Genomic DNA, 61371 nt, shown 5'->3' on the forward strand with positions numbered 1-61371 from the left:
GGCTCGGCGTCTCCTCCCCTCCCCCGCCGCGGAGGGAGAGGGACGTGCCCGGAATACGCTGCTCTGCCTGGGTGTCTCCGTGCCCTGAGGTGAAAGGGGGAGGCCCCCGGCTATGAGGGACACAAAAAGGGTCGTGGAGAGCTGGAGGGGCTGGGGGGGGGGGGGGAAGTTGTGTCGGGGCGAAGCTGTGATGGGAGGTGGGGGGAGAGGGCTCGGACGGAGTCAGGCTGGGGAAAGGGTTTAGGGGAGTATGACTGATGGTTCGGGACGACCGAGGGTTGATTTAAATACTCATCCCAGATGATGAGCTGAATCGACGTGGCGTTGTTAGGAGACGTGTTAAAAGGGGAGGGAGCGGAGGTGGTAGTAGAATATGGTTCCCTGGTTTCTTAGTCCCCCAAAGATGGAGATGAGCTTAAAATATAAAAAGGGGTAAACGTACTGGGAAACGCTGCAGGCCTGTCGAGACGAATAAGCGAAATACTTACGGTTTGGTAAAAGCACGGAGTCTTCGTGGAGGTGCTGTGGGGTCTGTCGGAAGGATGCTGGTTTCCCAGGACTGCGTTAGCTGGTCTTTGGCTTTAACTAGGTATTGTGAAGCAAATGAAGGACTCGGTGCTGAGCGGTAAGGTCATCGCCTCTAAGAACTGTTGAACTGGAATGATGATGCTCATAGGAATCAATGGAAACCTTTGTTTGAAGTCTTGTGTTTTGTATACAGTAGTCTACTACATTAATAGCAACAGCCGTGGAAGGGAGCTGGGAGAAAGCTCTTTACTGCAAAATGCTTATTTAAACATCTCTCATGTTAAGTGTATCAACGTTTTTTTCATCTATAGAGGATGCTTATGCAAAGTAAACTTTATGCTGAGATCATGCTGTGCTTTCACACACTGAGTACTGTGTGTTCTTTGCAATATTTGTTTTGCAGGCTTTCTATCCATGGTCTTCTTGTGCATGTCCTCCTTCTCCACTCTTCTATCTTCTCTCTACTTAAGTCTAGGAAGCAGAAGGACAAAGTGTTGATTCCTATTTTACATGTGAAGGTTTCTTTCTATCCTGGTGAAGTACTTTAAAGCTGACAACATCAACCTTAAATTTTAAAATAGCTGTAAAGAGCACTCTAGCACTTCACACAGCCAGAACAACATGAAGGCATTTAAAGTTAACAAGATGGTTTTTAGACTGCATTTTTGATGTATTCCAGTTGTTATCACAACTTTGCCTGTAACATTCCTGAAAAATTACTGGCAGTGAGGATCAGTGAGTTTTTGTTTTGCTGCTTAGGACTTCAAATGAATTGTCAAGGTGCCAGCCATTTAAAAGGTAGAGAGTATTTTGGACTAAATCTTTTATTTCCACAAGCATTCTTTTTCCCTGAAAAATCTTAACAAAAACATACATAAGAGAATGGAATGTTGTTTGTAAAGTTGGGAAGCTAAATAGTAAGAGGATGAGACACCCTTGCACTGCAACTCTTAATTTTGTAGCAAAGGTGATGTTTATTGATTCTTCCCAGCACCCATTTGACTTCTGGGGTTGTTCCTGTAATCTTTAATAGCATTTTTCATTGTTTAAAAAACCTGCCAGAACAGTGTCTGCTCAAGTCTTTTGAATGTATCCTCTTAAATGTTCTTAACTGTGAGTCATACATCAAAACATTTCAGCAGTGGAGGTGAAGAAGCAGCAGGGAGAAACGAACACTAAGGCTGAAGTCTGCTGAAGTCAGTTGATACCAAATCCTGTTTTGTTCATTAGGAGCTAGGTGCCTACAAGTTTCTGTGGGACTGAGCCTCTATGTGGTTTTATTTCTGGTTTATTCAAACACTGTGTGAAGGTAAGGTGTATAACTTTTAAGTTCTTAATTTTTTTTTTTCACTCACGTAGTAGCTCGGATGCTTCTTTGGGAGCTCTGTATACTGGTGATTTTCCCTGATGTGAGTAAAATAGAAAACATGGTAAGCTTGTTTTTATATCCTTCCTGTTTTTTCCTTCTAGCTTCCTCATGCCAACATCACTAGATAATCGTTGTGTAATAGCTCCACATTTACATTATGTTCCACAGAGTGCCTTTCAAGTGCAAGGGTGCCTAAAACTGCCAAGGGAAATCCCTTTTCCATAGCTAAATTGTGGTTGCTGCCAGAGTGGAAATGCTTCAGCTAGTCTTCAGCAGTTCAGCTCAGAGGAGGTAAATAGACTTTTCTTCATCTGAATCTAGGGAAGCTATTTAAGTGTACAAAATAATGCCTCAATATTCTCCCCACTCCAGTCCCTACTCCCTTCTCAAGGACAAGAAGGTTGCCATCTATTCTTTCTCCAAAGTGCTGTGGAATCTTTTATTTTTAAAAAGCCTCCTGATAGAGAATTATGCCAGTCTCGTGTGAGAGCATGTAACATGAAAGGTGACAATTTGAAAAAGAATGAATGTGAACATTGTTATCATAGTTCTCCACTGAAACACTAACAAACAAGTGATGACAGGAAGCTAGATAATTCATCCATATCTTTGGAAGTGTGAATAATTATTAAACTCAACTAACCTAAACTAACTGCATGGAGGAATAATCACTTGTGGAGATATATAGCCTGGGGTGTTCATTTGCAACAGTTCAGGGGTAGCTGGGCTGCAACTGCTTTAAAAAACAGCTGATTGAATGTAGAGCTGTGGAAGCATAGGTTGGTTGAGCATCTCCTTAGAGCTGTTGTTTGGCTTCTTTCATTGGCAGCTGTGGCAGGGGAATGCCTGGTAGCAGATCTAATAAGGTATTAATTTCCCATGGAAATACCAGGTTTACCTGAGAGCTACAGAGGCAAGCAGATAGAACAGGATCATGTGAAGCGTATGTTGTTTGTCATGAGTCTGTGGAATCGCAGAATAGCTGAGGTTAGAAGGGACTGCTGGAGACAGTCTAATCCAGGAACCTCCCCTCAAAACAGGGTCAACTAGAGCAGGTTGCTCAGGGCCACATCCAGACTGTTCTTCATTATCTCCAAGATGGAGACTCCAGCCTCTCTAGGGAAAACTGTTACGGTGTTTGACTGCTGTTATGGTATTAAAAAACCTTTTGTATGGAAGTTTCTGCATTTCAGTTTGTGCCAATTGCCCTTTTACTGGGCACTGCTGAGTGTAATCTGGCTCCATCTTCTTCAGTCCCTCATCAGGCATTTATACACATTGATAAGGCTTCCTCGGAGCCTTTTCTTCTCAAGGTTATTAAACAATCCCAGCTCTCTTGGCCTCTCTTCATAGGTCAGATTTTCCACTCTGTTAGTGATCCTTGTGGCCTTCTGCTTTGCTCACTCCATTGTGTCCATGTTTGTCATGTACCAGAGGCCCAGAACTGGACCCAGCATGGATGGTTTGAACTCATGCTGAATAGAGGTGAAGGATCACCTTCCTGCTTTTTTTCTGTGATGTTCAGTGGTAGGACACGGAGCAGCGGGTGCAAGCTGGAAAATAAAAGGTTCCGCAGGAACATAAAGAAGAACTTCTTCACTGCGAGGGTGACAGAGCACTAGAACAGGCTGCCCAGAAGGGTTGTGGAGTCATCTTCTCTGGAGATAATTAAAAGCCACCTGGACATGTTCCTATGTGACCTGCTCTAGGTGGTCCTGCTCTGGCAGGGGGTTGGGCCAGATGATCTTTCAAGGTCCCTTCCAACCCTTAACAGCCCAGGGTACTGTTGGACTTCTTTGCTACAGGGGCACATAGCTGTCTCTTGGGCAGCTTGTACACCAGGATTCCTGGCTTTCCAAGCTATTGGTCTCCGGCATGTACTACTGGTGCATGTGGTTGTTCCTTCCCAAGGGCAGGACTTGGCATTTCTCTTTGAATTTCATGAGGTTCTTGTTTGCCCGTTTCTTCAGCCTGTTGAGGTCCCTATGAATGGCATCGCAACCACCTGGCATATTAACAACTCCTCCCAGTTTTCTGTCATCTGCAAACTTTGGAGGTGCACTTTGACCTGTCATCTAGGTCACTAATGAAGATGTCAAACAGTTCCAGTCAACTTATTTTCCCCCTGAAGCAGAAAAGGTGCAAGGTTAGGTGGTTTATAGGGTCCCTTCCAACCAAAGCTTTTCTATGATTCATTTTTTGCATAACTGTCTGCACTACTTTAACCCTGTTAAACAGCTTCACTGTGAACTGTTGGTTTTCAACTATAGCTTTATACTTTGCGTCACAGAATACTTTTGTCAGAACTTTGGAAATAGAGCAACACAAATTGTTCAGTGAAAGTGGAAAGGGCAAAAGTAGCACAACTTCTAATATTTAGTGAACCATCAGTCCATCAGTGTACAAAACAAAACATATCTGGCACTTCTAGTTATCTGGTTTGTAAGGTGCTTTTCAAGTAGAAGGTTGACACAATAAGCTCGACATGGATCCTAATAACAGTCATCTCTGTGCTAAGCATGAGCACTTGTATCCCATGGTAAATGGAGCTTGGGGCTGGGTGCTGTGACTCAGTGTGCAGTGGCTGAGCTGTCCCTGCTGCTGAGCACCCCTGTGGGGCGGGGGAATGCACTTCCCGTTTCGACACATCCTGCTGCCTTCAGCAAGGGTGGCACATCTGGGTACCACTGCTGCTCCGCTGCGCTGGGCACTGCGTGCTGCTCTGTGCTCTGAGAGAAAGCTGATACTGTGGGGCTTCACAAGTCTGATGCCAGAAAGCAGCTAAAGTATAAGTTGGCCCTTGCGAAGGAATTTGTCTCCTTTCCACTCCTGCCCACTCTCAATAAAACACATTTTGAAGTGATTAATGAAGTAAGAAAACACAGGAAAAGGCAATAAGTAAGAGTTGTGGCCATGGGTTAGAAATGTTGTTGGATTATCAGTACTCCACTGTGCCTGTAGGAAAATACTTAAAAATACTCGGAAGCATTTTATGTAAGACCTGTTAGTATCTTCAGAGTGAATACTTCTCTGATGTTGCAATTCAAAGTTGCAGCATACTTGGTTTGTAGTGTTTTCACAGGACAGTGCCCTGTGACCTCGTGAGTTTGGGGTGTGTATGTTTTCTTGTATAGAAATAATGTTTGTATGGTAGCTGGTATGATTGGATCTTTAAATGTTGACATAAAGCAAAATATCTGAAATCTTTGACTCTTTGCATAACGAATGTTTTTGAAGAGCTGGGAAACTGGAGTGAAGAAGAGATTTGAACATTAGTTAGATATTGTAATGGTAGGAAAATGTTTCACAGCTTATTGTAATAGAAGTGGAGCTCTTAATGGATCTTATGGACTACCAAGTTTCAGTTTTTCTGATCTCTCTAAACATCTTCCCATGGTCATTAAACTGAGTAGTTCCTCTATTAATCAGCACAGTAGTGCACCATTTGAGGCCACAGATTTAGGAAGTACAGGTTTGGCAGATGGGTATTTTCTGCAAGGGCATACTGGCAAAATCCATCAGGCATTGTAAACTTAAGAAACTGCTTTTGTTGTATACTTGGCCTGCCATGGCTTCCAGCCTTGAGATAAAACTATATAGGAAGTATCTGCTAACCCAGAATGTGAAATACACTATGGTGATTACTTATGGCATGTTATTGCTTATTTAAATAAAGCAAGTCTTTGTTAAGATGTCTTTGTTTTGATAGTAATTTAACTGCCTTACAACCTACTTCGGATTCACCTCAGATTTTTTGAGTCCTCTGTGGATTACCTTGTATTGTAAACTAGTGAGAACTAAGATAAAACAGGTCATCTATTAAGCAGAACTTCTGTCATCCATATATACTGATACAGGTCTGTTGAATCAATAATCCTTAATTATTTGTTGTAAGAGAAATGCAGTTGCTTCAGCTGGAATAGATCATTTTGGGAGCAAATGTGACTGGAAGTGAGGATCTCTGGTGTAAAGGCTCCAGACGGTATCACGGTGTCTGGACTGTGCAAACACAGGAAGATGATGACCTCTTTGGTTTAAAGAGGTGATACTGTGGTTATAATGAACAAATATTTGTAGAAGGAAGGATGAAAACAAATGAAAGGACTTGCTAGGGACATAAACCTGCTGTGTGACTTAGCTTAGCAACTCAACTGCTTCTCTGGACTGGGTGGAATGCTTAGATTTTGTTAGTACACAACTATTTCTGCTAAAAGGAGCAAAGCCAAGAAGTGTCTTATGAGGCGAGTCCAAGATGGCAGCTATCAGCAAGTGCACTGAAAATGATGGGTCTCTGATGTCACTGGTGTGGCTCTAGAGAGGACTTTAACATGGCTGCCAATTTGCTTACATAAGAATGCAAGACAGTTATATATAACTGTAAAATGGCTTTGTAAAATGCTTAGTTTTGTGGTTGGAAGCCTTGTTCAGAAGGTTGTAATGTATTCAGGAATAAGTTACTAGCAGTTTGTGTGAAAGGATAATATTTTGAAGGATTTTAATTGCTCCTGTTGAGTAAGTACATGTGTAGCAGATGGATAGTCCCAAGAATTTTTGCTGCTAATTCTCTGCTGTATTGAAGTAGCAGATTTGAAAATTATAATGATATTTTCTTTCTAGACACAGCTGCTCTAGAATACACAGTACTGCCTTCCTGAGTAGTAAAACTGACAGGTTTTTAATGAAGGAAAGCTCATAGGCTTTACACTTGAAAAACATTGAAACTGAAAGAGCTATTTTTTTATATCCAAATGATCTGCAACTGCGTTTAGGCTGAGGAAACTATTTTGTCTGTTTTGATCTGTATCTCTACAAGAGTTTATTTTAATGCTCGTACCTAATTAAACCTAAATCTAGCCAGTATTCTAAGCCTATCCTTCCTGAAGTACACTACTTCTCCTTGCTTCTAACTTTCTTTGCCTTTTCTGATTTTTCTCTAAAGGAAAAACTATTTTAAGGGATTGATAAGAACTACACATCAGAAGAATTCACTCTGTGAATAAGTGGTGGTATAGCTTATGTTTTGGGCGAGATCAGTAACAATTAATGCTGACTCAGTTGTGAGATAATCCAAGAGTTACAGAGGATGAAATCAAAACTCAGAAAATTCTGTATAAAAATACAGAATTTCAGTAACTCTGCATGGAAATGCTTCTTTTTTTACTGGTTTGAGGGGAAATTTGCAGTAGTTGATTGTACCCTACCTCATTTTTCAGAAGGTGTCATGTATACTAGATGTACTCTTCTGTGTTTTTGTTGAAGATGAGCATGGTGATCTAATTTAGTCTTAAGGGAACAGCTTAATACTCAGAAGTATTTCTTACTGGGTTTACCTTTTCTCATGATACTGTTCAATCAAACTATCTGGGAGGTGCTTAATTTTTCTCCCATATTCCCATACTTCCTTCTTCCTTTGTGTGAAGATGAACTAAGTTTTGCTTCTGTGTTTTCTGGAAGGCTGTTTCATCACTGCACTTAGTGCTTTCTTTTCCCTACCTATCTGTGGCTAGGCTTAATTTAATGTAAAGCCACAATATATGGCTTTTGAAAAAGCACATACCTCAAAGTCTTCAACTGAATTATCTTGGAGACCTGTAGACTCATGCAAATCTCTGATGCTTTTCAGGTGTTATAATGTAATATGGTTGAGGAGAGGAGGCACATCATTTTTCTGACCCTTGTAAGGAGAGCATAGTTCTGTAATGGTTCCCCCCACCTAATCTGGTAGGACTCTTTTGTTTTATTTTTCTTGAAACTTTTTCTTCCCACTAGTTATCTGACTTCATGTACCTGAAAAGATATTTTTTTTTTAAAATCCATCTTGAATACTCTCCTGCCCACAATTCAATTAATTTGAAAAAATACACAATGCAGGTATTTGTGGTATTTAAAATATCCATACCCTGTGGCAAGGAATTGCTTTCAGGTCGGAGACTATAACGTTAAAGAAAGATAATTCACACAGATGTCATTAAAGTCAGGATACAGGATATAAAGTTAAAACTCCCCTGCATATGAGTTGGTACTGCTGTCAAGTTAGATATGAGCTTTTTCTCCCGAATACAGGAGGAAACCAGATGTCCTTCTACAGAATTGAAAACCTGTGTAAAAGGTGTAAAACCTGTGTAAAATTGGTTTTGTTGTGAAAATGAGTTTTTAGAAAATAACAGGAATTTTCAAAGGTTTAACAAGAGGCTGGGAAACAATGGTTTTACTTTCCCCACCAAATAATTCTTCCTTTAGTGATGACTTTTTGAAGTATCACTCTTACTGTATCATTTCCAACAACCAAGTGGTACCTATACAAGCTAATGTTTACTTTCTGTTTCTTTTGGCTACACCTGAACTAGTTTCCTATGGGCAGTCACTGTGGGGTAGAAACTTTTTGATCATGTTGAGCTCTGAAAGAGATTGTTAGGATTCTGGTTTCTACTTCTGTTTGGAATTCTATAGGTTTGAATCTACATAAGTGGAGAAGGAATCTAGCCTGTATTTGTTTTTTTCTCCTCTCCCAACCAAGGGTTATTGATGCAGAAATACTACCTTGACTAATTTAATGTGGAATAATGTACATGAGTTAATATGAATTGAAAAGGAATTGTATGTCATGAAAAGATACCAATTCTATGTTAAAAAAATGGTGATGGATTTAGTTGATTATTCCTATTACTGAATGCTTTTTTGAGATCACTTGTGAGGAACTCCTGAAAGAAGCGTAAGTCCTTATGCAGATAGGTAACTGGGCAAGGTAAGAAGCAAACATCAAGATCTGGTAGACAACTGCTGTAGTGGAAGAAGGCTGGCATTAGGGTTCTCCTGGCATCTCTGCCAGTACTGCTGATATTCAGCTGTTTGAACAGCCTGGAAGACAATGAGTGCTGAGATGATCCAGTTTCCTTGATGATACTAAGAAAATTGAGGTATTACAGGTACAACCCAAGTGTGAAGTAGACTGAACAGGTATTAAAATACCTGAAGTTCATAAAGAATGGTTTAGAAAGAGCCTCTTCAATCTCAAGAGACGAGAGACAGAGAGAGTGAATGTTTTTTGCTGCCAGAACAAGAACAAAAGGGTTTCAAATTAGTTGACAAGTCAAAACCAAGGCATGTTTCCACACAATGTGTGAGGCTGTGAAATGTCTCACCACAAGATGTTGCAATGTTAGAACTCTACAGGTCAGCAGCAACCAGTGGAGCTCATGTATGAGACATTCCGTGGCATTTCTACTATAAAATTCCCACCTGGAGCCCAAAGACATTATTTGGTACTAGTAACTTTGTGCCTTTTTTCAAGTGCCACCCCTTTATGGATGTGTTGTCAGAGAAAGGACAGTGATAGAGGAGGGACTTTTGGTTTTACCTGGTACAGGCATTCATATCTTCGTGTGGAGTTGAATCTGGTGTCTGAATTAGCAATGGGTATCTGATCCAGTCTCTCTCTAGATGAATTCATAAAACTAAGGTAGGAAAGGACCTCTGCAGACAGCGTATTTTAGCCTTCTGCTAGAATCTGGGCTAACCTCAAAGCTAATTTGAGTTGCTCAGGGTCCTGTCTAGTTGTAAAAGTTTCCAAGGTCAGATATCCCACCACCTTTCTGGGCTGCTGTTCCAGTGCTTACCAACTCACTTGGTTAAAATGTGTGGGGTTTTTTTTTCTGATGTCCAATTGAATTTTTTTCTACTAGTTGTCAGCTCTGCCCCCTTCCTTTTTTTTTCTGTAACTCGGAGAAAAGTCTGGCTAGCTCTTATCTATGGCTTTCACCTTTTGGCAGCAGAAAACTTCTATTGGCTTATGCTGCTCCCAACTCCCTGTAGCCTTCTCTTCTACACGTGAAACAAGCCTGCCCCTCTCAGCTTCTGCTTGGATTTTGTTTCCTCCAACCACTGTGGAGGCAGCCTTCTGGACTCTTTCTGGCTTGTCAATGTCTTTTCTTTGGCACAGGAAGAAGCTACCTGAAAACCAGACTCAGTATTCCAGTTGTGTTCATGAGTGCTGGGCATAAGGAACAGTCGCTCCTCTCAACCCACAGCCTTTAATCTTGCTAATGCAGCCTGGTATGTGGTTAACTGTCCTTGCCACAAGTCTGTGGCTGATTCACGTCCAACCTGCTGTCCATCAGAACCCCTACATCTTTTTCTGCAGAAGTGGTCCAAGCCAGTTATTCTACAGCCTGTACTCATGGGTGGAGTGCTTTTGTGCCAGGTGCAATGCTCTGGTTTTTGCCCTGATTGCATATCATGAAGTTCCTGGTGGTGTTCTCCAGCTTAGAATTTCTTCTGAATGGCAACTCTGCCACCCAGCATTATTGAGCACTCCCCCAATTTGTTGTCCTCTGAGCTTTGTGCTCTCTTCCGTAGTACAGGTGGTTGAAGAAGACATGTATGTTGTAGCTGCTCACATTCCTTGGGAGTGAAGCAGTACAAGTCATTGGGGCCCCATGTAGCTTTTGAGCCACTGACTATTCTTCTTTGAGCCCAGCTGTCCAGTCAGTCCCTAACTGAAGTAGTCCAGCCATTCAGTCCATGTCTCCTGAGTTTAGCTACAAGGGTACTGTGGGAGACAAGGTCCAAAGGCTCACTAAAGTTACCATGAAAGACTGCCAGCATGCTCCTGTCATTCAGAGGTAGCCATTTCACCACTGAAAGCAAACTGTTTTCAAGCTTGATTTTCTTATGGCCAGTCTAGGCTGGCTGTTCCCAGTCACCTTGATGAGCTTGGAAATGGCTTCCTTCTAATTTTTGTTTTCCCATCGCTTTCTCAAGAACTGAATGAGGCAGACCAGCCTGTAGTTTCCATCATCTTCCAGGTTATCTCTTTGGAAGAGAGGCAAGAAACTTGCCCTTTTCAGTCTTTGAGGAGTTTTCTTGTTCATTTCAGAGATGATAGCTTTACAGTATCATTGATGAGCTCCCTCCTTTCTGGTCCCATGCACCTGAATGCCTTTAGACTTGTAGTGCAAACAGCATCTCTCTCCCCAGACACAGTTGCTCATACACAGTCAGGGAGGCATAGGAGAAGAACTTGCCAGTGAAGACCAAGGCAGCATTTAGAACTGAGACTTTCTGTTGTCGTTTGTTGCTAGGTCACAAACTCAATTTTGTAGATGCTTTTCTTCATCTTCTTTATGCTGCTTGTCTGTCTACAAAGCCCTTCTAATTACAATTGATTATTAGTTTAAAGGTAGTTGAATAAAGTGCATACATATGGTGGTAACAAGGGATGGATTTCTAGCTGTGACTTGGAGTGCTTCTCCTCTGCAAAGAACATCTTGCCACAATTCATATTTTATCTTGTACTTTCTCCCAAGCAGAGAGCCCTCCAACAGTGGATGTCTGCACTGTTTGCAAACCCAAGGTGCTCAGGGAGTGAGTGACTGTTACGGAAGCTGCAAGTGTTTGAGGCAGCCAAAACTTCGCCACATTCTCAGGATGCCATTGAGTGGCTTAGTGGAATTCAGGGTTCTCAAACCAGCATAAAGTAGTCCAGTCTGGTTGTCTGACTTGCACCAGCATAAAAACCATTGAGGCAGCAGAGCTTTTTAAGCTTTGATCACTGTAATTAATGAACTTCTATGAGGGGAAAATGATTTACCTTCTGCTCTTATGGCATGTTTTTTTAAAGCCAGCTTTCCCAGCCTGTGGAGAAAAGCATGGGCTGAGGTGAGAGTACTTACCAGCAGTCTGTTCCTTTATATTCAGTTTATGGATGGAGTACTGAGTGCATGTAGATACACTTAGAAAACCTTAAGAAAAGAAAAATCAAGCATCTCATAAAATGCTGATAACAAATGTAAAAAAAAAAATAGATAAGCGTTGCAGGTTGCTCTATAGGGGATTAACTGGTTTGGTTTTATTTCTTTAAGTGTTGGTTTTTTTATAGACTAAATGCTTGGGAAGTCTATCCAGTTTGCTAACCAAACTGTATCCATCAGGATACAATATATGCAAGCACTTAATACTTGCTGGTTATTTCTAGTGCTAATATGTATTCAGAAAAATCAAGAAAATGCTGTCACTTAGTAAATGAATGCCTTATTGAAAAATTTATTTTGATCCAAATAAGCTTAAATATAATGAATTTTATATTATTATTATTTCAAGTTAAATTTGGTGTGGCTTATTAAAAAATATTACTTCCAGTTGCACAATTGAAACAGTTTGTCGCTTCATGATTCCAGAACTAGACAGTTCTTGGTACCTTATTTGCATTAATGAGCTGCAAGGGGACTCTTTAGGCTGAAGGCCATAGTTAACATCAGGTTTACTGTGGTGAGTTCTGAAGTGTAAGCTTAAAAACTGCCTCTGACAGTCTTAGCTCTACTGTTTTCTGTTCTCTACACTCAGCTGAACAACCAAGTTGAAGGTATTGTTCTCATGGCAGTCATCCCACCTCTTCCACAACTTTAAGCTTTTAGACCCAAAAGATCCTCTCCTAATTCTTGTTGCCACAGCTGGAAGTTGTTGGAGCATGTTCTGGGACAACACACTAGAGTTTTCTGGCTTTCTAAAAACTAGAGTGAAGTAACTCCGTGTCATGATTTACGGTCAGGGCTGCCCCTAGACCTCTAACAGATGCTCTCTGTTAACCCCTCCCTCCAGACCTTGGTCTGCATACCAATCTTTGACAGTAACTCTAAATAAGGAGCATTATCACTGCTTTAAGCACACACTGTCTGCAAAAATATGCTGTGAACTTTAGGAAGTGCAGTTAATTAGAAGAGCTTTAGATGAAAAGTAAAGTCACTGAACAGAATTAGTTGTGTTCTGCCCCAAACCAGGACACTCCTCAAATGAAAAAAATACTTCATCAGGCTGTTTAGTTGTCTCTGCCCTGTTAGCTCTTAGCACCTGGAAGCAGTCACACCACTCTTAGAGAAGTGCCCAATCCAGATTTTCCTTCACATCACAGTAGCAAAATTTTCATCTTGGAAAAACTTGTGGTACTGTAATTTTACCCCTTTGTAGGCTGTTCCAACTTAAACCTGATGAAAAGGAATTTGACTTTGGTTTCACCTGGTTTAGTGCATGCTTAAGTTGAATAATGTCTGCAGCTGTGGAAGTTGATGAACAAAAGAAGCAGAATCTTAGTGACATGGTATTTAACTGTGTTGCCCACTAATATTTTGCATCTCTCCTTTGTATCCTCTTGTGTGCTCATGATATCAGCCAACTGAGGTGTTTTTTCAGGCTCTAGTGAGTAGGACAAGCTGGTATTGTGCTATTACAGAACACAGTCTGGTTGGTTCTTGCTGCTTTATTTTGAATTTTGTCTGTGTTTAGTAGCTTGTTAGCCTTTTTTCCTTAAGGTAATGCTTCCCTGGGCTGGGTTCTGCACATCACTCTTGTCCTTAAGCAAAAACTGTAATCCAGGCTTGTTCGTGGAGCCAGAATGGTGCTTGCAGTGGAATTTGAAAGTCTTTAATAGGCTTGTGTCAGCTAATGATATTTGAATTTTGCAGCTGTCTCTTGGTCAAAGTTTGATAGTCATTGTTTTATAACTATGGTACCTGAAAATCTAAACATCTATTTCGTTGCCTGTTGGAGAAAAAACAACTTATTGGTACAGTGCTTGTAACATTTGAAGAGTTCTGTGGTAAAGCAAACCAGTGCTAGGAAACCTGGTCTCTTTTGGAGCACAGGAACTGTATGAGTAGAAGAAGAACCAAGGGCTCAAGATGCAGAGTCTAGATAAGATGCTTTCCAAGTCAGGAATGTAGTAGCAGTTCCAACTTGCAAATGCTGGGGTTCATAGAACTGAGTCTTGTAAAGGAAGTGTAAAAGCTGTGTTTGGGTACTCCTTACAAACATTCTCTAAAACCTCCTGGCTCTAAATTAACAAAAAGTGCCTATGCAAATTATGTTAAACTTGTAAAGGGTATTTAGTGTCAGTTTTTGTTGTGCAAATAATTTTATTGCAACTTTAAAGTCATTTCCCTTCTTATGGCACACTAAAATTATGTTTAGCAATATATTTTTATTTACTTCCACAGTATACAGTAAAACAGCTCTGTTCCCAACCTTTTCCACACAGGATATTCAGAACTTTTTTGGGGTAGGGAAAAAAAAGATAAAACAAGATTAGAAAAGCTACTTCACCTAGACATATTGTAAATGATATATGATGCCAGCTGAAATTGAAAGTCCAATTGTTCTAAATGTCATATGAACACGGGCTGTGCCAGGAATTTGCACACCAAAGAGACAGAGCATGGGAAACGGAAACTGTTATTGCTCTTGTGTGCAGATAAGAAACTAGGGGAAAGGGAGATTAATGCTAGAAATGATTTTTTTTTTTTTTAAAACTGACAAGATGTGTCCAGTTCAACTGACTGGTCAAAATTTAACCAAAACGCTTTTTTTGTAGTCCAACAGATAAGTTAATAGTAGCTTCTCAAAGTCTTGATTGGTGTAGCTTTTCAGTGTGGTTTGGAAAGCTGATGAACAAAGTACTTGCAGAAATTAAATCCAAGGAATTTTTTGAAGAAAACATTTTTCAATGAATAGTAAGAAAAAAAGAAGGGAGAGGGGAAAAGGGGAAAAGTTGTCTCAATACTGTCTGGAATCAAGTCCTGGCGTTGAAAACAAGCTTCCATGTTCAAAAGTATGAGCTGTTAAAATAACGGCCCACCAAAACACCCTTTCTCTCTATGGGCCTTCAAAACATTTTAATTTTTTTGTGGTAACAGGGAAAGAAGTAAAGTTGGAATAAAAAGACTGTTATATAGACAAGTAGGTGTTGAAGCTTCTTAATTATGTTTTACATGGTTCAGGTTTTGGGAGTGGTGGTGCTGGGGCTTTAGGGGAGGATGTATAAGGAAAATAATTGTTTTGGCTTGATACTTCCTGTGGTAAGGGCTTGTTCTGTCATTTGTTTAGATCTTAGTTTGAGATGCCAAAAAACCTTACATAGATAATTTCAGTCTTTCTGAGAGGAAGAGGAGCCCTTTCATATCTCACCAGGAGTATCCTTGTAGAAGTCTTATACTACAAATAAGAACCTATTGTAGGCCATACAAAGTCTTGGAAGGCAAGTACTTGGCTCATCTCCATTGTTCTGAAGCTAAACTGTTTCTCACTCTGTAGCTGTGAATTGCAGTGGTTATGTAGTAAACTCTTCTCTAATAGAGCCCAAAAGGAGAGTGGACCCTGGGGGATACTTTCTTGCATGCAGATGATTAGTAGGAAGAAAATGGGAACAGTCTTGGTAGAATTGATGAGAAGTGATGTACTTACAAGGTTTGTAATCAAACATACATGCTACATATCAAATAGAACACTGATTTGTGTTTCCTGTTTTACCTTCAATATGCCTAATCTGATTGCTAGCTAAATTATGCCTTTGATTAATGGAAAAGTCAAGACTTTCATAACTACCTGAAAGTAAATACCTCAGACTTTTTCAAGATAAGATACAAATTAAGAGTATAACACTGGTTTTAGTTGTAAAATTCCTATTTCCATGGAGTAATAGAACTTGCAAGTCTGTGTTGCTTATGATGTTGCCATAGTAGAAGGAACAGGATGGGAGTAGCTTAACATTTACTTTAAGCTTCCCCCAAATCATTAAGTACCCCAAAATTTGACTAGGCTGTAGAATATTGCTTTGTTTGTGTCCTTAATGTCCACAAATAGTTTTGGTATGCGTGTCCCATAAAGGTGTGGGATATGTAGGACAGGAGACCTTCAAGACTGGTTAGCCCTTAAGCCAGGGAATGGAGCCTTAGAGGAATTTAACCACCTTAGTCATACAGTGCAAGCTTTTTTTCATTAAAAGTTACATGGAGTTTCTCTTAGCATTCATTATAGTCCTACTGGAATTAATACTAAAAAGTAGTCCTTCGTGGGCAGAAGTATGTATGAAAGAATTAGATTCCCTGAATAACCACTGGCATACTAGGTATAAATTTTTCAGTGGCCAATATGCATTATATGTGCTTTTTCAAAGGTAACTTTCTCTTCTTTCATGAAGTCCTAAAGAAATGTTAACTTAAAAAGCCACATTTTGCAGGGCAATCTATTAGTTGTCGTTAGCTCATGGCTTTTCTCTTTTAGATGTGCATTTGTCTTGCTTTCTGTTCTCCCTGAACTGTTTCCATCAGTTCTTGCTACAGTCGAAGCAGGACAGGTGAAATTGGTATCAGGAAGGAATGTACCAGCTTCCATTTTCTGTCACTTTTTCCTGTGGTCTTTGAAGTGTTTAGAAGGTTTAAATAAAGGCTTTGATATGAAAATGCAAGTTGAGTTAATGACCTCTAGTCTCCTGGACCTCAGGGTTCTTCTGATGGCATCAGATAAAATCATCAGTCTCTTTAAACTCTAGAGGAACTGACTTAGAGGAATTCTAATGACTTGATACTTCTTATTTAGGTGCCATATGAAACACTGAACAAACGGTTTCGAGCTGCACAGAAGAACATTGATCGAGAGACGAGCCACGTGACGATGGTTGTGGCAGAGCTGGAGAAGACTCTGAGCAGTTGTCCTGCTGTGGATTCGGTCGTTAGTCTCTTGGATGGAGTAGTTGAAAAACTCAGTGTTTTGAAACGAAAGGTACGTGGTGTTCTGCCTTGTGACTGCCTTGTAGTCACGGTTTTCTGCAATGCTGTTGGCTTGTTTCTTTTCAAGATATAGGTATTACTGGTGCTGTAAGCAAAGGCCTTAGAACGCACAGCAAAACACCAAAACTTGCTGTATCTTGCTCACTGCAGTTACAAAATATGACTTGGTGTTCCATGACTAAGTATGCCAAACCTCTGAGAGGTAAAATTGATGCATTTATAGTCCTGAAAAGCTTTTCTCTGCACTCAGAAAAGGAATAGCAAAACAAATTTATCAACTCCTCAAATGGAAATATTTGTGTGGTTGCAATATTACTGGGAAGCAAAGACACATAAAAGATTGGTCAGAAAAATGTTTAACCCCATGGGGTGGGGGGAGTGTAACTGTGTGGTGTTGATGCTTTTTTGTAGAAGTGAAATGTGAGTTGCCCAGCTTTGTTACTTACATGTTTTTTATAAACAGTGAAGTTGCAAGTGGAAGGGTCCTAGGGAATACTGCTAACAATGTTTTATACAAAGTTTATCAGGATAACCTGCTTCATGCTGTTGAGCTTCAAGCTTGTCTGAAATACAGCCAAACTCTCCTGACTTCACCACATTTCTAAGAAGAATGAGTTAAAGTATAAACTACATAGTATAAGCCCTCCTTATTTTGGATGGGAATAGTACTCATCGGAACACTTTCTTGAAAGAAATCTTGCAGAAAAATGAAAATAGCTCTGTCACTTGGCTTTAGAGCACTGCTTCGCCAAAAATACATGAAACAAATGGTAGCAGAGTCATTTCATTAAAATTTAAATGAAATAACCAACAGATATAAATCTTGGGCCTGTATTAAGTGAAGCGTCAAAATACCTTGGAGGTTCATAACATGGCTATAACATTGTCATGTATGTTGATTTGGGGTTTTCTGCTGGAACAGGTTAGCTAGGTGTTGAAAAGCTGTTCTACAGAAGACTTCATAAATCTAATTGCTGTTTTTGAGACTTAAAGAAGTCTTGAAGGATTTGTTTTCTTCTGTTACAGAAAGAAATTAATGCTATTTCTGAAAGAGGTGTTAGATTCAGCTTGTAGGTGCATAGTAATGATGTGGAGGAGTAAGTTATTTAGTTGTTAAATCTTTGCTGACTGTGGGGGAGTGTCTGAAGGCATTGCTGAATGTTTTGGGTGCAAGGCTCAGTGTAACTGCTCATTTGTTGTTCACTGCCTGAAGGACTGTGGGGACTCTTACAGCTGCTCAGAAAGGGAAAAAAAAGGAAAAAGAGAGAATCTGTATAACAGTAAAAGTCTTCTGAAATAGAAAGGTCTTGTTTCTGCTCCAAACCCTGAACTCCAACTGTCTTCTCTGTGATCTCTGCCCTGAGCAAAATGATTGCTTTCTGTAGGGCCTTTGGACCCATGTGGGATCTCTTTCCTCCTGTGTTTAGAGAAGGATCTGAGCTGCTCAGATGGCCCTGATAGAATTAGGTGTTCCGTTATTTAACACTTTGGTGCTCTTAAAAGAGCTTTTCAACACAGCAGGTTTCTTGGGTTCTGAAAAAGATCCTGGGGATACCTAGACCTTTGTGTTTTCCCTGTAGTGTCCCATTTAATATGCTTGTTCCCTTAAGTTCTGTTAGTGTCTGGCAGGGCAAGTCCAGATAGACTTGCTGCAGAGGGTTTTGAAAAGGATCTGTAGCCTTCCTGAATGCACTAGAAGGATAAAAAAAAAGGAAAACCCAAAACAAAACACCAGCAAGAGCTGTGTAAGTCCAAATAGAAAACCATGGAATGAGAAGGGGCTCAACCTTTGTGCCTGGCTGCCTTGAATTCTAGTTGTGTTCAGAATAACTGGAGGCTGCCTTCACATAAGATAATACTGCAGTCATCTAACAAGTGAAAGTGAGTCTTGGCTTGGTGTTTGCTTGCTGAGTAGGAAAAGACTGTTTATAGCTTAAAATAGTGACCTACAAACCGTATGCTACAAAATAAAGTTAAATTCAGTAATGAAAAGAACTTGGACTTCAGTAGTAAAAATAACTCAGGCTATAGATGTTTATGTGAGTTTTAATAAAAGACTATCTTGTGTTGCAGCTAGGTTTTTAAATACTTGAATTTGGTATCAAGGGCCAGATCAGGGTCAGGCTTAACTGGGGCAAATGCTTGATAGGCTCTTCTTGCACAAGTTTTTATTTCACTTTGCTTTTCAATTATTGGTACTTCCAGAAAAAGTCTGTAAATGAGCTTGCATGGTAAAAGCCATGAGAACTAGCCTGTGCTTCCAGAGCTGGAGCTGCTACCCTGGGATGATCCTGTCGCCTGAGTAGTTGGCATACTGGAAGGTAGTTGTGGCAGTGTGGAGTGTAGAGTGGGCTGCTGAAAGCCAGCCAGTTTAAGTGGTCTGTTCTTGGGGGCAAACCTGCAGGGACTTCCCTGTTGCTGTAGCTGTGCAGTTATTCAAACGCAAGCCAGCGAGTTCAAAGTCATCACAAGTAAGACAACCCAGCCTGGAACTGCATCACTAGTGACATATCAGATGGGAAAGGTGCTAAGCTTCTGTATTCTGCTTTGCTTTTACCTTAGCAAGCATATATAAGTACTGCAGGCCTTCTGCTCTCCTTTAGCCTGGCGTGACCCCCAGCTGTCACGTGCTGCACACTGAGTCAGCTTGCTTTGAATCACACTGTCTGTAAAAAAACTGCCTTGTAAAATTTGCAGCGTGACTAATCCGGAAAGTAAGTGGGACCTGAGTGTTTTCAATTTAAAACAAAAGTTGTGATGTTTTGGGGGGAATGTTTTGCACTGATCGTGCTAATATTTTTCTTTAAAGTAATTTTTCTTCTTTAAAGTCATTCTGCCTCCTCTGAACAAATTTATTTTCTTAAGTAGGGCTCCTAACAGTAGGTCCATATTTCCAGAGTAGCAGAGGTAAGTAAAATAATATTAGTTTAACAAAGCTGGTAATCTTTGAAAAACTGCTCTAAGATCCTTGAATTTTAAAGGTGCCAAGAGGCCAAATGTTTATATAATTTTCATTATTGCATGACTGATTAGAATGGCTCCAGTGTATTAGAAGTAATGTGGGTTTACTCTGCATCACTCCTCAGTAGAACTAATGCAGTAGGACAGCTGCTTGAGGAGGAAGCCATGCATAGGTTAGAGGTAGAAACTCATGATTTTCAACTGTTTGGACCAGATGACTGTAAAGGTTCACAAAAGCTCTTTGCAGACTATTACAGCAGTTGCTGCTGCAGCTGATGGGCTGCTGAATTTGGATTACCTCCATGTTAAGCAGAAAACTGCAGATACTCGATGTCAAACAAGTCAAAACTTACTTCTGTACAAGAATATCTTGGAACTGTACCAGCCACACCAAAACTTATGCACTACCATATGAAATGTCTTTCTAAAGGAAAGGAATGCTACTGGGAGTAGCTATATACTATGTAAAGAATGCCTGCAAACAATTCTTCCTGTATTTTGCTTTAAAAGCACATTGCAAGCATATAGCTCTTATTGTTCCTGTTCATTTTTACTTTTTAGGCAGTTGAATCCATTCAGGCTGAAGATGAAAGTGCAAAACTCTGCAAACGTAGGATTGAGCACCTGAAGGAGCACAGTAGTGACCAGCCAGCTGCTGCAAACATGTGGAAGAAGAAGCGTATGGACCGTATGATGGTGGAGCATCTTCTACGCTGTGGCTACTACAATACAGCTGTAAAACTAGCAAGGCAAAGTGGTATTGAGGTTGGTAGCAATGTGCACTAGTTTACTAATAAAACAATAGTGAGGAGGAAGTTGGCAAATAAGAAGCTGCTGCTTTCACCCTGTAGCAGCTATTTTTGTGTATTAGTGTTGCTTTTATTACTAATGTTGATTTGTTAATCTTTTTAGGCCTGAGTTTGTTCTCCTTACTTGACATAAATTGTGTTTTAACATTTTGTGTAAGTCAAAGTTGAAGGCATAACTTCATCACAAATTAAATGCTTTCAGATAAACACCTTGCCCTATTAAAACTTAGAATAATTCTCAAAGGTCATGGAGAATTTCTTGCTAGATGCCTTTAGGCTGCTGATGAAGCTGTTGGTGGAGTGGAGCTCCCATCTGTCTAGCCACACTTACATGATATGTGTAGGTGACTAGACTGAGCAGGATGGCATATGCTGATTGTAGGAGCAACTGTCCTATTGCATCATCCCACTATTTAATGCATCCAGAGGAAAGCTGGCTTATACTTTGGAAAATAAATCTTGATATCATTTTTGGGGGTCTTGGTAGCCAGTGTATCTTGTGTGGTCCATGGAAATTTTTTCCTGTTTTGATTGTTTTTGCTGTTTATGATTCTGTGGTTGTTGCTTTCCTTTTCACTGTTTATATAACTGGTTTTTCTTCCATCTCATAATTGCTTAGAAGTGTTTGGAGTTTGCACAACTTGGTGTAGCTTCTTTATGCAGAACAGTGAATCCACTCGGTGGTCCTCTGACAGCCACAAGGACATTAAAACAGATTTTTTTAAGAATTTGCTGCTTGTTTATAAATCATGTTTCACTAATTTGAAGTATCATTTGCTATTTTATCCTCAGTAATTCTTTAGTCTTAAGTTCTTTTAATACTCCTGATTCTACAAGGTATGCAGTTATTCTGGCTAAAATCTTTCTCCTTCAAGGATGTTAAGAGTTTAGTTGTATTATGTGATTCATGTACTTTGCCTTCCTTGGGTGACGTAGTTTAACACATCTCTCTGAGCTGGTTGTGAGGAAGAGATTTTCATTAGTGGTGTCACATTATGGCGTATGTACCTGTTCTTTGTCTTGGACAGTGAACATGTCACTTGCCTCTGTTACTCCTTGGCTGCTTTACCAGCTTGATCCTGTTCAAGCAGCAGTGATTTCAGTAAATACCAGAAAGGAAACAGCAAGCAGAGGTTGAGTGGAAGGGAAAGGAGAAGTGGGTTACAAGCTATTAATATGAAATAATCCTGAAGAAATTCACTGAAGAGGCTGCTGTGCTTCACTAAAGATAACTTGTGTGTGGATCAAAAAAACAAGACAATTATTCTGGGATAACTGCAACTGAATGGTCAGCAGCTCTTCTACTTTTGGTAGATAGTTCCCTCTTGAGCAGGACCTCATCTGCTGCTGAATCATTATGTTACTGTACCTATCAGGTCTGCTGAGAAAGCACTGTGGAAATATTTTCACTTTTATAGCAGGTTCTGTTGTGCTTGCTGAAGTAATGCTCAGCTCTGGTTTAGGCAGGAGCATGGGTGCCCATCGTGATACATTGCAAAACCTTGTGGTATGAGGAGCTGTACTTGTCAAGTCTTAAAGCTTTTCAGTCTGTTTGCTCAATAGGAACTTCTATGCTTAAAAACATGGCTTTAAATAAGCATATTTAACTTCTGCCTTCAGGCCTAAGTATTTTTATTTGCATAATTTCAAAGTAACTTGAATAACAGAACTTAGTTACAAATGTTGAATGCGTTGAGGCTGAGAGTTTCTTCCAGTATGCTAAAATTATGCATTTTACTCAAGATGGAAGTTTACACCTTGGCTAAATGAGGATAGGTGTCCCTCAGTGTCTGAGTTGTATTCAGTTGTACTATGTGGTGATACTCATTGTGAACAGCTTTTACAATGGTGAGATACTGAGCCTTGATTGTGATACGGAATTTGTGCTTTTGTTGGTTTAATAAGACAACCTCTGTTCCTTTTTGATCCTTTTTTTGCTGAAGGATATGAGCACTGAAATGTTCTCTAATGCTTAATAATGTAACTGCTGTAGAGATTACAGAATACCATTGTATTCTTCTTATCCAAAGTAATCTTTCTGTTTGCTGTAGTTTCAACTCTAATTTTTGTAGGTGGCTCCACCAGTGCAGGGTTCAGAAGCATATTGCTGTGCAGTGAACTTGGTTGTGTCTATTACCTGATTTCTTTTATATATATCAAGGAAACATTATTACCACTGAGTAGGTACTATACCCTAAGTAGGAACATGAAAAAGTGGGAGTTTTGATCAATTTGTCCCCAAGCATCACCTCTGACTGCAATGTGCTCTTGTGGCCAAGATGACGCAGCAGCCTTCTGGGTTGTATTGGAATGAGCATCACAACAGTGGAAGGGTGGCAATTCTGCCCCTCAACACTAGTTAGACCCTTCTGGAGTGCTGTGGGCTCCCCAGCAAACACTGGGATGTGGAGTCTCCTGTACTTGGAGATATTCAAACCCAGACTGGACTAGGAGAGGTCCTAAGTATAAGCTTATTGCAGATGACCCTGCTTGAAGCAAGGGGACTACACAACCTCTGGAGGTCCAAGTCTCTCAACCATTTTGTAATTCTCTTTCCTTGACTGCAGGCCAAATGTCTGGAAGTGCCCTTTTCTGCTGTTGAAAAAGGCTGAAGAAAACAGCTCGTTCCATTTCAGTTATAGCTTGTGGATCCTAGATTAAGCATCTTCCAGTAGCTATTAGACCAGTCTTGGGAGCAAGTCTCAACCTGCTTGTTTTAGGTTCCTTGCATGGCTTCTCAGTGCTGAGACCTGCCAAGCTGCTAAGGTACTTCATGGGTGGAAACAGTTTAGGAAGCATTCTGTTCCAGTGACCAAAAGCATTAAATCATTCATGTATTTGCTAGTAATACAGAGCAGACAGTTCGCTCACAGATCAACTGTGTACCATTAGTCTCCAGTTTTTATAATTATTGATGGGCTGTGACAAATTCTAGTCTGCTTCCTAAATTAACTAACTTCATAGGAATGATAGTCTTCAATCCTTGCCATGGAAGATAAGCACTGAAAAGCTGTGGTTATAAACTAGGAAGCAAATGGCTCTGAAGAGAAATGCTAGATAGGAAAAATAGGGAAGTTTAATATTAGTTATGAATTAACTCAAGTTAGGAATGACTTCTGATGTGCAGCCTATAAAAAGCATAAAGTTATATAGCAATACAAAAAAATAAACTACAAAGATGTAATGTGTGTAGTATGTCTTTAAAGAAGAGTAATGCTGCTTGGGAAAGTAAACCAAAACGTGAGTAATGTTAAAATAAGAGCTGACAGCCAAGGACAGAAACGTCACGTTTGTGCCAAAGTAAATAGATGGGGGTGGGGATTCTATTGTGCATTTTTTTTCTTGATGTCTTTTGGCTCCCTAATGATGTGAAAACCAATTTGGGTTGAAGATACAAACTATAGGTTAAATTTTTATTGCATACAGACAGAGCTCATTGGTATCAACTTGTTGAACTTGATGATCTCATTTTGACTCTTAGGACTGTGGTGGGTTAACCCTGGCTGAGCACTAGATGCCCACCAAGCCACTCTATCACACTCCCTCTTTCTTCTCCCTACTCCACAGGGCAAAAGGGGAAAGGAAAATAAGGTGGAGACAAAAAACCCCTTGTGGGTAAAAACAAAGGCAGTTCAATGGAAAAGCAAAGCCATGTGTGGAAGCAATGAGAGAAAAACACCCAAAGATTTATTCCCTACTTCCCATCAGCAGGTGATGTCTGGCCCCTTCCTGGGCTCCCAAATGCATAGCAGTTGCTCTGGAAGACCAAGGAGTAGCTGCACACACCCCTATATTAGCTTTATAGTTGAGCTGACATCATATGGTCTGGAATATCCCTTTGGTCAGTTTGGGTCAGTTGTCCTGGTTATGTTCCCCCCAAGCTCCTGCACCCCTTATCCCACTGTGGGGGGAATGTTAGAGCCTTGGTGCTGTGGGAGCACTGCTCAGTGGGAGTCACAACCTGGGTGTTACCAACACCCTTCTCACTCCCAACTCAAAGGCACTGCACCAGGAGGGCTGCCATGGGAAAATCAGCTCAGCCAGACCTGATACAATGACCTTGGAGTGCAACACCACTATAAAAAAAAAAAAAAAACAACTTATTTTACCTGCAGATTCACACATTCAGCTAGCTGGCAGGGTTGTCTGTTAACAGTTCTGCTATGTTAAATGCAGTTTCATTTCTGTGCCATCAGTTGGTAGGGAAATCTACTTTGGGGCATGTGGTGTTCCAGTAGGAAGCAGATTGCTGTTTGTAGGTAAGTTAAATAGGTAGTGCTTTGTTTGCTGTTCCTAGGGCTGGTTGTTTTTTAAATTTCATGCTTTTTCTAGCCTCTTTTTTTTAATAGGCTAGGAAATAAAAAAAATAGTAAGGTGTCCTTATGTTCTTTGCTTAATTATGTAATAATCATAATGATTTTTGCCTGCCTTTAGGGTTGAGAACAAAGGCAGATTCCAAAGCTGCCAGTCTCTTATCACATGCTATAAATCCTCTTTCTGTCTTTGCCTAGTTTTAGTGAAAGTATTTATGTCCTTGTCTAAGGCTTATACTGTACAAAAGTACAAGTGACAATTTTTTTTCCTGTGAAGAATAGTGTGAATTTAAACTGTATGCAGGGAAAGGGAGAAAATTATTTGGAAATATATGAATCACTGAGGGTCAGAGGAACTGTTACACCCCAGTAGGGTGGCAGTGGCACCAAGTTTACAGGCGTAAGAACTTTTGAGTTGAAGTAGCTCTTAAAAAAAACTAGTTAACTTGACCTTGCCTCACAGATTATGCATGCCAGTCGAAGTTCTGTGAACTAATGTTCTTAGATCAGTGAGTAGGTGCATGACTGAGAGAGTTGGGGCTGTTCAGTCTGGAGAAGAGGAGGCTCTGAGGTGACCTTTTTGTGGCCTTCCAGTACCTTAGGGGGGCCTACATGAAAGCTGGGGGGGGACTTTTTAGGATATTGAGTAACGACAGGACTAGGGGGAATGGGGCAAAGCTGGAAGTGGGCAGATTCAGGCTGGATGTGAGGAAGAAGTTCTTCACCATGAGAGTGGTGAGACCACCAGGGAGTTGGTTGAGGCCCCATCCCTGGGGGTCTTTAAGGCCAGGCTGGATGAGGCTCTGGGCAGCCTGATCTAGTGGGAGGTGTTCCTGCTCATGGCAGAGGGGTTGGAACTGAGTGATCCTTGTGGTCCCTTCCAACCCTGACAGATTCTGATCTGTTTTAGCAGAGGACTTAGTAGTGTTGGCTTGATAGTTGGACTTGATTATCTTAAAGGTCTCTTCCAACCTGAAGGATTCTATGATTCTAAGACTTCAAAGATACTTAACTACCATTTGCATAAATACCACAATGTGGTCCTGGCTTTTGAGGAGGGAGAATTGAGTATTCTCTTGACTGCAAAAGATATCTTTTCTAGATGTATGACCAAATGTTGACCTGTAGTAGAAGGGCTTATTGACACTTCCAACAGTTTTAAACCAATTGATAGCAGTACTAAGAGATAAGTTTCCTGGAAATGGGAGTTCAGATCTTTAGTTGTCAATGGTCTTCTTCTTCAGTAGAACTTCTAAATCTGTGGTAATGGTTATTCCCTGGAGAATCTCAAAACAGGGCAGATATTGCAAAGCCTTTCCAGAAGTACGTTATTTTTCAAACTGGTGTAGTAAGTATCTTTTTTTGGAAAAAAATCAATTTTTATTAGTATAAATGAAAGGAATAGTAGTTAGTGTAAAAAGCTGATTATCCTCTGCTTTTCTACTGCATAAATGCAGCTTCAGTTTTCATAATTCAGAAGCCATTTTGCATGGATTGGCCTAACTCAGTATTTGAAAAGATACCTGCAACCAATTTTGATGTTCCATCTTAATTTTCGTATGGAAAGTTATTAAATCTTTTTTATTTATTTTACAATATGAGAAATTGAATTCTTCAAGTCAAGCTGCAAGCCTTTTAACCAAGTACCCAATCTCTTTGTGCTGCTCTACTTCATTGGTCCTTTTTTCAACCCCATAGTTAAAGGACTGAAAATGACTCGCACATTTAAGTGTTGTGAACAAGAGCAACATTAAGTGTTAACTAGTATTAAGTCTTAACTCATTGCATGAGGAGTGCTGTCTGGGAGTACTGTTCTGATCAAAACATGATAGGCTGAGGTTTGTTAGGTCTCACTGGAGCTCAGCTCCTGGTTGTTGACAGAGGAGAGCAGATGGTATTGAACCCATAGCTGCCTTGATTTTAAGGGAAGTGTCATATTTAAGAAGCTGATTGCCTTTGCCTGTCCCACTGGGCTGACAGTTTCTTATGCCTGTGTAGCTGGCATTGTTGCTTTGAGTCCTTAAGTGCAGTCATATGAATGTTTAGAGAAACTCAAGTTTCAGTGAAGGAAACCAGATGATGTAAAATGTAAAAGCTGAGTAAGTGCTTATCTTTGCAATCATAGCCCTGTACTCTTAGGATCCTTGTTAAGACATGTAGTCCAAGAATGGCTTGTAGGCAAACACAAATACGTGATTCATCAAAACAAGTTTATATTCATAACACCTCAATTTTAAATAGGTAAATAATATTCAGCATGATGCTTGAATGTGTTCTTTGCTTCACTGTCATGCAGAACCTAGACAAGCTGACGTCCTAAATGCGGGCTGAATGGCAAAAGGTGTCTTTTGTCTGGAGCTATTTATCGTGTCGCTCTCCTATGACTTGCTGTCCCCACACTAGAGATGTTTGAGAACTACGTATGAAAGCACTCCTGAACTGGCATGACTTATTTAAAGGAGCCAAGCTGTTACCTTGTGCCTGCTTTGAGTTACCCTAAGGTACTGGCCTATAGATGAGCAACTCAGAAACTCCTTTAAATGTGTTTTGGCTGTTCTTAGCATAGGCACAGCAGCTTTCACTAGATAGGTATAATGTATGTCTGGGTGTGTTCATCTGAATTTCAAAGTGTTGTAATTCCTGAAGAGCTTTACATCTGCAGTTTGTCTCAAGCATCTTTGGGGAATTAGAATTATGTAGATGTGAAATATTCAAGATGGTTGCAGAATAACAAAACTTTTTCATTGCAAATCATTTGACACTTCAAAAGCCAACAACATGAACTGTACTGTGTTGTTTAATGTCAATTTTTTTAGTCCTTTTAAGGAAAATAGGTTACCTATAGTGTATCATAACAGGGCTAATTGATTACAGAAGTTTGGAAGGCTAGTGATTCAAGAAAGATTCAACTGATATTGTCTCAAGAGGGAATGGTGTTATCACCTGTAGATTGCCTCAGTTGAGAAGAGGTTTGGTTTCTGTTATGCCTGTGGGATTTTCCTTATTCTTACTGCCAGATAGTCCTTCAAAGTGTAAATGTTATTTCAACACTTTTTCTTACTACTATACCAGATGACAGAAGTGGGGGTTTTGTGACTGTGTAGCTGCTGATACAGACTGATCCTGCTTGGACAAAAGCTGCAGGGCTCACACTCAACTGGCAAAGGATTAGTTGTCTTTGCTCTACTAGAAGAAGCTACAACAGAAAATGGCCAGGGTAGAGCTGAGACCAGAGACCTTACAGCATTTTTTTTTTTTTTTTGTTGCCCAATGATGCATCTTAAGCTTCAGAGCCTTTGTTACACTACTATATCATAGTCATTTATTACTGTGCTTAGCACAGTATAATGTACTGCTGGACAAGGTGCAGCTATTTGCTGAGCTACAAAACTTGCTGAGACAGGAGTAGAGGATGCATTGGGGAAAACAGCTTGCTAATAACCAGCCTAAGTGCTAGCTGCAACTGTGAGACTCTTCCAGATTGGCTTATGTGCAGGAGCAAAATAGGCAAACAAAACGTTTCTCGTGATTTGGCTCTGGAGCAGTCAGTACCAGCATATGTATAGTTTTAGTGATGATACCTTAGGAAAGCTGTTAGAGAAATTGGAGATGACTGGACTATGTAAGGGGATAGGTGCTTTTGCTAGGTATGTGAGCAAAAATTATTTACCAAGGAATTTTATAGTCTAGTGCAGAAAGGCTTAGAGAGGAAACTGTGTGGAATCAGAAGTCAGAAAAATTCAAGTTTGAAATCAAGCACAAGGTTGGAACATGCTTTAATTACTAGAACTAGGAAAAGACAATCTTCTGACAGGTAATCAGTCACAGTAAGTTACTTACACTGTAAGTATTTCAAAAATAGCCAGGTAAGATTAAAAGGTCTGTGCTATCCAGAGGTCATGGAGATGCCCTCATGTGAAAGCTCAGCTGTGTATAGCATGGGATACTGTGTTTACTTTGTAGACAAAAAACTTCTGTGGCTCTTGTGTTGGTGAAGCTGTGGTTTGGCTGCCTTTGCCTTTTTTCTAACTAGCTCTGCAGCTGTCTTTTGAGTAGGACATTCCATCAATTACTTTATTTTCTCTGTAATCCTGTTAGTGTGTAGTATTGTAACACTTAATAGTAACTTAATGAACTTCAGACAATGGGTTGTTCTCTCTGAGCAGAGAGTAAGGAGGCCTCTTGATGTTGATTTGTGCATATTTTAACTGATCTTCAGTAACTGATGCTGCTGTATTGCCACCACTGATGCTATTGTTTTCTTACTAATTTGTTTCCCTTCATCTCAGTGCAGCTTATATATACTTTGCATTGATTTTAAAAGAACTGTTGTAACCAGCAGCGTTTTATTCCTCCCCTTGTACAGGGGCAGGGGAATTGGGTGCTGGGCTTGATTCATGTTACTGCAGTCAAAGCCTATGGCACTGTTCCACTCTTCACCTGCACCTCGTTTCTTTCTGCACACGTTTTGAAGTAGGCAGTGTTGCTGTGGTGGGTTGCAGTCTCCCTGCTCCTGCCAGCGCCTCCTTTATCACTCTTTTCCCCACTGTGGATATAGGTGGCTTCTTTCTTCTTCCTCAGGTGGTCCTGTTTGGCTACCTTGTACCTCCTTATGTCTCCCTTCTTCCTGAGTTTGTAACAATAATCATGGCATCTAGTTGATCTCTGGGTTTGCTGTGTATTCATCAGAGAGGAAATTTTACCAAATTAATCTAGAAGGCTAATTTGACCTTTTTGTTTGTTCGTTCTTGTGTTTCTGTTTCAGTTCTGTACAGCTAAGTTCTATTGAAGGTTATGCTGCAGCTTGAGGGGGTGTGGGTCAGTGTGTGAGCAGTCATCGAAAGCCTAACACAGCTCTTTTCAGTTTTGAAAGCTGTTTATAATAGAGTGGTCTAAGTGTTTATTGTATTTAATATACAAGTAGTTTGAGTGCTTACCATACTATTGAATGCTGAAGTGCATCAGCAAAGCCTTTTTTAATATGAGGGTAGTTCTCTTATACATGTGCTATGTATAGATAGATTGTCAATCTTATTAAACTCACTAGTGCATACTCTTGGCAGTAAGCCACTGATAGCTTGAGGCATATTGGCTTATTTTCAGTTTCCTATTAATGCTGGTAAGTAATTAAAAATAAACAATTTACATGTTCAAAGAAAATACATAAGCAGTATATTAATAATTTGGATAACATATTTTATATGTAACCTGTTTCAAGACTTCTTTTCCACCAAGGAAGCTTTCTTCTTTACAAAATGCTACCTTTTTTAGGTTTTTTTTGTCTTAAACCTAGCTCTTCTTTTTTGATGAAATGTCTTGTTTTGAGGATAGCTCATGGGGGACTTGAAAATGTCAAGTACTGCATGTTTTAGAACTCATTTCTGTTTGGTTCTGAGCCTTGTTAAAGATTCATGTTTCATGTGAAGTATTCTGGTTTTCATTTTAATACATAAATGTTCATGTGAATTATAAGGGATTTTGTCATGTATTTCTTCTGACAGCTTTCCAGGCTTGTGACTGGAGATGTCATAAAATAAAAGTACTTCAATTTGTGCAGAGTGGAGACCGATGGAGAGGAATGACTTGACCTGACTGCTCCAAATTTTAAAACATGTTACATAAATTAAAACCCTCATTGAACACTACATAGGTTTTGAGCAAAAGCTATATTGCTGCTAGAGAAATGATACTTTTTTTCTTTGTAAGCCATTTTTTGGCTTAAATCAAATGCAGAGTTGCTATTTTGTTGTATCTGGTGCTGAAATATGAGCCACTTTCTTGGTGAAGTTAGAGCCATGCATTGAGATATGAAACAGTATTAAAGAGTCTGGGTTTTGCATTTGGGAATGAGCTAACCAATTTTGTCTTTCTTGGAGACAAAAGTCTTTATAGACTCTTTAAAAACTGTTTGTAGTGAAGTTGAAATTTTTACCTGTTGTGAAACAAATTCTTCTCTCATACTAATCCACATATTGCTGTCTTTAAATTACAGCTGTGGAACTAATGCATGATTGTAATTTAAGGAAAAAAAAAAATTTAGTTTGAGGTGTTGTTACAGTGCAAAATGTTTCACTTATTAAGGAAAAAAAGTTGTATGAAAACTTCTGCGTATGTGATGCCTAAATAGAAAGGCAGATTTCTAAAGACATCCCAGGGACACTCTTTAGTTCCTATGTCTGAAGAAGCCACTTTGGGTATGTGACAAAACCAAATCTCTTGGGTGGAGTCACTGTTGAACTTTATCTTACTTTGATGACTGAGATGTGGTTAATTTGTAGTGGAGTGAGTAAAGCTTGCTTGAGGTCTTTTGGAATAAAATAATTCTGTGAAAATAGCTGAGTGTATTATCAGTGGTTGCACAAGCCCCTGCCAAAGAAGAAAGGCAAACAAGTTTGACAGACATGCATTATTTTTAGCAAGACTCTGCTGGTTTTTTTATATTTACTTAATTCTTGTAAGTGTGGAACTCCTACTACTTGTTTCCAGTTCACTACTGAATTCTTTTAATTGTGTAGGGCCTTAAAGTTCCAGACTTTGTTTAGGCTTGAATTAAAGGTAGCCTGTACTTTAATACGGGGTTGCCAATTTCTCACTTGGTTCCCAGCTTTCTAATAGACATAGCTGTGTTTAACTTGAAATTCATGTCAAGCTAAAATATCCAGCACCAGTTAAAAACTTACCCTACTGACTTTCTATGTACCTTATTATTTCACAGCTATTTTTCATATAACTTCAGTGTTTTTGTGAATCACTTTCTTCCTTTTGTAGCACAACTATGTGAATTCATTAAATGCTGGGCCCATTTTCTTTTTCCTGAGTTTTGATGTCTGAAACTAGTGTTTAAAGTAAGTGATTATTTTTCATTACAAAGCCATTATCCTGTGACTTGTAGAACTCATGGACCCTGGCTTCATGCAGGTCTGTGCTGTAACTAAGCTTTGTTCTGAATGCACTTTCTGTGGAGGAAGAACTTCAGCAGATCCTTCCAGTGTTGACTAATGACTAGTACATCTTTGCTGCTACCTTTCCCTCCAGTGTAGGGCAGGTGCTGTCTCTCCTGGGGAAAAAAAGACACTGCCAAAGAGAGCAACGTAGCAAGGAGTGAGAACTCTTGAGAATTTGGCACCATTCAGCTGCTGCTCACAGTGACTAGAGTCCCAGAGTTGTTCAAAGGAGGGGACATGCATATACATGCTTGGGCTGTTCTTATGAAGAACCCATCTCATAAAATGGAAATGCCATACAGAGATATATACAGTCCTGGCTAGCATAAGAGCTAGATGTAGTAGTAATCCTCCTAAAGGAATCCTCATTCTTCATAGTATTTTATACCTTAATTGGAGTCCTGTGCAGAATTATGTGGTAACCTCCCTCCCTTGAGGCACTTGGAGCTTAAAAAGAAACAGTGATGTTTTGAAAGCTATATATATGTAAATCAGATCACACGGGGTGATGGATAGATACATTCTTTGTTTAAATAAGTCTATCCAATTTCACTTGTCTTCAGCCTTTGTGTACTTTTTTCTCTAGTAATAAATGTTTTTCTCTAAAGTTTGCACCTTTGTGATGGAATTAAATAGTCCTTTTATGATAGAGTTCATCCAGTGCTTGAATAGTTACCCCTCTGATACCTGGTTGGTGACTGCTGAATAGAAGGGAAGGTAGTTCACTTCCATATTGGGTGTTGGTTGCTTCCGTTTTTTTACGGAGAAATTATAAAATCTAGGTGGTACTTCTGTTGCTTGTACTAAATATGCTTAAGCTGTATTTCTTCCTCTTTAGTGTTTAGATAGCAGTCAGTAATGTTTGCAGGGTTCTCCTTCCTGAGCAGTTTGAAACTTTTTCAGTACAATTGTAGAAGCCTAAGTGAAAGTTCTGTGTTAATCCATTGCCTTACCCGTTGAGGTATTCTGCATTTGTAAGCAAGTTAAGGTGAGGTAATACAGGAAAAACCATCCTGGTGATGCACAAGAGGCTGGGAAGTCTGCACCAAGAGTTATGGTCTGGTCACAATACAGAAATAATCTGTGTGCAGTGAAGGGTTCTCCTGTGCTTGTGCAGCATGAAGTATTGCAGTTGCTGGAAAGTGTGAAACGAACACTTGACAGTGTTGCAAAAGATGGCAATTAAAGATTTTATAATTGCTTTTTAATTTATCTACAAGTCAGAAAACATTTGCCGTGGTGTTGAATGCTGTGTCAGTTGGAGGGGGAGTGTGCAGCAACAGATTTCTTGCTTCAGCTTTTTCTCCACCTGCAAAACCAGTGACAGTATTTCTCTAAAACTGTGTATTTACATTCACTCTATTTTACATGTAAACAAACTGCATAAGAGACTCTTTTCTTAACAGCATATTAAATCTTAATGCTGTTTGGGGAACTGAGACACTTTTTCTGTATGATGTACAGCCTTTGTTGCTCTGAATTGCAGAACACCTTCAGAAAAGCCACTCAGGATGGGGGTGTTAATGGGGATTTTTCTGACTTGAACATGAGATACTTTTCACAGCTACCAATGCTGTTAACGGGTTCCAGTCTGTACAAGGTGGAGCAGACAGGTACTTCTCCAGTACTGGCCTCTACAGAAGAGCTGCGCTGGTTTTGGTAAAGCCAAATAATCGTGGTACTCTTCTGTTACTTACTCCTGGCTAATCAAATGCACCATGGAGAAGCTTCAAGAGTAGGCACCACTGAAAAAGGAAGATAAAGCGTGATGAGACTTAAAAAAAGAAAATAGGGTGACATGAGCATGTGTAAGTTTCTTAAAGGTTTATTGCCTAATTGTATCTTAGTATTTTTCTTCTCTCACTTTGTGTGATTAAGACTTCTAACTACTTTGTATCAAATGCAAAAGCTATTTCTTTCCAAAAATGGATTTCTTAATGCTTCTTTCTATTGTCCCCTTTTTATCTAGTCAGCAGAGGAGAAAATCCCATTTATTGATGCAATTTAAATGTGATTGTTAGTTCTGAAAGAAACTCTTAATTAAAAATGTTCTCCTGCTTTTTGGATACATACTGTCTATTTAAGAGACAGCTGCCAAGCTTTGACTTCTTTTGGCAACCACGGATCTAATTAGCATTTCTGTACCAAACAGAACCTTTTTTTAGTTTAAATTTGCAAAAGGAATGTAGGAATTCTTTTTATTTAAGAGTGTTTCTCTGCAGCAACTACAATCTTTTGCTGCTAGTAGAAGGTTGATATACTAACACCAGATTAATAAATGCATATAGTTGGGATTCTCTCACCAGCTCACTGACTTTAAACAAATGCTGCCCTTGTTCTTCTTTAAAAATTTTGTATATGTCATGAAGCTTAAATTATAGAAAGCTACCAAATGAGATGAAACCAATGATTTGTTGTCTGCCTAGCATATGCAGTCATTTTTTTTAATGTAGGAGCAAATGCTTTTGTTTTAATTTGATGTAAAAGCAACTGCTGTTCATTAAGAGGACACATAGCTCAAATAAGCTTGAGGAGATGTATGGTGATGTTACTTTTAACTCAAATTGAATCCTCTTTCCCTTCAGCAGCTATATGGGAAATATGCAAGCAAGATAATGAATATGGATATATTACATGTTGAATTGCTTCTGCCAGTGTAACTCATCTGTAAGAGGGTTTTTTGTGGTCACCTTATCATGCACAGGGGAGTAATGCAGCTCTTTTTCCAACTGAGAATATAATCAAACTTTGGACTAATGAAAAGGAAGATTGCTCTCATGTGCTTGTACAGAAACTTTCAAAAAATAATCATTTTGTTTAAAAGGTTGGCATTCTTTCAGTCCATTTGCCAACTTGTTGCTAAAATTCTGTTGTTGTTCTTGAAGGGTTAGAAATTGGTGAAAGTCAGATCTTAATTTTCTTCGATAAATTTGTAACTACTTTAGATCTGATCTCAGTCTGACTTACCTGGATTTAATGGTTTGTTGCTGTGGTCATACGATCTGTAAAGAGTAGTTGCATGTCAGCTGTCCTTCATATTTTGTTTTTAAACTCATATTCAGGTCATAAGAGAGAGCTTTAGTAAAAGCTGCAACTTGTGCTGCACTTCATGTGGCCTGTTCAGTGTTGTGAATAACCATTCTGACAAACCTAACATTATCGGGTCCATTTTTCCAGTACTATCAGACTTCTTGCATTTCATTAGCCTGTTTTTCCTTATAACTACAAGATATGAATGTGGTATATCTGATTTTATTTTTTTATATCTTTGTCTCAGGGAGGCAGAAATTCTAAGAGAGTATGTTCAGCTGTTCTAACAGCTGAAATTGCCATTTATTCCTCAGTGTGGTTTTGTTCACTAGAGCTACTGTAATATTCGTGATATTCAGCATTTCAGTTGTATGATTTTCAGTATTTTGCTGTATAGTTTGCATAAAAATGAACTTGTTCAAAATTAGAGTGCATATTAATCAAATACTTTAGTACCAGGTTTCTGTTTGCGTGCTGAATCATGATTTCCCACTGTATTTTCTTCAGCAAAGTGTGAACTGTAAAAGTAATGTATTTATGCAGCTCTGAAATAACTTCTGTGGGTGCCAGTTGAGAGTGGACCCCAATCCATATTGTTTGGGAATATCTACACATGTCATCTTTTCAGCAGAAATGTATGAGGAAAAAACCTCATTGATGCCCTACTGGATCTTAAATCAGATTCAGTCATATTTTGCCTTGATTGGTATGAATGTGTGAAGCTGTTGGTAACTGTAAAGTAGCATGGGCATATTACAGGCTTGCCCCAGGCAAATTTGGTAGGAGATGGCTTTTTCTTCAGAGGCATCTGCTTGTGATAAAACTTGAAGTATCTTATGGCCCCCTGTTGCCTTACTTTTTTAATACAGTAACTTTATCATGTCAGTGTCAGATGTTGTAGGCATAACTACTGTAAGCAGTTGAAGGTCTGGAGCTCACAGCATTAACTAAGTGAGAGAAAATATGTTGGAGACCACAGACCACTGTAGGGCTTCGCTTGAAACTCAATAGTTAGAGATGGCTAGGAAAAGTGGATTTAGATTCTCCTCACTTATGTAGTTCTTGCTCACTTTAGCAAATGTTATGACGTTGTCATGGTCCAATTGATGTGGTAAGGCAGGCTTTAAGGGAACCAGGTACTTCTGGGAGTGTGAACTGCACTGAAGTGATCTTGGGATCTGGTCGCTTACTATACAAAGCTCCTAGGTTTGATTATTACTTTTTTTTCTCTAGTTCTATTGTGTAAGATGCATATATTGTCATTCTCTCACTATCACAACATCTCAGTGAATGGAAATAGTCTTTAAAATGTACTGTAGTGTCTTTTTGGAAAGTACTATCCTAGAAGCCAGAGCTTTTGAGAACAGTCTTCTGTATCTCTATTCCAGTTCTGTTGAAGAGTGGATTGCTGTGTGATGTTATCAGTACAATTTATCAAGACCCGCTTTCCTTTTTGTTTTTAAAGGATTTGGTAAATATTGAGATGTTTTTGACTGCTAAAGAAGTGGAAGAGTCATTGGAAAGACAAGAGACTATGACTTGCTTGGCTTGGTGCCACGATAACAAATCCAGGCTCAGAAAAATGAAGGTAGGAAAATGTAAAGTGTTCGTGTTTTGCTTAAACTGTTTTTTAAACTACTTGGCTATTTGATGCTGTCAGATTGGTTGAAATTATAGGTCTTGAATAAAGCTTTGCATAAAAGGACAGTAAGTACAAAAGCTACCCTTTGAATAAGGTGTGGGTAGCTGGAGCTAAATTAGCTCTCACAAACGTGTGATGGGTCATCTTAGGATGCAAGTGTTGTCTCCAATTATGCTCAAATAAAATGTCCAGTTGGGTTTAGTGCGATTTACAAGCAGCTAAATGCAGAAGTGTGTTATGTCTAGAAGCATCTGAACTTCCATTTATAACTTTTTGCATCCTGTTTAGAGTATAACTCATTTTTTATATGAAGGTATCTTAAGAGTAAGGTTAATTAGTGAACTTATGTCCTCAGGGTTAACACTGAGAGACATCTCATATGGATTTTTGTCTTGGTATTTTTAAGTGTTGTATATAAGAAAATAAAACTTGAGTAAAGAACTAACTTTCTGTGAGAAACTACTGTTGAAGTGTTTTTTCAAAAATAAAGTCTGAGCCTAATCAAGTAATAAACAGTGTTTCTCTAGCCATTGACTACCATGACTTGAACATGCTGTATGCTTGTTCCTATGCAGTTGGTTTAAGTTTTCTTGTCTCTCAAATTCTGCATTTCAAAACATGCTGTATTTTTTTATGGGGCTTGAAGAAATTTGATTTTAACTGATATTAACCAAAATCCCTGCCTCCTTCAAAGATGTTTCTCTTATTTTTTTTCATCTAAGCACTTTCACTAACCAAAAATGCTTAAGTACACTTAGTGATCAGCAGAGAGTGATGTTCTCTGTCACTCAGGGGCACCAGAATGAGAATGAACAAAAGATGGAATGAAAAACTCAGCTAGTGATTGCTCTAAAGAAAGTGATCTTGTTGTAGAAACCATTGAAGTATGGTATTGGTATATAAACACTTCTATATAATTACACTGCTAAAAATTCCCCATTGTGTAATTTTAATAAGTTAAGTAATACAAGAAATGAAATACGGACACCTTACCCTTACATCACCTATCTCTGACAAACAAAGAAAAATCTTCCCCATCCCTTTTTTTGGAAGACTACCACAAAAAAAAAATAATGTATTTCTGCAAGCCCTGCTTTTTTTAATGAACCAAACTAATGCTAAGGCTGTGAGAGATCAGAGTTGGAAGAAAGGAAATCACTATGCTTCTTTTTGAAACACAAACATTTCTTCTGTTTCTGGTTGCTTAGCTACACATCAATGTTAATGTGCTAAAATCCCAGCCAGTACCTTAGTGCCAGCCTAATCTAAAACTTAGACTGTCTCTGGGCCTGGGAAAGCAAAGTCCTGTAGTCTTTACAGACGTGAGCTACCTAAACTCCTGCAAATAGCTGCTGTGGAATTGTTTGGTGGTATACTAAGTTGAAATGTGTCCATCACCTGATTGTCAGGGACTCCTTTCTTCTGGTGACACTTCTCTGCAGAACCCCTAGAGTGGTTGGCTTGCAGTTTATTTGAAGATTCATAAAACCAGTTGAAGATTGTTTTGAGATATGGGATTTTGCTGTTGAAACATTTTAACAAGGCACTAAGTCCTAGGATTTAGTATCATTAACAATTAAAAAGCATGATTTTTTTTGGTAGAAATGAACTTAGCTAAAATTCTAAATGAGGGTTTTGTGTAGATTTGCATAACAGATTAACTTAAAATAGCCCTATTTGAAAATTTCAAATAAAGTAGAGAAGACATTTTTATTCTCTACTAAACATGGGCTCAGGTACAGAAAAATGCATAGTTAGAAAATGCATTTTCTTTTCCTTAAGCAACTATATTTTAACATATGACAGGATGCATCATTTTTATGTTCATATGACTTAAATTTCAAATCTTCAAATAAGCAATTGTTGCAGTGTGTGCTTGAGCTGCCCCAGGCAGTTAACCAATACAAATTTGGAGTTGCTCAAATTGCTCCTGAAGTCACTGGGGAATATTGATATTACTGTGCTGATGGACAATAAACAAAAGGCAACTATTCTTTAGAAACTTGGGGGAAGAAAAAAAGCTTGCCAAACGGAGCAGGGTAGCTCAAGGAACACAGTTCAAGATTCAGAGGACTTTGTTTTTTTGTTGTTCCCTTAAGGTAGTAAAACTGAACTGTGTCCCATAAAGAAGCATAGTGACTTGTTTTATGTGGTAGAAACTTTCTTTTTGATTCCACATATTCAAAGGTTTTTTATAGATTTTTATGAGCTGGTGATGGAATTTGATTTAAAGGGACATTGTCATGTCCATTAGGCTTCAAGTTTTACCTTTTTCCAAAAACAGGTAAATGCCATTTGGTTTTCTTGTTTGAGACTTGTTTCCAGCGTGGCTTTTAGCTGTTTAAGAAGAGTAGGTAGAAATTTGAAGAAAAGGAAGGAGGGGATTGAAGCAACTTCAATTCTGTGCTTTTTTTTTTTGTTGATATTGGAGATTTAGAAAATAGTGTTCAAAGACTTGTTTCTTCCTTGCAATCTTTCGAGTAGACCTCTTGTCTAAATTATCATATAGGCCCACACTTCTGTTGAATTTACTACTTTAAGTTGTAAGAAAGTACAAAGAAACCACCTGTTACTCTCACTTGCATCTTGGGTAATGATGCTTTCAGTAACTAGGAAGAAGTTTAGCCCTGCTAAATACTGAAGTTCTGAAGGAGGCAAGGGAAGGTGGCAGCGTTTGTTTGCTTTTAGGAAACTGCTCATCTCTTGTTGGTCAAGTCAGCAGTTCAGCATTTTTTGCATGGATACCTGAAAGCAAGCAAACAAGGTAGCATGTTATGGACACTTTTTGTTGTGCATACATTGCACTGCACAGCATGTTCAGTGCTGTTTTGGCACAGTCTAAGACCCTGTCTTGTCTTTAATCTCAGAGCTGCCTGGAGTTCAGCCTAAGGATTCAGGAGTTCATTGAACTGATTCGACAGAACAAGAGACTGGATGCTGTGAGGTATGAAATCATGGTGCTCACCACATTATTTTAACAAGATGATATCATGCTTCATTAGAAACATGTGACTGTTATTGCAACACCCAGAAGCCCCACTGCTGCTCTGAAGGATCTTGCCAGTGTTGTCATCAGTCTTTGGGTTTAAGCTGAGGTTGAATTTTTTTAAGGCAAGGTGTCCTTCCACAGAGTGTACCTTTTTAAAATTCAGTGAGGTCGCTGAAACTCTGCATCTGCATTGGTTTTAAAGTAAAGGTTTAGAAAATTACTCTGTTTTATAAAACAGTAATGTTTTCTAGTGGCACACAATGTGATGAACATACTCTTAACTAATTACCAAGGGGTACAGTTAGCTTCTTGTAGGAACTCATAGCAATTTTAATCACAAAAAAAAATGTGCCTTTCATTAACATTTTAGTATCTAAAGCTTAACATCTCAATTTTGACTGAATTCTCTTCTGCTTTACTACCTTCAGTAAACTCTCTTCTACAAGTCATGCTTTGGGCCAGGTTCACCTTTTGTCTTGAATACATAATTTGGAGTTGTATTGTGGGAATAAAAGCTATGTAACATTACCCTCCCATTCCCTTCCCCTGGCCCCAAATCAAGAAACCAACTCAAAATCCATTCACCTCTTTCGAACTAGTTCAGTAGGGACTACTTTGTGAAGAAAATAGCAGCACCCAAGATGGTGTGACTCAGTAACAGGACTAGAGTCAGACCTTATCACTACCTGACATCCACCACTAGACAGCCTTTGGGCAATGCTTATAAATATCATCATAGGAAGCAATTTATGCTTTTAGGTTAGTGGTCCTGACTTAAGGCATTGGGATAATGTTCCAGGATAACACAGGAAACCAGTTCTGCTGAAATGAGTAGAGTTTTGATACTGGGACTATGAAATTTCATGGTAATTCTGATAAGCAGTGATCTTGCTAGTACCCCGAAGTATATGATGCAGATGATAGAGCTAGTGGAGCTTACACCTGGAGAAGGGAGAGAGGAACTCACAGCAGGTTGTCTTTTGTAAAAGTGTTTAAACCTGGGGAGAGATGATGGAATTGGCAAGTCATACTGCCTTGAGAACCATACAAGGTACTCCAGAAACTGAAACCAGCAGGAGGCTTTTACTTGGGGCAAAGCTGCTTTGTGGTCAGAGGAGCACAGATCTATAGAAAACTCATCAAGTATCATAACCTAAGTATAGACTGAGTGTTCCAGCACATTCACAAATTTTAGATGTAGAAACTCTACATTATGTGTCCTCTAAAGGCTATAGTACTCTTTATATCTAATGAATACTGTGCCTTTGTGCTTTTAGCTTTATTCTCTGCTAAGTTTGCTTCTTTGCCAAATGTTCAGTCATGCATCTTAACAATGACTAGTCCATGCTCTAAAAACTATTTTATTTGAGCTACAGCTTCCTTATGTAGCTTAGAAACCAGAGGACGGGCATAGAGCTGAAATAGAGAGAGACTGAGAACTGGGAAAAGTAGATAAGGTCATTCTGTATTTTATTGTTGTTACTGGATATTTGTTTCCCTCTGATCCCTTTCCCACACCAGAACTGGTAAAATTTGCAAGTTGTCAACCCTCGAGAGGACCTGGCACTCTTGGTGTGGAATAACTTGTACTGTCATTGCCTCTGAGGTTTTAAACTTACAGCTCCCATCTACATTGCAAATAGGCATCCCTACTTAATGTTGGTAGGAGTAGAGAGTGGATATTCCATATACCTATCAAATTGAGGATTGATGTATGTTTTTTTACACTCAAATTATAACTTACCAGTCATAACAATGCTTCTTTAACTTCATAACTTCTGAAATGAAAAGGAGCTACAAAAGTCCTTCTCTAAATTCACTCCTCTAACAGGGTGAGTTTTGCTCATTTTCTATATTCATGGTTCAACATCTCGATGCTTTCCTTTAACGTGGCTTAAAAATGTTAGCTTTCACTATTTCTTTCTACTTTGTTTTGAAATGAAATAAATATGCAAGGTGGCAATCTATTTTGGAAAGGTGGAGCATAAACCTCATTGCTTCTAGCAAACTGTTGCAACTTGTGTTTTTATTAGCTTGCTTCTGTTAAGTGCCTGCAGCAGGATTCTTTCAGTATTGTGTCCGTGGTGCAATAAATAGGTCAGGCATCCATCAGAAAGCAAAGAAAGAGGCTGTTTACCAAGTAGTTTCCTGTACGAGTGGAACTCGGAGAAATGACATTTTGTTGAAACGCAGCTGGTGTTTAAATAAGTTTGAAAGCTTTGCTCACTGCCTGCTGAGAACCTCTAAAGTGACATGTTGCTTTTAGGTTAAAATCGATGTGAGCTTTAAAATTATGCATGTTATTAAATAAGTGTTGGAATTTCTGTAGCTTTATAGAACATGAGTACAAATGGGCCTTCCTCTAAGGTAGTTTGTCAGAGTAGTATGAAAACTGCAAGTTTCAAGAACTTAAACTACTTTGTAAATACTAAGAGTAAATCTCAAGCTTAAGTACATCCAAATATTTTTTTTTGAGTATCATTAGCCTTTAACTCCCACAGTCTCCTTAGGTTTTTTGGTAAAGCTCATACCCTTTACAGTAACAATGAATAACTCATGACACTAATTCACACTTGAGGCTCCCACTAACTTCATTTTAGGAAATCATGACAATGTTCTGCTACTTTGCTCTTATGGGATGCCAGAGATACACAGAGTTATTAGCTAAAAGCTTAACAAAACACCTTGTGCACTTCTTGTTCTTGGGATATCAAGGACAAAAGGAGTAAATAAAAATAGCTGATGATGTGCAAAGTGAGGAGAAAGTGCTACAATCTGTTCACTTTAGTAAACTCTCCTACAAGGGTGAATAAACAGTTTGTTCCTTTATTTGTATTATGGGGTGGTGTTGAAGAGGTGTATAAAATAATGAAGCTTTGGAGCACTTGTATATAAATCTTGCTAGTAACCATGGTGTCTGAGATACAGGCACTCAGGCATTGGTAAGAGACTGGGCAGAAGGAACAAGTCTGTTCTTGATAACACCTTATGCTTGTGTTGCTGCTACTTCCTGATCAATATTTTCCTTCTTGTGTTCAGGCATGTGTAGATAGACACACATCTTCTGTAGAACAACTTCATGTACCCTTAGGGCAGTAAACTGTAAACCTTGCAAGTCTTAAATATCTTTTCCTTTTTGGATTTGCTGAGCACAGAATGTCAGTGGTACCTGTGTGGGCTAGAGGAAGGGTGATTTCAAACATCACACAATGGACTTTTCCCCCACAGGGTTTACAGAATCATTCCTGGATTTGAAGAACAATTTTCTATCTATTACTTTGATCTGTCACAAGAATTCCATTGGTGGTTTCAGTGATGGCTTACTGGTCGTGATTAGAAAAATTTTAAAATTTAGTCCCCTGCTGTGGCTGTACTGACTAGTGTGTGCTAATGGTGAGAACCATTGTGAGTAAGCATTGTAAGGTTCATACATGCTGCCAGGAGTGTCACAGCTGTACAGAGGTGGGAACAGCTGAATGAAAAGGGATGGGGTCAGTAATGGCATGAGGGCAAATAAGGTGTTATTTACATGTTGGGCATTCCCTGTTTCTTGCTTCCCAGTTTAAAAAACACTTCTGAGTGCTATGAATTAACAAACTTGCTTTGCTTTTAAAGGATATCTTGCTTTATTTGACTTTGTGTGTTGGCTCTCCAAGAATGAAGTTCAGACATTAGCATGTAGCTTTGTAGGTTGGAAGGGACCCTAACAATCATGTCTTTCCAGCCCTCTCTGCCACGAGCAGGGACACCTTCCACTAGATGAGATTGCTCAAAGCCCCATCCAGTCTAGTTTTGAACATCTCCAGTCATGGGGGCATTCACAGCCTCTCTGGGTAACCTGTTCAGCATCTCATCAGATTTGCAGTAAAGAATTTCTTCCTAATATCTAAATCTGCTCTTTTTCAGTTTGAAGCCATTACGTCTTGTCCCATCACAACAAGTAAAGTCTGTTTCCAGCTTTCTTCTGGGCCCTTTTTAGGTACTGGAAGGCTGCTATAAGGTGTCCCTGGAGCTTTCTCTTCTCCACAGTGAACAACCCCAACTCTCTCAGCCCGTCTTCATAGGAGAGGTGTTCTAGCCCTCTGATCATCTTCATGGCTTTCCACTGGATTCATTCCAACTGGTCCATGTCCTTCTCTATGTTGAGGGCCCAGTACAGTACTCCAGGTGGGGTCTCATAAAAGCAGAGCAGAGGGGTATGACCTGTTGGCCATGCTACTTCTGCTGCAGCCCAGGATACAGTTGATCTTCCAGGCTGTGAGCACAGCTCATGTCCAGCTTTTCATCAGCCAATGCCCAGAAGTCATCGTCCTCAGGGCTACTCTAAATCCATTCCCATCCAGCCTGTATTTGTGCTTGGAATCACCCTGACCCCTGTGCAGTACCTTACACTTGGCCTTACTGGACTTCCTGAGGCTGTCATGGGCCCACCTCTCAAGCCTGTTAAGGCTTCTGGATGGGATCCCTTCCTTCCACCATGTCAACTGCACCATGCAGCTTGGTCTCACCAGCAGACTCGCTGAGGGTGCACCCACTGTCCTTATCACCAGCAAAGGTGTCAAACAGCAGTGGCCCCTGTCCCTGAGGAACGTCACTCACCAGAGAACACAAGTGCACAGTGATCAGTTCTCTTAAGGTGATTTTTTTTTTTTCCCCTTTCCTCCTTCATGCACACACAGCAATTGAAGCTTAACTGCTAGATCTGAGCTTTTTTTCTTTGCTTAACCTTCTTTAAGTATCTGTAACATTCATCTGCAGCTCTGCACTAGCACCACTTTTAACTTTCTTCCCGTGTGTCCAGGCTGCCCAGTCTCTTCTCTCAGGCCGTGGGTTTTGTACTTCTGATCTCATAACAGTAATCACCTGGGGAACAATATTTACACTCCTGAATTGCTCACCCAAAGTAGGAAGTTGGGTGGAAACAGTCTGTCCTACATAACTTCCATTGCTTCCTGGCTTGGGTGGGAGAGGAAGTGGGAGTACTGAAACACTGCTGAAGAGACTGTTCTCATGGTATTGATGACCTAAATGTAGGCAGTGGAACACAGAGCTTGGTAGAGGGGGAAGGGAAATACTTAGCTAGACTTTATTTCATTTATTTTTCATTCAAGACATGAAATAGGCAATTGGAAAATACTGCATATTCCCAAAAGTAATTTGTAACTTCAGATAGACCTTAACAAGACTCTTAAAAAGAGCAAGCCCTTACAAGAGTACTTCAGATTTTACTTAGTATCACCCCTATAACAAACTATGGAGAAGACACGGCGTAGGAAAGGCTCTTCTACACTTATGCAATGCCAGAAAGTCAACATAGTGCTGATTCTGTGCTCAGTCTATTATACAACATCTGTGCACCACTGAAAACAGGAGCTTGTAGCAGAAATGCTGAACTAATCATCCAGTCTAAAGGCTGGAGGGTTTTCCTGTATACTTCAACTTGAAAATAGATAATCTTGGAAAGACTTGATATGGGAGGCTTCCATTACAGGGTTTTTAAATAGTTGAATGTCCTTATAATCTGATAGGTCTCCTCTGGTCTTAGTATTAATTTCCTGAAAAGTATTACAAGTTTGTATTTTTACTTTAAGTTTCTGGAAATTCTGTCACTTCTTTCAAATATCCAAGTTTTTAGCCTTGTGCATATCTCTTAAAATCAGTATGCATTAAAGTACAGAAACTTTTACTGAAGTTCTACTTAGTTTTTCTATTTACCTGGCAAAAAAAATTTTTTTCACAAGGTCTTCTTTTATTACATTACCCTGTAATTTCTTGTAATCTGTACAGAAAGTGGCATTGCCTTCTAACCTATACAGAAAAAAAATAAAATTCAAAAGTAAACCTTTTCTCCAGTGTTAGTAGAAACAAGGTAGATACTTGAACATTCTTGATGTTTAATGGTGATTGTCAGACTACGTTTAGCTCGCTGGTGAATGTGTGCCAAAGGAGTAAGAGCTACTTTGAGCTTGCATAAGCATAGACTTTGCTTTTAATAATCATGGATCTGTCTCTCTAGAGGTAGGTGAGATAAGGTTTCATGCTACAGTAAGATGATGATATTCTGGTTTCTAAGAAATTGCACTGTAAAATTGATAATTCTTAAAGTCATTTGTGCATTCATATTTGCAGGTTGCGTTTTTTAAGCCCTTTAAATGTATCACCTTTTGGAGCTCAGGTATTGAGAGCAGAATCTAGAGGTGTTCTCTGAAATCTTACATAATTATATAAATTTAGTTGATTCAGAAACCAGGCTATCTAATAACTGTAAAACTTCTGTATTTCAGACATGCAAGAAAGCATTTCAGTCAGGCTGAGGGAAGCCAGCTGGATGAGGTTCGACAAGTGATGGGGATGTTGGCCTTTCCTTCAGACACTCACATCTCCCCCTATAAGGTAACACTGTTTCAAATTCAGTGGTACAGCAGAATAATGTTGTGGTACTAGTTCCTTACAGGAAAACACATTGATAATCTGAAGATCAAATGTTGCTGTCATTTTCCTTTCTAAAATCCACCTTTAATAGTAGTCCTTCATCTTAATAACCACTCCTCACCAATATATTAATCCAAGCAGTGTTTGTATGGTTCCAGTTGGATCTTAATAGAAATAGATTTGCACTGAGCTAGGCTTACCACAAACCCAGCACTAAAGATGTGTGGGCATGGGAGCACGATCTGCAAATACACAGCAAGAGAGAAGACAGAAGATGGGGCAGTACAAGGAGTAAGAGGTGGTCTTACTCAACATACTGGGCTGTGGCTTTAATATGCTAGCAGCAGTTCTTCTACCTCTCAAATTGCTGTTCCATGTGATGGTTAAGGTGAAGAAAGGAAAGATGATTTGAATACTGAAAGCAGTATTTCTGATGCTTTAAAGCATTCATTTCTTTGGGTTATACAAATTACTGTAGATATTAGTGATATCAATATCTAAATTTGAATCCAGCAAAATGCATAGGTAGGTATTTAACTTGGAAGCAAAAGGCAGACAAGAGTTAAGCTGGTGAAGCAAGACAATGTTATGAAATGCCAAGCCAGTATGTGGCAATGCCAGTATAAACATGATTTTTAAACAATTGATGATGATTTAACATGATTTTTAATGGTTTAACAGAACACAAAAAAAAAAATAATCATATTGACAAGTTAGACTAGATCTTAGGAAGAAGTTCTTCACTACAAAGGTGGTGAGACTCTGGAACAGATTGTCCAGAGAGACTGTGGATGCATCCTCCCTGGAGGTTTTTGAGGACAGGTTGTGTGAGGCCTTGAGCAACCTGGTTTAGCTGAGAGGTTTTCCTGCCCATGGTAGGGAGGTTGGATCAGATGATCTCTGGGGTCCCTTCCTACCTAAGCCATTCTATGACAAACCACAGAATTCTTTTGCTAATCCTGGAGTCCTAGAAGGATCCATGTGTTTTGAATGCTACATTTGATGTGAGTTATGAGTATAAATGACAGATGTGTTTGAAGACAGGGTGTAAGACAGAGCTTATCATTGTTTTAGTAGTTGAGAGAAATAGGGAGGAAATAAGAATTCTCTGTTTTGTTCTGAGTGCTAGTTTGGACAGAATATTTCAGTGAGAGGAGAGTAAGGAGAAAAGCTCACTGTTTCACATACAATCATGTAATTGGAACAAACTGCCTACTACTTTTTGTAGATCTGACTTAAAAGATTATAGTTTATGGAAGTTATGTTTTGGGTACTCTAATAATTACCTAGATAAACAGAATCATAGTGTACACACTTGTTTGGAGATAGCTGTAATTTGTTGACTGGGAGTTCTGTGCATAAATAGCTTCCTAAAGTGGCTTAAAGTAAAATTACTTCTAAATCTGTGAGAGAGCTTGAGATCATAGTATTGCTAATCAGCTGATTTTTATTAATCCAAGGGAAGAAGCATCTTCTGCAATCAACGAACAGAATTTTCTCCAGCTTGTTGTCCTATCTTTTAGAACTTTAAGGAAAACATACTTAATATGATGGCAAAACAAGCTATCTTCTTTTGATATCCTTCAAATAACCTTATGTAGTTGTGGCTACTGGATACTTGGGACACGAAAGTAGCAGCTTACTATCACCTAGGCTTTTTTTTAATCATTAGTAGTACTTTGTTTCTCAAATCCAACAGTTTTGTCAGTGGTCATGGAGACATGCAACTTCATAATCCAAGCTAAGATTTACTTGTACGTAGACCACTTCTCCCCACTGCTGAAGTAGTCAGTTTTTAGTTTGAGGGGGTGGAGGAATTCTGTACTTACTGAGACAATTGCTGATCAAAATACAGTTTAGCGCTTCCTTACGTGTTGGCCTCTTGCAGTTCTAAAACATATTTCCTAAGTTTATCTGAAATATAGTTCTGTTAACATGAAATCTTAGGATAACAGTGGCAAATTTATTCATAAAACTCAAAAAATCCACAATACTATGGTGCCATTTGGTTAAAAGTTCTCAGGCCAGGCTGGTGATTTAGGGGTGGGGAATTTCCAGTAAACAGGCTGCAGTAACAGGTCATCCTGGAGTCTCTACTCCAGTGTCTTGACTTGAATGAGTAGGGAGCTGAGGAGAGGCAGTGAGGGCCAAGGTGGTACAGGGCAAAGCACAAAGACTGTGGTAAAATGTCTTGGTGAAATTGCTGTCTAGGAATTTGGGTATAATGTTTTGAATTTGGTGCTGTTACTGAGTGTATTGTCTGTTGTGAAGTCTTTACTCTTTCTTCAGAAGCCTGTTTTATAAACTAAACCATATATTAAAATATATTACTGTTTCTCCTAGTTGCCTCAAAGTGTAGCATGCATAGTTGATGATGAGTGTATTGTGAAGGGAATAAACCTTGTCACTTCTCATGACCAAAATGGAGGTTATGGCTACACAGGAGAAGGGGTGCAGGCAGAAGAAAGGATTAGGTCTCTGCCTGTGTAGGTTACACGAGTACATTTTCAGAGGGTCTTTACTTCTTACATGACTCTTTCACAGCATTATTTTTAGGGTTCAATATATCCTTGACCTGTGGGTTTAGTTCTTGCTTGCATAAAACCTTTTGACCACTGTTACCTGTTTTTTAGGTACCACGCAGCATTACAATATATATAAAAGAATTTTGTCCTTAAATGCATAGCTTACCTAAGTTTTCTTTAACCTGGGGTTGTGCCAGCTCTCCAAATTAAAACCTTTTTACAAAATTTTGTAAACACTATATGTTACAAAGAATTATCAGCAGAATTAGGCTGACTTGAGGTAAAAAAAAACGTTCTGACTTCTTGATGTTAATGGTTCAGAGGCTATAGAGCTAAAATTCTGCAATACCAGTATTGCTTCATAAGCAGGCCAGCAATCTAGAAAACTAAATGCAAGAAACATCCTCACCAGGATTTGCATACCTTAATTAGACCATTTGGTGGAAGACAGAGGGATACTGAATATTGTTAAGACAGCTATTTTAAGTAATACTTGATTTAAATCATATTTCTAGTGTTAAAAGGTACTTTGTAAACTAGTATATTCATACTGTGCATTAGCATGCATAATTTTATTTAGTGATAGACTCAGTCTAGTGAGTTTTGCCCAATTTACCACTCCCAGGCTTTACCCCTGGGACAATTAGATTGGAAACAACTTACACTTGTGTTGTTTTTTAACAGGATCTCTTGGACCCTGCTCGATGGAGAATGCTGATCCAACAGTTTAGATATGATAACTACAGACTACATCAGCTGGGAAACAATTCTGTTTTTACTATAACACTCCAGGCAGGCCTTTCAGCTATAAAAACACCGTATCCTTTAATGCAGATGCTGCTGTCGAGTGCAAAGCAGCACCGTGGGTTTTTTCATTCTGTGGATGCTTTTCAGAGAGCTCAAAGAACAAATGTGGCACTTCAGGATTTGTGCTCATGAGTTGTTTAAATGGCATATGAATTGGTCTATTAAATAAGGATAGATGGTAAATGGCATTTATGGTTTAAAAAAAGCCAAAACCAAAATTTTTAAGGTGAAATCTGCATTGTTTAAATACTAGGTTATCTTTCTGTGTATCTTAGTGAACGTAGCTGCAAGAGTTAGTGAGCTGGGTCAGAATTAGTGGTTTTAAGCACTTACACACAAACTTACCCTGTCTGGTTTAATGTGAATATCCAAATATATCCTGCATCATTTGAGACTTAGCTGGTGTAGCTGCACACTCTGGTGTGTTAGAGGACTGGGGTTACTGAAGTGTTTTCAGTCAGAAACTTTCCCTGTAGAGAGTGCCAGACACTTGTTGCTCACTCTTAGTCCCTGAAGCAAGGCAAAAACTTGATTCTTAGATGTACACATGAAACTTGAATTAAATGGTCCCTCTATAGCCTGTGTTATATTTGCAGTTTACTGTCTTTTTTTTTCTCCAGTGTTTGTCATGAATTGTTGTATTCAGTGGTGGTTGTTCCTTAACTTGCTGTTCAACAGCCAGTGTTATAAAGAGGATGGGAGCTCAAAAAACCCAGACTGCCCTGTGTGTAGCAAATCCCTGAACAAGCTGGCTCAGCCTCTGCCTATGGCACATTGTGCCAACTCACGACTAGTCTGCAAGATTTCGGGGGATGTAATGAACGAAAATAATCCTCCTATGATGTTACCAAATGGATATGTCTACGGATACAATGTGAGTGGTGAAACCCATCATTTACTGAGGTCTAAACCAGCAGTGGTTATGATTTTCTATATGAAAATCAGAGCTTCTGAACTCAGAAAGCTACAGGTGCCTTCTGCTATTCTGTATTATCTGTAATCAGTTATATTAACAGAAAAAAATTCCTGCCATAACTTTTAAGGAACTGTATATTTATGTGATTGAATTGGTCTTTAAAGAACCTAATGTCCCATTGACTGTATGAATTTATAACACAAAATCAAACAGCATTGGAAATCATTCCCTCCAGAGAGAGATAATGTAGAATGACTTTTGTAGGCTAAGATGTTCTGACCTCACACTGTAACATTTTTGGGTTTTTGTTAAATGAAAAGAAAAGCAGTTTTGCTAAACACTTTAAACAATGCTTTGAGTTACTACTGTGACTGTTATCTTTTGATTTCACTCTTTTTCAGTCTCTGCTTTCTATTCGTCAAGACGACAAAGTAGTTTGCCCAAGAACCAAAGAAGTCTTCAACTTCTCACAAGCTGAGAAAGTCTACATCATGTAGGTCCACGGAACCCACGATGAAGTGCCACTGGAGCTTTGACACAGTGTATATTGGCATACCCTGCAAAGGGGGGGGCCTTAACGTGTGGCAAAGAAGCAAAACCTGCCACCTTGGGGATCAGACCTGTCGGTGGCATTATTGTTTCTTGCGACCAAAGATAAATGAGCAACAAAAACACTCTTTAAAAAAAAAAAAAAGAGGAATTACGACTTAAGTTTGTACTTGAATAAAAATGGAAACAAATTTTGATGGTTAAGGTTTTGTAACGTGAGGTCAAAAATTGGACTCTTCTCAAAAGTATTTTCATCTTCTAAAGGATAACTTTCTTTAAAGGTGGACACTTGCACTGGGGGAAAAGTTACAACAGATACGAAATTAAATCCATTTTTCTTCCCTCTTTTTCACAATTGTCCAAGACCCTTTTGTTACCGACAATTTCAGTACTACCAATGTTCTCCTTTTAAGCTTCTCTTTGCCTTCTTTATGATCCTCTTGTGAAGTAATCCTGATTTATGTAACTTATTTCCATGGGAAGATATTGATGTCTTTGACACAAGACTGGCTTCTCTGGAGGATCAACTAGGGACTGGTTTGAAGGAGTACAAAGTCTTTTTCCAAACCCAAATATTTTAAGGAGGTTGCATAAGTATCAAGAGGAACCGAGAACATTTCAGGCAAAATCCAATGCTTGTTTAAATGTTCTTTTTCCAGTCTACCATAGTGTTAAAGTCCTTCTAAAGTTATTAGTTATGTGCATAGGGTTCAATATGAAATCATTAGTGCTACTGCCTTATTTCTTGCTTTGAGAATGTACTCACATGAAAATGAGCTGGTATTCTTAAGTGTTGGGCAAAGTTTCTGAAGATGCCTTGCAGGATGATTACATAATTTTAGGGTCTAAATAGTATTCATTACTGAAACTAATAGTTCAATTTTAACAACTACAGAACACATCCTTATGACTTTTCAAAAGAATTAAACCATTGTAGTTTAAACAAAACCATATTGTAGAGGTTTGTATTTAGCGCTTATTTTTGCATGTTGATGTTGATTAGCTAATAAAAGATTGTAAATGTAAAACATGTTAATAAAAATTGTTTTCCATTTCTTGATTATATAAAAGTAGAAAGCCTGCTTTGTGTGTAAATGTAAAAAGATTCCCTTTTGTAAGGGTCTCTCTTAGGAAGAATGCAACTTCCAAGGGTTGTGAATTTGCAAAATCTGAAAACAAACACATCAAAAAATCCTGCCACACTTCCACACCACAGCCATAACTACTGTTCTTCAGGCTCCAGCATCAGAGCATCTCAGCCAACTATTTTTCGTTTCAACTTTTCCTTTGGGAACAGTACATTCCAATCTACAATTCTGTCAATTTTTTTCCCCTGTTTTTTCCTCGACTTCTCTTTTAGAGGCTTTCTCCTCATAAAATTGGAAGCTTCTAGGTGATGCGTGACTGAGTGCTTTAAAGAATGCTAATGAAGAGTAGTGGCAGGACCACAACTTCTACTCCTGCTCAACTCCTAGAGATCACAGATAAGCAGATTGTATCAGCTGCTCTGAAACTAACTACAGTGGGATTTCTGGGGAGGTATGTCTAAAGAGGTTCCATTCTCATGAAGTGACATTACTGATGCTTCAGAACAGGGACCTCTGCACCACTGCAGAGCTGCCAGCTTGGCAGACGAGTGTTGCTGCACTGACTGCTCCAAGGGTCTGTTTCCCTCAGCACTCTCTGCAGTGGCAGCTTTAGCAATCCCTTAGAACAGAAGCCATGTGCAAGAGTAGGTGGAGGCAGCATCAGTGGCTGGACTAATCAGCTATCAATTAAGCAGTCATTGATCTCTTCTTCATGGGGCAAGAGCTGATGCATCATAATCTGAGAAGGGGACAGGACATCACCCTGGGGAGCAGTGTTTGTTCAGACTCTTTGCAGCATCCTAGCAGAAGAGCAAGGATAACTTTGAGGATGGCAAACTCACTTTTCCCTGCTTTACAGAAATGCATGAAAAGCCAAAGCAGGGAAGAAGAGCTGGATTTCTCAGCAGCCCTGAGGAAACGTGTGGTAACTGCAGAACAATTGCAGTGCATGGAAATTGCTGCTTGTGCTTCTCCTAAGTACTAGCTGGAGCTGTGGTTTCCTGAGGTTTCAGCCCTTTTTGCTTCCTATGCCCTAAGCAGAGGGGTGAGGAAATCCACACTTTCAAAACACAAGTTTGGGGAGGGAGGGAGGAGAGCAGCTGCCCTACAACAGGAGGGCCTCTGTTTGTGGGATAGGTCATTTCAGAGGGCCGGGTGCCCATGTGAGGTCTGAGTACCTGATGGTGTTATAAAGAAGGTGTTCAAGTAGGAGCCATGAGCAGCTTCAGCTGTTTGTTTAGCCACGATTGCTCACTTCTGAACTCTGCAGTCAAACAACTTCTGTTGACTACAGCAAGACCTGTTTGATACGGGCTGTTGTGGCCTCCTGGCTGACCCCTGTGGACTGTGTCCAGTGCATGCCCTTACAGGCTGGCTTTTATCTAAAGCTTGCTCTGACATGGCCTTAGAAGCCTTCCAGCTTTACAAGGGTTGGAAATGGTGGCAGGAATGGATTGTTCTGGTGCAGCTTGGAGTTCTGGTTTGCATTCCCTGCCTGCTTTCTGCAGCCTTGAGCTCAGAGTCCAACAGAGGTGTCAGTTCATGGCTCATATCACAGGTGGCTGTACACAACAAGCCAAGAGCAGTTTGTGACTCACAGTAAGTATAAACTTGCTGCCTGTAAATGCTAGTTTAGTAACGTCTCTCATTGCATTGCTTCCTGCCTGGGGGTATCCTGAGAAGAGGGCTTTGGAAGGATGGTTTTTGTAATGTCGTTGGAGGTGGGTCATCGAGACTTTCCTCGACAGCTGAGAATCGGGTAAAGATCTTGTTAAACCTGTCTCATTCTACCAATATCTTGCATAGCTCTAGGATCATAAAACATAGGATGGGGAGGTCAGTTATACAACCTGACTGTAACCAGATGTGGAGACCTCAACAAATATGGCTGTAACCTGCCATACAGAAACCAAGTTATCTTGCTGTGTTACCAGCAATGCTTGTTTCACATCAATCAAGAAGTGGCCATCAACTACTTTAGATGAGGTTTCTAGTCTTTTTTTTATGCATTACCTGCATCAACTACAGGTCTGGCAGTGTGCAAAAGTGGAAGAAGACAATCCATTTATTTCCTTAAAGGGTAGGCATTGCTGCCTGTACAGTGAAGGACATGTTTTTTAAATGGAAGAGGTTGATTAGTGAAGTGAAGACTGTCTTCTCTCAGCATCTGGCTGAGCTGGACATGAACAGCATCTTTTACTGTGATGTTTTTTCAGTCTTGCCAAGCCGTTTAACAAAATGGGACTTGAGGCTCTTGATCTTGGTTCTGGTGTTCTTGTTTGAGGGCAACAGTTTGTCCCACTTGTGGTCAGGACAGGTTTCTCTGATTTCCACAGTTACCCGGAGGTTGAGAATTGCTGTAACCCTTCCTTCTATTTGTTGTGATCCAAACCTCTCATCTAAATGTTGAGGATTCTCTGATACTGTGAAAGGAGAGAATCTGTTCGTACTGGCAGCTGTTCACACTGCTGTGGGTTTCTTTGATACCTGTTTCAGCTTGAAGTATTCCATGACCTACCGGGCTGAGAAGGGTTCAAGATCCTGAGATCTCAACCCTTCATAGGTAGGAAGCAGGGCAGCTGATACCATGCTCAGGCAAAAAAACATTTTGCAGGAGGCTTTAAAGACTGATGGGCTGGTGCGGTTTGGTTTTTTTTTTTTATGATATTATAAACATGTCCTTTCCCAGTTATTTAATAATATTACTTCTTGGAGGAAAAACATTTCTTGGAAGATGAAGAAGGAGAAAATTGCATACAGCTGGTGATCTCACAAAAGGAAGCTTTTGAAGATGCTTAATAGACAGCTATTCAGATAAAAAGTATGAAAGAAAGAATACTTGGATTTTTTTTTCTGCTTCGAGAAACCTGAATAGAATGTGTTGGGAGACACACTAAGCACTTTATCAGGGCGTGTTTTGAGACTCATGAGTACTTTGTGATCTTGTACACTGGGTGTCCTGTAGCACAAGATAAAGTTCACTTAACATAGCAAATTCAGTCTTCAAATCTCTTCCATCCTGTTACTCTGTGTTGTCTGATGGAGTATCAGATTCTGCTCAGCACGATGTTTCTTCTCGCTGTGTCTTGAAGTCTGCAGCACCATCAACACTGTCCCAGCAGCAGCTTAACACACCTTTTGGGCTTCCCTCCTCCAGCCTTGTACTCCTCAGGCCAGAGCTTTTGGTTGTATTCCCCAGCATTAGCCCTGAGAGGTAATTTTGTTGTTGTGGACCTGGCTGTGGAGAGTGATTTTTCTGTGGCATGACTTTGTGGCACTTGGTATAAATCATGAGCATCTTCAGTGACAACGAGCTGTCACAGCTGTCTAGCTCCTTGCTCTCTGAATTACTGCACCAAACAAACCCCAGCCAAGATCAACAGGATAGTTTATCACACCTGATCTTTATCTGATCCTAGAACAGATAAACTGCAAGTAGTTTCTTCTGGTTACTGGATGCTATAAGCAACTATTTGTGTCTAGTTGATGATGAGGGGCATCTGCAGGTTAGATATGCACCCAGATATCTCTGCCATTGTGCTTTTCTGAAGATTAGGGGTCTGGCTGGTTCTGCCACACAGAAAGGCAGCACTTTTTAAAAAAAATGTTAAGATATTTCAAAGAATTGGCCCTGCAAGCTAAGCTTTGAGAAGTTTTCAGCAGCTCAAATTTCTCCTTCTTTTAGGAGGAGATCTAGGCTGGACAGCAGAAGCTCTTCTTACCTCTTTACTAGCCTATCTTCTTCTTTTATCCAGGTAGGTTCTGTAAGTAGAATAGTCTCTCTGGCATGCAGTCTGGGGAAGAAAATTAGCACTTGTGGCCTGCAAGAGGGAGCTAGAAGGTGTAGAGCCCAGACAGTATTGGATGAGAGGGCTGAAGAGGTTTTTGGCACAATAGCTACGGAGCCAACACGAAGCAGTTCTATGTTTGACTTTTGTGAGAAGTTCAGTGATATCTGAGCTAGTAATTGAAAAAAAACTCATCTTAAGACATTTGTCCAGATTTCTTTTTGAAGTTCTAAGACTTTGTAAGCACAAGTTCTTAATTTCAAAAATTAGAGTTGTTATCATTGCTAGCTAGCAACCAGAGAATTTTGCTGAGGAGCTCACTGCTTTGAATAAGCTATTTCAGACTCCACCAAAAAATCCTGCTATTTGACCATATCAAAATTACCAGAGATCCGTATCCTAAGCCAAAGGAAATCAGCTGTAGGATCATTAGCACCACAAGAAGAAGAATAGGGAACAGCAGAACAATAAGAAATAGAAAAGGCTGCTGAACAAGAAAAGCTGTTTGTTCTGACTTATTAAAAATGAGAACAAGTGTCAGGGTACAGTTGAGATTCCAACCAACTTTCAAAGAGATTAAAAGAACTCCAGGAGTTTATAAAGGTGCAAGGAAGAGAAAAAAATTAATATGAAACAACCTACCCCCAGCACCTTCCTGCTTGCTCCTAGTAGAGATGGCAAGGTTCACTGTTGGTGGAGAGGGAGATACCTTCAGAAAAACTGAAATAACTTACCAACATAGAATGGAATAAAGTGTGCACAAGTTATAGGAACCAAGTAATCACTCTCCTGAAATTGTTAATTGTTCAGATCTACTGGAATGAAGTTCATCCAGCCTGGGGATGGTACCACATTATATTCTAGTCACTGGTTTTTAACGGAAGAGGAGAATAAAAAATCATTCTGAAGGATAACTGCAAGTGAGCATGAAGGGGATATGTTTGCCAAGGGTCATGATGACATACCACCATGATGACCACTGTTATGAACACAAGTCTTCTCAAACAAGATCCAGCTTCAGTGCAGTATCATGTGTGATGACATTAGCTAACAACTGGAGAAGATGGGAATTAGAAATTGCACGAGGATCTGGCTTAGGGGGATGGGATAAAAGGCAGTGTGAAGGGCAGGGTAACTGACCCAGGATCTGTTGTGGGGCTGATACTAGTTGTAATTAGTGACATTCCACAATAAGCAGGAGACAAAAACAGTAGATAAGATAGCCTCAGCCCAGAGGATGCTGGAATAGTGTCAGGAAGAAAGACAGGTAACCTTGAGGAAGGGACTCACCAAAAAAAAAAAAAAGGGGGGGGGAGCTGTTTGGCATTAGAGTTCATACAGCTGTTAATTAGGAGGTCACTTGAAAGAGTCACTATCCACCACCATGATCTGCCACTGTGGTCACAGAGGACTTTGAGCCTCCAATGTGCTGCATCTTTGAGACAGAGAAGTGTAACCCTAACGTGGTGCTGCCACCAGGGTGGTAGAGCGAGGGCTGCAAAGGGGCCTGGAGCTGCTTCCCTGGGAGCTGGAGTACAGCCCTGCTTCCTCATGTCTCATCTCTCGCTGACACTGGAGCAAAGGGAATACTGAGTTTGTTGATGGAGTGGACTAGAAATCCCTCCCCAGCCCAGCTGGCTCAGGGTAAGAAGTTTCTTTCATTCCCAAATTAATGTGGAAAACCAAAGCTGGATAAGGGAGTGATAACACCCGAGGGGCTGGAACTTGTATTTGTACCTACTCCTTGGACCCTATTTCCTGTCCCATAAGATTAGCTTTTATCTTGTGCCTTTCTCAAGGCAATGGTTTTATCTACCCCACAGAGCAGAGGAGCAGATTTTCCCAGGGAGCTCATCTGAGTTCCCAGCCAGGACATTTTCCTGACAGTGCCACAAGGAAGAATGAGGAGAGAAAGCTGATAAAGTCTATTCACTTCAGGACAAAAAGATCATTAACTAACTTAAATATTTGATTCCCCACCCACGGACATTAAGCAGGATCATACAGACAAATTCCCCAAAAGGAAATAAACAGATAATGAAATCATTAGACAATTTCCTTTTCCTTCTTTGCAAATCCCAGCAAGACAAATTGCTCAGAAGTGGCAAATCAGAGCTGTGGGAAGTTCTTCAGTGTGTACATGCGTACCCCATATGGAGATGCTGACAGAAGTGTTGTGCAGGAGGGTGAAAAACTCACAGGAAGGGTTTGAACAATCATCCAGTCATCTGCTTGTCGCTGCCCCTCCTCGTTTGGGAAGACTGGGTGATTCCTCAGTATAAGCTGTTTTGCTACATGGTGTGGGAGAAGAGGCTGTTTCTCCATGAGGATCATGACATAATTTTCTATTTTAAACTGTGCACGCTCAGTGTGCCATCTTGTTGTCCTGCACAGGATCTCATGACCACCAGAAATTATTTGTTCCTATTCATGGCCATAAGGAACATCAGTTTACAGGGCTGCCTCCCACCATAGGAAAATGGGAAGAATTCAGGCCAGGTGGTGAGGTGATGCACCAGGAGAAGGTCTCTGTAGCTGACTGCTGGGGAGAATGAAGCACTGGCTTGTGCTGTCTCTGCCAGCTGCAGACAGACACCTGAGCAGTATGAGGATATATGTTATGGAAAGAAGGGTAAACTACAGCTCTGTAATCTAGTGTAATATTCCTATTTTAGGAATACTGTAACCTGCTTCCCGACTCTTTTCTGGAGTCGGTGTGAGGCTTGAGCAGGACAGGCTTGAAGAACCTGGAGTCTGGAAGGAGGTCTTGCCCACAAAGCATTTGCAACTTGACCCTGCTCTGGGTAGGGAGGGTGCCTAGAGCAGCTGGGCTGCTAACCTGCATCTGGGGAAACTGAGGCACAGCCTGCTCCAGGAGCAGCAGCTCTGGGACAGGATGAATACCACCAAGTGCATGCTCTCAGCCTGTGAGATGGTCAGACAGTGAGGATAGATGGGATTTGATGTTCCTGAGGCAAATCGGTTGTTTGGTTTTTGTTGGTTGGTTGGTTGTTTTTTTTCCAGGAGCACTTTGTAAACGTTGATCTCAGATACAGATATGCTCTGATGATCCAGACTTTGTGGTGTCTGTTTACTTTAAATTTCATTGTCATATCCATTGCCAGTTCTCCAGCTTCAATAATGCATTATCCCACTTCCAAAAAAAGGGTGAACAAAAAGGGTGCAGTTTTTAGAGAAGAGCTAATTCTTCAGTTTACTAGGGATAGAAGAAAGCACAGTAGCTACAGCTGAAGAGCTGTGTGTTGTTCCTTCAGTGACTAACAGATCTTCTTTGACATAAAATGGATCATTTCTTAATTTTTATTATCACTGGGAAGAATGTCACCTGCCCTGTTAAGAGAGATATTATCCTACCCTCGGCCAAAACATATTCCCTATGTCTACATTTGGAGCCTTCCTCTGAAGAAGTAAAATTAATTGTCTTAACTCTTTGCCTGCACACCTTGTATTTCCAGGAACAGCATGAAAAGAAAGCAGAAGGCTGGTACCATTTTTGTTGTCTTGGCTGAAGAAGCCAAGAAGAACCCTTGGGCCTGGCCCTGAGTCTTCAGGCAGCTATTTAAAAATTAGTTTTGCAAAATAATACCTCCAGCTAGGATCTGACAAGTTTAAAATGAATCATTGTTTTCTTTATTTCACCCTATATGAAAAATTCAAAGCATCAAAATTATTCTAGCACCTAGAATAAAGATCATGGCCTGGTTGCACATTGAAAGCAGCAAAACAGAGCTTTGGGCTCTTCCAGGAAGTCTCACGCTCAGCTGAAATGACACTAAATTGTCTAAGCTAAAACGTAAAGTCTCATAGAGCGACGGTTTCTTGAATAGTCTAAAACTTTGTTCAAGTCCTGTTAAATATACAGGTTTAGATCAATTCTGTTGAAACCCCAAAGATTAAAACTGCCGCCTCACAACTTCCTTCCTCGAGGCAGTGCTCCCTGCTGTGTGTGGGCACGTTGAGGGGCTGCACTTATGGTTTCCACCATTAGAGGAACCTTCCTAGCACCCTTAACTGCCTTTAGGGAACCAAGTCTTGAAATGTGGAACATGCTCAGAAACCTACAGTAGTTGCTTTTAACTTGAGGACCCTTCAAAGTGCCATAATAGCCTTTTTCTTAAACTCTATTTGCAAAATATTCTCCCTCTATCCTGTCCACTCTCCAGGACCCACTGACAGCTTCATAGCAGGAGTAGCCAGGGTTCCTGCTTTAGCAGTTACTGTCCTACAAAGTCACCAGATTTTTCACATCCTGCTACCTCTGTTTTGTGTAAGTTGTCTCTGTAACTTCATGTCTTCCAAAAGAGCCAGGAGCGATAGATCTCAGTGTCCTGATTTTAGATGTCGAGTCTCAAAACTATTTACAATCCAGAGCTGTTCAGTTACAGCACATCTGTCAGAAAAACATCAGCATGAGACAGAGAATTTGTTTCCTCACTGGTAAAATATGTGCCTGGCTTCCAGTTTGAATTCATCTTTTGTTTCTTGTGTTTTTCTCTGCTATACTCAAGATCATTTAATATGTGACATTTTTCCCTGAAGGTCCTTTTATTTTATGAACAAGTTACCTCTCAATAATCAAAACTGATTTAACTCTTTACTTAGAGGTACTATTGCAACTACTTCTTTGCTGCAGTTCATTCTTGCACCCTTCCTATATGTCACCAGATTTCTTTTAAAGAACTTTTGAAAAAATTGTATTATTTCAGTATTGGCACATTTTTAGATGGTTTGCAGAGGTCAATGTCCACTGTTTACAGCTGTTCATTATCACTCTGAAACTGTCTAACCCTGCTGTTGCCACAGCACGATTCAATATAATGCAGAGATGTTTGAAATAAGCTGGTGCTTCTGAAATGTGAGAACTGCTGCTTTTCTAAGCAGTACATGCAGAGCACGGATCAATGTTTAAGTAATCCTGTGCAGTTCAAGGCCAGTTACTTATAATTTTGAAGTGAGAATATACTGTATTTTTGCAACACATGCATTTGTTTTCCTAAGGACTACAAACAGGGTTTTATTGCACCATGTAGAGCAGAGCCTAAGCATATAGAGATGGGAGAAATCATATTGATTGTGGGCAATTTTGATTCCTCGTTGGCAGTAAGTGAACTTGTGCTGTGTTTACACAGGTGTAAGTGGACTTCCCAGTGTTCCCATTTGCTCTGGAGCCACTTTAACCAGCCTGTGGTTATGGTGCCCATGTCAGCATTTTGGCAGCTCTGATGTGATTTCGGTTCACCATCACTGGCCTTTCAAGAAAGTGCCACTTCTCTGCCAGGTGAAGTTATTTCAGTTTTAATACAAAGGGAAAAAAGATTTTTTCACCAGCTTTTGGTTCAATCTAGTTCTTTTCACTAATTTCTCCACAAGTCCACATATCTCCAATGCTTTTTTAATTGACTTCTGAGTTTTGGGTTGGGTTTTTTTTTGTCGTTTTTTTTGTTTCCATTTTGGGGTTGTTCAGCCTGGAGAAGAGAAGGCTCCAGGGAGACCTCACTGTGGCCTTCCAGTAGTTAAGAGGAGCCTATAAGAAAGATGGGGACAGATTTTTTAGCACGGCCTGTTGTGACAGGACAAGGAGTGATGGGTTTAAACTAAAATAGGGTAGCTTTAGACTAGATATAAAGAAGACATTTTTTACAATGAGGCTGATGAAACTTTAGCCCAGGTTGCTCAGAGAGGTGGTAAATGCCCCATCCCTGGAAACATTCCAGGTCAAGTTGGATGGGGTTCTGAGCAAACTGAGCTAGTTGAAGATGCCCCTGCTCAATGCAGTGGGGTTGGATTAGAAGACCTTTAAAGTCCCTTCCAACCCAAACAATTCTAGGATTCTATGATTTGGGGGGCTGGATTTGTTTGGTTTGGAGTTATTTTTTTGGTGGATTATTTTTGGTTCAGATAAAAGGAAAAGTATGCCACTGGAAACTTTCTATGCTTCTATGTTTTTCTAAAAGTTTTACTACATCCATTTTCCTCTACAAGCACAGGGAAAGCAGTGAGTGGTTCCACTGGGAACACACCTCCACCTTCAGTGCTTTCTCAGAGAGACATGTTCTCTTTTTAATTGTCATTAAAAGTAGTTTCCTTGATGTGACACTCAGGAAT

General features: G+C 39.7%; 1 protein-coding gene across 3 annotated transcripts; it reads left to right on the plus strand.

Annotated features, from left to right (window-relative positions):
* Positions 1–16265: 16265 nt before the first annotated feature.
* MAEA (macrophage erythroblast attacher) lies at positions 16266–51405 on the plus strand. 3 transcript variants are annotated; one of them, XM_008940338.1, is made up of 8 exons: positions 16266–16444; positions 19975–20178; positions 35975–36097; positions 39019–39095; positions 45425–45533; positions 48782–48915; positions 49583–49778; positions 50222–51405. In XM_008940338.1, exons 1-8 carry the CDS (start codon positions 16337–16339, stop codon positions 50315–50317), a joined length of 1047 nt encoding a protein of 348 aa, XP_008938586.1. In that variant the 5' UTR covers positions 16266–16336; the 3' UTR covers positions 50318–51405. The 3 variants fall into 3 exon arrangements, with proteins under 3 accessions (XP_008938586.1, XP_008938587.1, XP_008938588.1); XM_008940339.1 differs by lacking the exon at positions 35975–36097 and having other exon boundaries at positions 16268–16444; XM_008940340.1 differs by lacking the exon at positions 19975–20178 and having other exon boundaries at positions 16268–16444.
* Positions 51406–61371: the final 9966 nt, after the last annotated feature.

The sequence above is a fragment of the Merops nubicus genome, unplaced genomic scaffold (assembly GCF_000691845.1).
Source record: "Merops nubicus isolate BGI_N331 unplaced genomic scaffold, ASM69184v1 scaffold2375, whole genome shotgun sequence".
Taxonomy (NCBI): domain Eukaryota; kingdom Metazoa; phylum Chordata; class Aves; order Coraciiformes; family Meropidae; genus Merops; species Merops nubicus.

Bases quoted from the DNA above. Each gene is read 5' to 3' on its own strand.
- MAEA (XM_008940338.1), top strand. From the start codon at position 16,337: ATGGTTGTGGCAGAGCTGGAGAAGACTCTGAGCAGTTGTCCTGCTGTG. The intron at 45,534-48,781 runs GTAACACTGTTT...GTTTTTTAACAG, and splicing joins CTCACATCTCCCCCTATAAG to GATCTCTTGGACCCTGCTCG. The intron at 49,779-50,221 runs GTGAGTGGTGAA...ACTCTTTTTCAG, and splicing joins GATATGTCTACGGATACAAT to TCTCTGCTTTCTATTCGTCA.